Consider the following 72089-nt stretch of genomic DNA (forward strand, 5'->3'; position numbering starts at 1 on the left):
TATATTGGTTTAAGATTAAAAACTAATCTTAATGATTTTTAGGCTGACTGATAATAAGGTTTATCAAACTCTGTGGTTCTCAGAAGAGGCTCTGAAAGAGGTAAACAATGTAACTAACAAATGCACACCAAAAGCTACAAAAAAGGACACCTTAAATAAACAAAAGTTTAATTTAATTGTTAGAGCTATTGATGTGCATTGTTGAGGTCACAAAAGGAGTCTATTTTTTACAACTTTCGGTTAAATAAATATACTAAGGTAACTGCATAGCTCATTGCTTGGGGTGCCATGCTTGATAACTGTAAACATGACTAAAGTACCTAAAAATATTAAACATATAAACCATCATTGCCAGCAAATTGTTTCAATCAATCTTGTACAAATATTCGCGTTTTTTGAAGTAATCCTTTATCAGTTGTTTTTATATTATGTAAAAGCCACTGGACTTACTTTTTTTCTTGAAACTAACTTGAATTTGACGGTTTCATCTTTGGATATCAGGATTGATTGATATTATCTTCTGATTCGCAAAGAATACAATAATCATTGTCTGGATTTACCTATACGTACCAATGCACCTATTGCAATTAATTACCAAAAATAAGACTAAACTATTTTGCAGTTTCAGCTAGTTTGTTGACTTATTAGGAACGTTCTAATCTGCATTAGATGAAGGCCATTAAGAAAGGGCTCTTGACTTATTTTGTCTTCTCTATTAGCTTGCTGTTTATGGTATATATGGAAAAGATTTTGAGCTTCTTAAATCATTTTTTTCTAACAGTAATAAAGTTATTTTTACAGACAAAAACTATTCTTCATTTTAAGTAACTTTTAAGGTATCATCAGGTTCTATTTTTGTTCCTGTTTCGCTTCTTCTCAAAAGTAATTGTTTAATAGAGCAGTCATAGCGCAGCGGTTAGCGTGCTTGCCTCAAAGTAAAAGTCTGTGGTTCAACACCACCTCTATAATAATAAATAGAAATAAAAAAATTAATGAGTATGTTGAAAATCTTACATCTAAAGTGACTCTATTTGCTGAAGACAAAGCTATATTCTCCAGTTTTAACAAAAAGTCAACTAATCTTAAATTTTATCTTTCCTATGTAACAGCTTGAGGCTTGTAGTGATTTGAAATCTTAAACTTCAAAAAACCTCAGTTATTTACCGCAAAGGTTATTGCAATACTGTTGACATTTTTTTTTTTTTTTTTTTTTTTTTTGCCGTTCAATAATATATACAGTTTCGAAGCACATAAATAAAAAATTAATATTGGCGGGGCAAGAAGAAGTCTTAATTAGCCTTATCACCGAGTCCCATTCTCACGTATTTACAAAAACCCTAATATTTAAATATCTATTTAAATTTTTTTTTTTTCTAATACTTTTATATAAAACAGAAAACGAATTGTTATGTATTTACTTTTATATTAAAAAAAAATATAAAGGTAAAACAGGTAACAATTAGTGGTCTTTTAAAGAAAAATTTAAGGAATCAAAGCTTAAGGAAAGAGTAAGATCAAGTGAATAAGAAAAAATAAGTAAGATATAATCATTTGGTTAAAACATAAAAATTTAAACTTAGATTTAAAAATAAAAAGTTAATAATTCATAATAACACTGACAAATCCAACGGCTGCAACCTAAGACTATAGTGTGGTGGAAATAAAAACAAAATCTAAAATTTTATTTTGCAAATGTTATTGTTTTATATAAAATGTGGCTTTCATTGTTGTGCAATAATAACAGCACTGGATGCTCCACTGATGGCTTAGCATGGAAAACAAAGTGCTTCATTGCAACTAAAAAGTTTTCACTTGTCATCCAACCACGTTTGTTACACAACCCTAAGCTTCCAATTGGTACTCCATTTATCATTAAAATCTTTGAAGTTTACTCGTGGAAATATAAATACAGGTGGAACTGTATTACCAGTAGCATTCACCAAAGCCAACATAGTCACCAATGACCCTCTTTCTTCTGAAACAGCTTTACAAACCTTCTTATTTCGACGAGTTGAAATAATTTTTGTAGGATCTGTTACTGACAACAACCCTGTCTGAGGGTTGTTAACAGTAACAGATCCTCCAAAGGGTCTGTAACTGTTCATAATCCTGTCTCATCTGCATTAAAAATACATTCAGGTTTAAATTTATATTGTAATTGAATTTCTAACAAGTTATCAAAAAACATGGACACAGTATGTTCATAAAAGGCAGTTGCACGAGCCAGACTAATTTTTTCTGGCTTACGTAGTCATAATTTTGAATGTTGTATCAAAAAACCATCAATCCATTGCTTTCCTGCCATTTTATTTAGGTGCTATTACTCAGGAATATTTTTGGAATTCAACGCAACACGATACTTGTAAGCTAACTACCTAGTTTGTAATTTAGTTAAACCGTAGCACATATTTGAAGACATATGCAAATCTACAATAGCAGTTTCATCAGACGCATGAAAAATTTTTCTATTTTCAATATTTGTGATATGTTTATAGTTTTCAGGCAGATTTTGACATCTTGCCAATTTATGAGCCCTACCCTACTGCAGATTTTGATAAACTATATTTGCTAGCTGCAACTTGAATAGACATACCCTTAAGTACACCTTTGAGTACATCTTCAACATTCAAAGAATTTGTATTAATTTTGTGTTTAATTTCATCTGAAATAAGATTTACATATTTACAAAGATCAAAAGTATGCAAGTCTCATTTTATATAATTTGCGATTTGGAAAAATATATTTAAATAAGTATATATGTATATATATATATATATATATATATATATATATATATATATATATATATATATATATATATATATATATATATATATATATATATATATATATATATATGTATATATATATATATATATATATATATTAATAAGAAAACATCAAACAATACGAATTCTCTTAATACAAATATTTTATTTTTAAATACTTTAAAATATTTTTTAAAACTTAGATTTAACATAACACTTTTATACACGATGTTTATACTTAAATCCAAAAAAACAAACAAAAAAAAAACAAAAAAACAAATATATATATATATATATACATATATATATATATATATATATATATATATATATATATATATATATATATTTATATATATATATATATAAATATATATATATATATATATATATATATATATATACATACATATATATATATAAATATATATATATATATATATATAAATATATATATATAAATATATATATATAAATATATATATATATATATATATATATATATATATATATATATATATATATATATATATATATATATATATATGTATATAAACAGGCAGTGTGTGTTTGCGCACTAAATATGTGTTGTCAATATATGTGTAGTGTCACAACAGTTCGTTTAACAATTTTTACATTTTAACGAACCATTAAAAAATCAACAATATCTCTAATGTTTGTCAAAACTTTTAAAATAAATTTTTTATTATTATTCTTTATACCCAATTAGTTTTATAAAATAGATTTCTTAAATAAAGATTTCTTAAATTCACGGAAATATATAAAATAAATCTTCTTAAATAAAGATGTCTTAAATTCATGAACTCGAGTTTAAAGAATATGAAAGAACATATTTTACTTGAAATCTTTTTTTAAATTTTGACTACGATTAAACTTAAATATAATTTTTAACAATACCATTGGTCACATTTGTTTAAAACAACAGCATTATTACTGAAATAAACGTTAAATAAATTATTATATACGAGTGACCACATCTAAATTGCCGAAATATCTTATTTACTACACAAATTGTCATTTTTTTGTACTAGTCCCATTCAATAATCATTATCTTGTCCCATTCAATAAGCTTTACACTTCATCCAAAAACGGTTGGCTAGACTAAAAACAGCTTATCCTAAACGTGAATGGGTTTAAAATATTAAAACTAGAGGCAACTGGGTATTAAAAAATGGAGTTTTATTTTCCATAAATTCCGAAATCGCTGCAAATTCGGAAAAACAAAGTTAATTTTTAAAATTACTTTTTTCTCTTCAAAACACATAAGCATCCAATACTATTATGCTTAGACCATAATAAGAATAATGACTCGATCTGTTAAATGGTAGTATTTAACACTTCTTTAATTCATGTCTTCAACAAAAAACTGTATTGAAAAACTTAATACAACTTAACGTATATATTTAAATTTTACTTTTGCTGCCGTGGTGCAGTGGTTATAAAAGTACCTCAGAAGCAAACGGTTTGAGGTTCTATGTCAGCTAAATAATCCGAATTGACAGAATTGGTAGGAAAGAAAATCGCAATCTGTCATTTTTAGGCTTTCCTAATACCCGTGGATCTATTTAAGCATTGTAATTTTTTTCTTTTTATATCATCATTGAAAAAAAAAAAAAAATTCAATGCTTAAAACGTGTTATATAAATAAAATCTACATACCAGGGCTAAAAGAAGGCAATATTTGCGTAATCTCTACGCCTCGACGTGCTTTCATCAGCAAGCGTGAACAACAATTAAAAGGTGAACATGCAAATACTCGGTGTAGTTAAGTCAATTTACAAATTATTTGAATTCTTTTATTTGAATTAAGAATGATTTCATATGCGTATTATGTTCAAACAATAGCTTTAGATGTTATATTTAATTTTTAATTCAGGTATTTTTAATACTCGAAGGAACTTTTCTCTTTTTTATATAACTTTCAAAACCCTTTTACTACCCCTTAAAGAAAGAGCTTATAATTAAGACAAAGCGCTTATAAACGATTTGAACAGATCATATTATCAAACTATGATGTTCGTTTAACCTAAAAAAACGTATTTATTTGAAATTCTAGTCAAATTTGGACAAGTAGTTGGGTTTTTAAGAAGATTTCTTTTAAAAAAAAAGAGTCTTCGGTCCGGGTTTTTTTGATATCGCAAAATTTATCATTTTAATTTTTTTCGTCTTTTCCTAATTTACAGACCTAATAATTTAACGGAAATATATCGTAGTCAACAATATATTATACAGACGCTTTAATATTTTAAAATTGTTTTAACTTAACCGAGTACTTTTTATAATTTAAAAATCATATACAATTATTTACAAGTATGTTAAGATCGGTTACAAATCTATAATCAAAACAAATCGAAAAATGAAATAAAAAATAATCACACCTAAAAAAACTGAAAATACGAAAATTTAACGAAAATTTAACGAAAAATTAAATTTGTATGTAATTAATTAAATCGTGAAAAAATTCATGTAATATATTAAAAATGCTGCATACAACGTGAACTCTCTTCAATTAAAAATGAAAAAAAAAAATTGAGCAATACGTAGTCACTAAGTTGATGTTTTTTTTTTTCAAAAAAATATTAATTTATGCCAAACCTTAAAATTTATTTTTAAGATTATTATCGACGTTCAGGGGAAGATTATTTTCGTCAACGTTCCAAATTTGTGAAGTACTGAATTTGTATATAACTTGTCATAACTTTACCATAACTTCACCTACCTTATCAAAAAACACTTTTACATTTGCAGCATTAAATGATGTTGCCCTACCAAGGCTAGTTGCTTCAGGTTTCCTTATAGAAAATTGGTGATTTCTTTTTAAAAACTAGTCATCCTCTCTTTTCCAGCCATCCTATTTACTGTCCGAGATTCTGGTATTTTGATTTTGAATTGAAGAGCACACTCATAGGCAAAAGAACGAAAATTTTTAGGTGTGTAGCCATAAAATATAGATGCCATTTACAATAAATAATTTTTTAAGGCGCCTTATTGCTCTTGTGAAAAAGTTTTCCATGGTTCGAAATAACCCACAGATGGATAACCACCGGAGTTAAGATTTAAAATGTATCTTGTTAATGTTGTTCTCTTGATGTCGAATTCTTTAGCAGTTGCAATAACACTTTTTTCTCCTCCAAAACAGAACTTGCTGCATCACTAACCTGTTGGCTTGTAAAAGCACCATGTGAAGTTTTTCTTTTATAATTGCGCATTCTATAGTTAAAATACCTTTAATCCATTAGATGTTTTGCCATGTGATGAGCACTTTTGAGATATTTTAGTTGCCCAACTTGCCCCTATGCTCAACTAGTCTCGCTTGACCCTAATTTTTGGATTCAAGTTGTTGAAAAATACCCACAGTTTTGGGCAAAAGTAAAGCTATTCATTTTAGACTTTCCATCATCTTACCTGGATTTAGTGCAGTGAGTCATTTTTTAACAAAACAAAAAGTACAAACTTAATATTGCAGAAAATGGAGACCTAAGGCTTTTCTATACAGGTACTACTAAAAACCAGACTCAACTTTTCAAATCGATGCTAATTCGACAAGAGGGTTTACTTTGGCCGTTAGCAATATTGTTGTTTGTTATAACTTGAACAAAAAAATTTTTAAATCAAAAACTAAATTGGTTCCATAAATATTTGTATAAATCTGTAAATTAATTTAATTATTTGATATTTTCAGTAGGTCCTTTTTTTTTCTTTTTTTTGACTAGAATCTTGTAATAAACACTAGTGCTTATAATAAACACGTAAAGTAAACAAGTGAATAATGCGATAAAGTAAATCTACAGTCACATTACCGGTAATGTGGCTGTAGACACTGATCTATATTATAACTGGATAGCGCATCTCCTAAGAAAATAGCGTAATTTTTAAAGCCAAAATATTTTTGCTTGCGCCATATTGGGAGGACCCACGGAGAAAAATTATTTAGGTAAAATATTGTTAAGCGATCAAGCTATTTCTTTATTTTGGTGGTTTAACTTTATGTTTTTTTACATCTAACATAGATAGAATGTATGGAAAAGTTTTTTTTTTTTATTCAAATAATGATAATTATTTTTCAGTAAAATAATTACAATATTCATTATATAAATTTCTGGAGAAAATTCCAAAAAGCGAGGGACACAGTGTGTTTCATTTGGTTGCAATTAAAGAAAACATAGTGACAGTAAAAGAAGTGATAATGATGAAATTTCTGATGATAATTCATCTTTAAAGCGAAAGTTTCCTAGAACATTTTATAATTATTTTGAAAACTTTCTTAATTACTTTTAACAATAAAAATATTTTAAAGTTTATTGACCTCTGTTAGTTTGCTTGCAAAGTAAACAAATGGATTTAAATAAAATCAGTTGTGCAAAAAGTACAACAAACTTAATATAATATCAAATGTTATTTTTACAACTAATTTAATTTAGATTTCATTGTAACAGTGACAAAAGAAAAGAATGGACCATCAAAATACACCGTCAAGAATGGAGTCCAAGTAGTAGCAGTTTGAAATGTTCTGATCATTTTTTAAAAAAAGATATTGACAGAACTGGAAAAACTGTTAAGTAAAGGAAAAGTTCTTTTCCTAAAAGATTTAAAAAATTCCCAGACCACTTAAAAAAGGTAATAACCAATTATTTTATTATGTATTGTACAGGTTTGTTCAATATGGTCCTTTTAGTTCTTTGTTATCCTATGCAGTGTGCTAAAGTGTTCATCAAGCAACTGTATGGTAAGCAGCTAAAACATATAATAACCATTTTGCTATTGTATGCTTTAATTTTATAAATGCTATATGATCTATTAGCTAAGTTTTATATCAAATTTGAAGATTTTTTATATGTATTTATATATATATATATATATATATATATATATATATATATATATATATATACATATATATATATATATACATATATATATATATATATATATATATATATATATATATATATATATATATATATATATATATATATATGTATATATATATATATATATATATATATATATATATATATATATATATATATATATATATTTATATAAATTTTCTTTCAATACGAGAAAATGAAAGAGAGAAAAGTTCCTGTTAATAGATCAACTTTTGAAAATTCTGAAAAAAGTGATTTTGAAATTAGTGTTATACTTATCTGCATGAAAGTTGGCTCCCCCAAAAAAATATATAATTGCAGTTTAACTCCAGAAAAAAAAAATAATAGATCGTAGAAACAAGATCATTGGGCCTTTGAAAAAGAAGGTAATAGCAGAACAGCAAAAATCTTGAATAATGAAAAAAAAGATAACATCTCTTAAATCAGTTGTAAAAATATTATGTCAAAAACAAAAATATCATCAAATTGTGAAGAAATGCTGTTAAAAACATTTTCAGAAGCTTCTCAAGCTCTAACCAGAAGAATGATAATGCGTAAATATTATGGTAAAGTTTTAAATATTCAAAAGAAAACAAATCCTCTGCATTTACTCTGCAGTTTTATTCAAGTAAAGCTTATGATTAGGTGCAAAAATCATTTAATTTTAATTTACCAAATCAAGCACAAATCAGGAAATGGTAGGGAAAAGTTTCAGCAGAACCAGTTTTTACAAAGCCATCGTTTGCAGCACTTGAATACAAGGTTATAGAAGCTGAAAAATTAGGATCTAAAGTAATTTGCTCACTTATGTTAGATGAAACGGATATTTAAAAACACATATCAAGAGGATGGAAAAGCATTTAAGGAATATATTGATCTTGGCAATATCATAGAAGATGATTCATTCCCAGTTGCAAAAGATACCCTAGTTCTCATGGCTGTTAGTATAAATAGTTCATGGAAAGTTCCATGTGGATATTTTTTTATAGATGGGTTAAATGGTGTTGAACGAGCAAACTTTGCAAGTTTATGTATTAAACGATTGACAGATGTTGATGTTGAAGTGATATCACTAACCTATGATGGACCCTTATGTCACATTTCCATGTTATCAAACCTTGGTGTTTCAATTGATGCTTTAAAAATAAACACTACTATCACTCATCCTTTTAACTCCGATAAAAAAGTTCATACTCTCCTTCATATTTGTCACATGCTCAAGCTAATTCGGAGATAGTGATGCTTTGTTTAATAGCAAAAAAATGCAATATCATGGAAATATATAGTTTATCATCGAAAACTGAAAGAAAATGAAGGATTACACCTTGAAAACAAATTGAGGCAACAAAAATTTAAAATAAATCTTGCTGCTCAGGCAATTAGAATGTTGCATCACTTCCTTGAAACTGCATTAAATAAATTAATGCAGTTTCAAGAAAGTAATGCAACATTTAAATTTATTAGAATAATTGATAGATTGTTTGACATTTTAAACTTAAGAAATCACTTTGCTAAAAGTTGTAAATCTGTACTAAAATTGAGTAATAAAAATATATGTGATGAAATTCTTGATGCAGCATATGACTATATTTCAAATTACAAGACTCATCTAATAGATTAGTGCATACAACAAGAAGAAAAACTGATTTAGTTGGATTTTTTATTGCTATATTAGTATTATTGTATTTGCTATATTAGTATATAAGTAATAGGCAAGTTAACATATTTTATAAAGTTATACTTATACCTATGAATTCTAAAGTTATATATATATTGTATGTATTAGGGGAGAGTGGGGTATTGGCGAACACCTAAGCGGGAATGCGAATTAAAGACACCAGTTATACAAAATTGATCATATTTATTGCTTATCAATTAGTTTAACTACTCAGTCACAAACCCTCAAAAGGAATTTTTAAAAATCTTATTATAAAATAAAAATTTATGCCAGAAATAAAACCATTGGTGTTCGGAATTACCCTGCCTACGTGGGGTAATTCCGAACACATTGGGGGGCAATCACAAGCACTGTTGTGTAATAGAGAATAAAAAGCTAATTGTAATAACTAAGTCTAAAAACTATATTATGCAACAAAAACAAAAAAAAGGAGTGACTTTATTTCCATAGACGCTACAACAGAGTGTTACTCAAGAAAAAAGTTGCATAAAATTATCAGAAAAATTTAAAATCAAATTATAGTGAACAACATCCGCAGCTTCATTACACTACTGCACGTCTGGAACTGAGCATAGGATCCCTTCTCAGCAGGTAAAAAAAAATTGTCGACTTTATTTTTTTACAATGCTGTTTTGACCATGTTCGGAGTTACCCCGCGTTCGCCATTACCCCACTCTCCCCTATATATATACATACAAACATATATATATATATATATATATATATATATATATATATATATATATATATATATATATATATATATATATATATATATGGTGGTTCTAAAAACAACTTTTTTTGAAAATGACTGCTGGCACCCCCTGAATATGTTGTGCATAATAAAAAAATGCTATGTTTGAAAATATTTTAAATAGAAAAAATTTTAAGGGGTTGCTACCGACCCTCGAACATTAAGTAGGTCCCAAATAATATTAAAAAAAAAGTTTTTCAAAAGTATGTTTTGTTGGGTCTCAAATGAAGGGAAATTTTAAAAATATTAATCATTTTATAATTAAATTTTTATTTTTGATTTTAGTTAACAAAAGGTTACGTTTTTTAACTAAAAACGAAAAATAGGGAATTTAACAAGTTTTTTCAATGACAATTGCTTTTATCTATGTTTTTTTATAAAATGATTCATATTTTTGAAATTTTTATATAATTTCGCTTCATTTGAGACCCAACATTACATACCTTTGAAAAACTTTTTTTTTAATAGTATAAGGGACCTATTTTATGTTCGAGGGTTGGTAGCAACCCCTTAAAATATTTTATATTCAAAAACTTTTCAAATCCAGCACTTTTTTATTATTACCAACATAATCAGAGAAGAACCACTCTAAAATACATATACATATATATATAAATATATATATATATATATATATATATATATATATATATATATATATATATATATATATATATATATATATATATATATATATATATATATATATGTATATATATAAATTATTTATTTACTTTTAGGAGTATTATATTTTCAACTTGTACTTATAATCACAAATTTTGAATATCAACATAAGAATCTAAATATATTATAAAAAGAATACGATCAATCGTTAGGCATTTTAAAACAGATTTTTACTATTTTATTAAAGTTGCCTTTTTTCCTTCTAATTTTTAAACACTTTCAATCCTTTTCATTCTTTCTTCTGTTTATTGTTTTTTTTTCTCAGAACTTCAAGCTCTTTGTAACAAATCGTGGGTTCCAACAATATGGCCGCCAAGTCATTTTTTCGTCTTAAATTTCAATATAAATGATGCGCTCTTCAGTAAATATCAGTGGGCGGTAGATATACTCTATCAAGGCTACACATATTATACACTTTAGTTGAAGTGTTTATGATACGTGTTTATTATAAGCACCTATTGTAGTAAAAAATAGAAAAAAGAAGAGTTTCTAAGAATATCAAATAATCAAGATAACTTACAGATTGTTGAGTTCCTGTATTAAAGTAGTCCCTTGATAGAAGTAACCTTAGGTCTCGACTTTGTACATTAATAATACTTTGATAATAAAAAAACAGTGGCGGCGGTTGGCGTCAGCGACTGCCAACGGCCGCGCATTTAAAGGGGCCTCGCAAAAGTATACTTAAAATTAAATATTGCATCTTAGTTATAACTGATGATATCTTTATATATCTTATTTTGCTTTACTGAACGAAAATATGTTTACTTGACGGTTTTATCGTCGGTATTATATTACTTCAACTTCAAATAAATATCATTTTCTAAGTATCAATCTTATTCCAACTGTTCCTCTTAACATAAATCCGTTTTTAAATATTGTTTTTTACTGTTTACTGGCTCCGAGGCGTTACGTATTGTTATCTATATAATTTACGAGGAATGTTATTATTCGATTCTAGATTTATAAAAAAATTCGATTGTCTCATTCTATTCCATTTTTGTACGATTACAGCAAGTGACACGCAAATTATTAGTAAAACAATTAAAAAATCTAAAAAATGAAAATGAATTCAAATTCTAATTTAATTTTTTTTTTATTACAACCTAACTAACTTAGTTTATTAAGTTATAATATAAATATTAATTATAGCGTAATTATTTAGGCATATAGTGCAGCTATTGCTGAGAACTACAATCTGTTATAAAAGTTATAAAAAACAATAACGAAGTAAGTTAATATTACAAACTTTTATAAAAAAAGTTTAACTCTTTATTTAATTAATTACAAGTAAGTTTAAAAAATTAATTAAAAATGATCTTGACCTAAAGTTTAAACTATGAAAAAAACCAAAATCAAAGCTTAAAATTCATTCTAGTACCTAACTATATGTTTTTTCATTAGACAAAACATAAGTCCAAAACCATGTCTGGAAAACCAACGAGAGTCAGAGATGTAGGAAGAACATGCGAATCTGATGCATTGAAAAGAACAAGAAATACTGAAACATTGAAAGCACACCAAGCTGTAAGTTCCAGTATGATGAAACTTTTTGAGAAATCCCTTTAACTGTTTCTGCTCCAGAGTACAGCTTCTGCTTAGAGAAGCTTCTCAAAGTCGAAACTGATTAAGATCTTCTTCAGAAGCACGACAAGTCAAAAGAGACTATCTGATTTATCTATTTTGTTAAAATAGCTGCGGGTTTTAGTTATGACACAATTTAAAAAAGATTCAGCGAGTCTCAAAGCCGAAAAGTTCGTTTTTTTAATTTGTGATTGTTCGTGTAATTATTGTTATTAAGTCATATTGTAATTAACAATAAAACTAAAACGCTCTTCCAATATTTTCCAATCTAAATTTTTCAACTTATAATAAAACCTACTTAAATATTAGGAACAAAAAGTGTGAATACATATATCAAGTTAAAGTGTAAAGTAAATATGTTTTAAATAATTAACAATAACAGCTCTAACTTGTGTTTATAACTTTCAATAAAATATAGTGCTCAATAAAATTTCAAGAATCGACGAAATCAAGGTTTGTTATTATTAGTTGTTTTGTGTTTTTTACATAAATGGGCCTCGTAAAGATAATTTCGCCGACATCCACGATGTGCCTAGCGCCGCAGCTGTAAAATAATAATACTTTGTGGTTATTATTATTATTACTTTGTTAATTGTTAATTAATATTTTGTCATTATTATTTTACTATAATAAAAATACTTTGTACAATACTAATAATACTTTGCTCAATGTTTTAATGGTATACCATTATTGCATTGTTAATGGTAAGACTTCAGCTGTGCATACTAAAAATTTTATGTTTTATAATTTAAATTAAAACTAAACTGTAAATAAAATTGTTTCAATTTTTGTATTATATTTAATTTAGTGCAATGAAATAAAATTTAGTTTAGAAAATTAACATAAAAGTAAAAATAATTTTGTAAAATAATTTGAGACATGCCTAGAAATTGTAGTACCGAGGAATTTGTCAAAGTTTACATGTTTCCAAGTGAAAAAGAGTTATGTCAATTAATCAGCAGCTTTACCAAATAAATATTCAAATATTATGGGTATTTTTAAAAAGCACTGGGTTTTAGGATGCAGTATGCATTATCCTAAATGATCTAAATATCAAGTTTTCTATAATATCAAGTAAGTTTTCTATAAGTACATAATTTGCACAAAACCCATATTAAAATTATCTTTATTCATTACTATAAGTTACTTTAAACTTAATTTTATATTAACTATATCTAATATTTGAGTGATAATGCATGATGCATATATGTTTGTAAAGTGTATATATATATATATATATATATATATATATATATATATATATATATATATATATATATATATATATATATATATTCAGAAACTCATTACCTTAAGTGTATTTGAAATATCGAATTATGAAAAGCGTCGCTGTCTTCTTTTTGATGAAATTTATGCAAAGCCAAGTATACGTTCAAAATCATCAGTATATTCTCCCTGGAATATTTCAGACAATCGATTTGATGGAGAACTTGGATTATATTGGTTTTTAAATTTTTTTTTTAGCTTATTTATGTATTTAAAACCATTATTATAGTAATTTTATAAAAATATTCGACAAAATTCTAACTTTTCTACAATTAAGATCACTTTTTTTATATGGACCTATGTATATACATTCTTTCTAAAGGCAATTAAAATAAAAAAATTCCAATTATTTCAAATTGTGATTTTTTTTTGTTAGGCAACTTTGTGGTGGCAATTACTATATTTCAATTAAGGAAGTCTAAAATAGCTTGCGTTTACAACATTCAGAATTGTTTAGTAAATTGGATGTTATTGATTTGCCTATATCTCTGTGCTCCATTGCTCAATCCGATTGTTGTCGCTTAAAACTGATTGAAGATTATATTTGTTATTTTGATATGTGTCTCGCATCGATAAATGCCATATCAAAAGAAAAAAATGCTGCTCTATCATCATTTTATATCAAACATAAGTTTGCTTTATGTATTTCTATTTGCAATACCATTGACACAAATACATCTGAATTTATAGATTTGGTTTACCTTGGTTGACTTTATTATACTGAAGTTTATGTCAACCTGCTGAACATAAACTTCAGTATAATAGACAAGCTTATTCACTTTTCATTTTAATACCTAATGCAGAGCTGCTGTTTCAGTGTTTAAAGTATGTTTCGAAGCTTTTTTTCGATTTGTATACAGCTCTACCTTTTGATTTATAAAATTGTCCATTACCCAATTGTCTCAAATTGCTTCTTCAAGGATTGAAGAATTGTATGTAATTGTATTGTAAGACAAAGTTTGTTTAAATATTAATGCAAAATATCAAACCTACAGTAAAATAAAACAAATGAAGTTGAAACGAAAACTCGTTTACAACACATTGTTAGTATGTTACAACACATAATTATAGAGAGTTAAACTTTATTGTTGTTTTTTTTTTTTTTTTTCTTTTATTTAAGTTTACAATGTTAGTCGTGTTTCATAATTCATAAGCCGTTATACATAAACATAAGTCGTAATACAATTACGCAAATAATACAATTCAGCGTACTAACAATATAAAGCTAGGTTTCCAAAAGAAGATCATAAGGATCTTATCATCGGAACCTTAAAAAGTAATGTTTATAACGTATATATATAAAATAAAATATATATATATATATATATATATATATATATATATATATATAATAATAATATATATATATATATATATATATATATATATATATATATATATATATATATATATATATATATATAAATATATATATATATATATATATATATATATATATATATATATATATATATATATATACATAAGATTTAATGTGTACTTATTTATTGGTTTTAAAGAAAAAAGGTCCTTAAAAACAAATAAAGATAAATCGTTTTTCCAAATAAAAGTAAAACATAAGACATTAAATACGTTCAGTTTATAAACATCTAAAACCTTCATATAATCAAAAAAATATTTTGCTTGTGAAAAGCGATCCGCATAATTAACTACTCGGATTGCATGTTTCTGACAGCGATAAAGATGTGTAATTTGCTTTTATCCGTTCTTCCCCAGGCGATGATTGCATAATTTATATCATTATGTATAAATGAATAATAGAGTTGGGTTAGGTTTTTTTTGTTTAGATGCTTTCGGGCTTTGTATAAAATGCCAATGTTTTTAGAAATTTTTGTGCTTATATGATCAATATGTATTCTCCAAGTAATATTCTCATCAAGATAAACACCTAAGAATTTTATAATATTATCTCTTTTTATTATCGTTTCATCAATAAAAATTCAAGGCATATTACTTCGTAAAAAACGGTTTTTTGCGCAAGAGTTTTGTTAATATTTAAATTTTGTTTTGTTAATATTTAAAGTTTATTTAATAGCTTTGAACAAATAAGAAATGAGATTGAAGAAATGAGTTCTTCGTCTGTAGTTGAAAAGAGTTCATAAACATCAGTATGGGATAAGAAAAGATTAGTATCATCAGCGAACATTAAATTTTTCAATTTGGTATATCAATCAAGTATTGTTTAAGTCGTTTACATAGATTAAAAATAGTAGTGGTCCGAGAATAGAACCTTGTGGAACACCACAGGATATGCTCAGGGGTTCACTTTGCTGACCATCATTACTATACACAAGTTGTTTTCGATTTGTTAAATAACTTTTAAACCAATTAAAAATTTTATTGTTTAAACCATAATGTTTAATTTTGTTGATTAAAATTCGGTGATCGACCGTATCAAAAGCTTTTGATAGGTCAATAAAAACACCTAGAGTATATTGAGATTTTTCAAAAGATTCAGAGATGTTATGTATAAATTGAATAATGGCATGTTCTGTTGAACTTCTTTTTCTGAAACCATACTGATTGTCATGAAATAAGTTGCTGTAATAAAAATAATTGTATACTCTGTTGAAGATAATTCTTTCTCAAATTTTAGGAAATATAGAAAGAACAGAGATAGGACGATAGTTACTGATATTGGATCTGTCGCCTTCTTTATGGATAGGGGTAACCCTGGCAAGTTTTAAACGTTCAGGAAAAATACCTTGATGAATTGATGCTCTAAAAATTTTAAAAAGAACATTTTTTAATTGTTCGTAGCAATCTATAACTATACTCCCGTTTATTTCATCTGAACCAGGTGCTTTATTTTTTTTTAAGGATTTGAAAGCTTTTTCAAACTCATCAAATGATAGTTTGGCAGATAATTCTTCAAAGCAAATATCTTTATCAAAGGTTTAGGTATTTGGTATATTTCTTGATAGAGTTGATCCAACTTCAGTGAAATATCTATTGAATTCATGAGCTATTATTTGTGCTTTATACAAGCTATTGTTATCGACTTTAAGCATTTGTGGCAAAGAGCTTGAGCATGTTTTTTGTTTTCCAGTAATTTCTTTTAATACTGTCTAAGTGCTTTTTGAGTCAATTTTAACTTTATTAATTAGTTTTGAATAGTAAGTTTTTTTTAAATTTTTCGAATTTTACGAAAAGATTTTTGTAACTTTTGTAAATTTTTTCACTAGCTGGGGTTTTTGTTTTTAGATATTTAATGTGTAGCTTTTGTTTTGTTTTGGATATTTTTTTGAATCCTTTGGTAATCTAGGGATTATTAAAGTGATTTGTTTTTAATGTAACTGTAACAATTGGGAAATTAGATTCGTAAATAGAGGTGAATGTTTCAAAGAACTTTTCATAAAGGTTGTTTACGATTTCATTAGAATTTAAGTGTTGAACAAGTCTGTGATAATAATATTAACCAGCAAAGTTGCTGAATTTTTTGTTACTGTAGTTGGACGATTTATTAAAGGAATTGCTCCAGATTCAAAAATTGCATCATAAAAATATTTAACTTTGTTATCGTCATTGTAGTCAAAACAATTCATATTAAAATCACTAATTAGAAAGTTTTTTTTCTTTTTGTTGTTACCTTTCGCAATAACTTTTTGCTGTAAAAACATGCTCAAGTTCTCGCTCACGCCATCTGGCGGTCGATATAAACAGCTACTTAAAATGTTTTTTGTTCGTTCATTAATAATCTCAATTGTTAATATTTCTCCATCGCCGTCAAACGCAAATATCATTTTTACAGCAATGCCTAATATTTTCATGAGCGTAAATTAGAATTCCACCACCACGCTTATTTATTTGCTTTTCAAGAGAAATCATTTTAAAATGAGAAAGATTAAAATTAGAGTTTTTATTAGTGTCGTTTGAGGTAGTCCAAGTTTCAGTTAGGCAGATAATATTAAAAAAGTATTTTGTTTCCTCAAGTAAAATTTGGAACTTTTCAAAATTACAGTTAATGCTTCTGATATTTACGTGTAGAATTCTAATTTGAACGTTGCTTTCTTTGTTAACATTCTTAAATAGAATTCCTTTTAATTCACTTGGATAATAGTAAGAACATTTGATTTTTGTATCATAAAAATAAATAATATCTTAATCGTAGTTTCGTGAATTGAAAAAAATTTCGTTTCAAAAAATTTAAAAGCAAGAGTTTCAAAGTCACTTTTTAAACCCATGATTAGTTATAACAAATAAATTGAAAAGGAGTTCTTTTTGTGAACGATTACATTTACTTCAAAAATTCTCGAAAATAATTTATCATATTTTATAACTGCATACTTACCTTCGAGTCGCAGCTTTTTGAATTGATCCCACAACATTTTTCGGTTTTCGATCGTTTCTTTAGCGAAATCCTTATTAACATAAATCCCTGTTCCTCGCAAGTTTTTTGTAGCATAAAGTATTTTTGTTTTGTCTTGAAAATTTAACAACTTTAGGACAATAGTTCTTAGCTTTTTATCTTCTTTAGGTTGGCCTATTCTATGAGCTCTTTCTATAACTATATCATTTTTAATTTTTAGTTGGTTTTTGAACATTTCCTTTACTACATTTTCGCACTCAGCCCAATTTTAATTTGGTTTTTCATATATCCCGTCTATTCTTATATTATTCCTTCGAGACCGGTTCTCCAGATCTAATGCTTTTTTATTTAAATTGTTAATTTCTTTTTCTTAACTCTTCGTGATCTGATTTAATTTTTTCGTGATGCTTATTTCTTGAAAGTTAAGACTTTCCTTAAAATCGCGTGGATCTTTTTCTGTGCTCAAGACTATCGATTTGTTAGTGTCTACTTCTTTTTCAATTTTATCTAATCGATTAGGGAGTATTTTTAAATTTGCACTAATTATTACAGTAAAAATTTTTTCTTGATCTTTTAACAGGCGCTCCGTTTCTTTTTAAATACTCTTTTTTCGTTGTTCGAGTTTGTTTGTAATTAATTTCTCTATATTTTTCAATGTAATTTCAAGTATTTCTTCGTTTCCTTTATGATGATCAAGTTCTTTTTCTTGTAATAAATTCAAATCAGAAATAATTCTGTTCGGATTTACCAAAAAAACAAAACAAAAAAATTTGCCTGAAAACAACAATCACAAAACGAAAACTTTCAACAGCTGAAGTTTTTGAACGACTTTACAACCAGAAAACAACAACCAAAAAACAACAACGTTCAAACAACTTCAACAACTGAATATATTGAATTATGAATATATTGACTATGTTCTATATTCTTTTTTCTTTTGTAATTGCTTTGATAACCATGGATTAGAAGAAAAGTAAATTGATGCTCAATTAAGCCGCCATCTTCGCTCGCCGTAAACCGTAAATTTCCGTAACCGTAAGTTTTTTCATGATAAAATTAAAAATAAATCAATTATACCAATTATGTTGTATATAGTTTTTGTTGTTGTTAAAATTACGTAATGTTAACATCATTTAAAAAATTAATAAAACACCTAAAAGCACCTTAAATAGTCTCAAAAATAAACTTTATGCTGTTTCAGTTTCAGCCCTTTTGTCAAAATTACATGAGATTAAAGTGTTGCGTCCCGGTGTTTTAGAAGTTCCTGCTTCTATCTAATTTTGAAAAAGACATTATGAAACTAGCTAAGCATCTCAAGGTTCTTAATAATAAAACACTGGGGAAATGAAAGATTGTATGATAGCATTTTTCTGCTGATTCTCTATTGTATGCTTAATTAAATAAAATACTAATAAATAAATTTTTATATAAATAAAATGTTTAATTTTTTCAAAATACGTCTAAAAAAACAGGCAATACCATAATAAAGATTTTTAAAAAAAATTATATTAAAATTCAATCCTAAAAAATTAACGCATGTTGCCTTTTAATGTCAGTTTTATTAGTTTGGATTTCTTTTGAGTTGCTTGGTTTGTTGAAAAAGGAAAATCTTTCTTTTTTGAACATTCAAAGGCTCTTTGTTGTATATAAATCATTCACCAGTGTAAGTTTGCATCTTTTATTCCGTAATTCTCCATTTTTTAAATTAGAATTGAATGATTTACGGTGTCAAAAGCATTAGACAGATAAATGAAAACTCGAAGTGTAAAACAGTCTTTTTTAAAGACGTTATATAAATTAGCAAATATTTTCACCATTGCGTGATCTTTTTTTTTTTAAACCAAATTGCTAACTGTATAATATATCATTTTCAAATAAATATTTATACAGTCTGTTGTATATTATTCCTTTAAGCTATTTAGTAAAACACGAACAAGACAGAAATAAGCCTGTAATTTGAGGGGTCTGACCATCATGAGACTTAAAAAAGATTGATTCAATTATATCATACACTAATTTTAATATACTGACGCTAACTTTATCTGATCCTGTACTTTTTTTATTAGTTAGACTTAATAAGGCTGATAGCAACTCAATCATGAAATTATTCCTACGCAAGCAATCTTCTATCCTTTTTAGGTTGTCTCTGATTTTGGAAATGTCACATTTATCTTTAACATCGTTGTTAATTTTTGTTTTGTTTTTTGTTTTATTGTTTCAAGCTTTGACGAACTTATTTTATCATGAGCAGAAATATATTTTTTTATTTCATTGCATTTGGTTTCTAAATATATTACCATTTGACAACGACAGTACAAATCTTTTATTATTTGTTTTTGTTATGTTCATCATTGTATAAATTTTGAGTATATCGAAACGTTTCGTTAAAATTTTCATTTTAGCTGAGGTAATATAAGCTAACTCCTTTTGTTGTCTTTCAAAAATTGTTTAGTTTTCTTTAAGATAATATTATTTTAATTATTTAACAGCTACTATTTTAACATGCTACCATAATACGTACCAATTTTCACATGTTACCATTTTACTTAACAGTTTTCACAGGTTACCCTTTTTACTTACCAATTTTCGCGTGCTTCCATTTTTTACCATTATCTTTTTTAATAATGTAACTATATCCATTGCATACTTTATCATTATAAATTTTTATAAAATTTATAAATAAAATTTTAAGTTATATTACGAGCACTTCAAAACACGTCTGTATCATTCTTTATGTAAAAATATTTTCAGATCTAAATAGTAAGTTAATTACTAATTTTGTATATTATAATTGATAAATTTGGTATCATAGTAATTGATAAATTTAATTTACAATGTGTTTTTAAACCTAGTTTAAAAGTGAAAAGCCGTTTTTCGAAGAACAAGTCTAATTATAACAGTATTTCATTGAAAGATAATTAAGAGATCTACAAAGGTAGAGAACAGAACCAAAAGATTAAAAAAGTAGTAGTTACAAATATAAATAGAAGCTGCAAATAAAGAAAATAAAAAGAAGACCAGAAGAAGCTTCATCTGAAAACAGTTGTATAGAAAACAAGACACAAAGTTAAATTTCCGAGTGAGATATTAAGACAATATAACGGGTGGTTTCTAATTGTCAAGACTGAATTTATCAAACTTTGAAATATGGCAAACCAATTTTTTTATTTTCATGCTTATACCATTTTAAAGCGTATTTAATTATGTATAAGTAGATTTACTTGCTTATAGACAATTAACAAAAATTAGGAAAAAATGAAGTCCAAGTATGAACAGATGAAAAAATGGACTTTTTCGAGATCGATTTCAATATTATATTTAAATATATGACAGAGACTTCCAAAAAAAAGTTAAAAATACAAGTCATTCGAATATCAAAGATACAGTTGAAATCAATGGTAGAGTATGAACTGTATCTCCGTATATAAGTTGTCACTGCTTTATGTACAACGATATCTAACGGATATCACAACTACGAGATATCTAACAACGGATATCACAACTACTTGCTACAGAAGTCAAAAGTAAAAAGCGAGTTGAAGTTGCTCTATATCGCTCATAAAAAACATATCTTATCCATATTTAAGTTATAACGATTTTTAACAGACATCAAAAATGCTCTTCTTACAATAGAAGTCAAAAATACTATTTAATAAGTACAAAAGTAAGTATAGCGAAGCGAAGATATGTCTTGTCACGATATTAAATATTGCGTAACTAATTAGATATCGCAATGCTTAAAATGGTTACCTGTTATAAAATATCACAAGTAAAAGATGTCACAAGTAACAGATATCACAAGTAACAGATCTCACAAGTAACAGATCTCACAAGTAACAGATATCACAAGTAACAAATATCACAAGTAACAGATATCACAAGTAACAAATATCACAAGTAACAAATATCACAAGTAACAGATATCACAAGTAACAGATATCACAAGTAACAGATATCACAAGTAACAGATATCACAAGTAACAGATATCACAAGTAACAGATATCACGAGTACAAATCTTTAAACAAAAGTTAAAAATACAGCCCAAGTTGTATCACTGTCATCTGTTTTAAATCAAAAAGTTAACGAGCCATAAATAGAGCCACAGTTTTGAAGTTATATATTGCTAACCAAGTTTGTTTTGGTTGTGACAAAAACAGCAACGCTTTAATATGTCTTTTCTTGATCTGATATATTTATAAAACTTTAATCGTGTTTAAAGTTAACAACTATGCTCACATTTGAGAAAAGTGCGTGAATAAAAAAAACTAAAACTCAAAAAGCTGCAAGCAGTTGCTTACATTTATACGAGCCTCTATGGTCGTTGCTTTTTAATTTATTTTGATAATTAAACATTTATTTTATCGTTTTGTAACTTTAATTTACTTTTAAAAATGGTACCATGATACATATAATGACGTATATAACTCATCATTGCATTAGTTATCATTATTTTTGTTTTAGTCAGCATTTTTATCAGTCTCATTTAGAGTAAAAGCAGCCATTTTTAAATAAAAAGTTATAAAGAAACAACTTCTATTAAAAGCGGTAAAAAGCATTTACTCAGTAGCGAAAGCAATTTATCACTCAGTAGCGAAAGCAATTTATCACTAAGCAAAAGCAAAAAAAAACTTTAAACACGTGTTTTTAAGCAATTTTTTATGCCGAGAGCTTTTGCTTTTTTGATTTTACTTTTACTTATGCAATTGCTTGTGATCAACAGATCCTTTTTTTTTTTACCCGGATATCAAAAATTACAGTTTTATTAAAGTTAGTTTTATCAAATTTTGCATTCCTGATCAGTGAAGCTTAAAAATGCTAAACCTGTAGATGTGATCAACTTTAGAGAAAAAGACTCGATTTGTTTATTAAGATATTTGTTTGCAGAGGGAACAGTAAAATTTGCTTTTTTTAACTGAAAAATTAATTGCATACCTTTTTTGGATTAGGTCTTGAGAGTAAGACGAGTTTTGGGTAATAACTTTTTTGCTTAGTAAAAATACTTTTTTTTTAACTGCTTGCATATTGCTTTTTATATTAGATTGATAGATAGACAAGAAATTGGTGAGCTGAATAGCAGTTTTAACAAGACGTTTTTTTTTTTGCATTAAAGGATTTGCATTAAAGGTAATCCTCTTAGGTGGTCATTCAAAAATAATATTCATTTAACAACAAAACTTTATGCGAAGGTGTATTTTAAGGTTTAAACTGTAACTTTGTGCATATTTTCTGGATATTACATTTCTTCACTAACATTTTTTCATTAAAGTTATTGTATTAAAAATAAGATAATGAAGTAATTCGTAATATTGTTATAAGAGATGCATAATATTGTAATAAGGGATCCAAAATTTCCAATACAATAATCATTGTAAGATATTTTACTCTTAAAGTCATTTTTACGATAGAGTGCTAATCATGGTGTTAACTTGTTTTGCTAATTAAAGTTGAGCATTTTTATTTTGGTAATAAAAAGATTACGATACAAAGTTTATGAGCTCCTCGTACTATTATCCAGAATAACATTGGTTGGTTTAATTTAAAATAGAAATTATTTATTTGTTAATGCAATTGTGCGTTTATGAGTTATTCATGTCCGCGTGTTTATATAAAAATCAACCAAAAGATGAGTAGACATTAAAAACAGGGATGCAACAAACGGGACATGGTCCACCACGCTTTCTAATTGCTAATGAAATGCAATTATAATGAAAAATGTGGTTACATCTGGTTTGAGCAATGTCGTTTTGAAGCACATCTTCCGAACACAGAAGGCATTTGTTTGTTTTTAACTGTTCTTTTTCACAATCTTTTGCAAGATATTCCATTATTTTTTTCATTCGTTCATTTGTAGCTTTATTTCGGTATGATGAAAACCATTTTTCAAGTAAACGATTATTAATGTCAAACCATGGTATTTGTGCTGGAGGAACTAGATCTGTGCAACTCGCAATAAACGACTTGAGTGTGTCTAAACACTGTTGTCTTAGCTTTCTAAATAAAATAAAAACATATATAATAAATTCAAAATAATATGAACTTGAAGAAATCAAAAAAATAATTTATTATTAAATGTATATACAATAGTTTTTCATAAAATAATTGATATAATGATTGCTTTTTTATCAATTTTTATTTAAAATGATTGAGTTTTTATAATGGTTTTTCAAAATTTTGAATTAGAATGATCGATTTTTTAAAATAGTTTTTCAAAATTTTGAATTAAAATGATTGATTTTTTTGTAAATTGATGCAGTAATGGTTTAGTTTTAAAACGCTTGCTTTATAAGCGAGAGGTTCGGAGTTCGATCCCCACCTCGTCCCTGGTAGTACGGCGCTCAACTTGTTTCTCCGCGCAGCAGCCTTGTTCGTCAAGAATCGTGTTTCAAAGTTATTGAGTTAAAAGAGGGTTATAACCATTACTAAGTAGCCTCCTCGTCTGCAGTGGCTTTCTCGGCCTTGAGGAGGTAAATGGCAAAAAAAAAATAAAAATAAAAATAATCCGTAAAAAACAAGGTCGTGTTTGTTAAAACAAAATGAAGAAATTGGTTAAAACTTATTGATGTTGGCATGCATGATTGTGTTAATGGATTTAGAGCTCAAAAAATCTAAATAGTTTTCACTTTTCTACATCAATCTGTTAAAAGTAATTCGAGTAAAAGGAAATAAAATAATGATGCTATCACAAAATTTTTAGATGCTTTAGTTTAATGAAAAGACTTTTAAACCAAATTTTGTGCAATATATGTGCATATCAAATGTCTGCATCTGGTTCGATATATTAACTGTATTAAGCAGAATATAGATTTTTTTATTATCTCACAAAGGTTAATCTTTATATGAAGCTGAAACTTGAAATGTTGTAGCAGAGCGCCAACAAGTTTCTTTTAGTGAAAAACCATACAAACAAATAATTTCATGTATTTAATGTTTTTTACATTTGGAATTTTGTCATGCATAGTATGTCATATTTTGTCTGCAAACATTTTATAGCCGAATTTCAGTGGACCTATATATACATTTTAAGAGGTCCATCGGCCACCCTCCAAAATAGGCTAGCCAATGACTAGCCGCTATTATTATGTCGGAATACAATCAGCTTCCAAAATCATATACCGAAAATGTTTATTTACCTATTTATTTATCAAAACTTTATTTTCTTCAACAATAAAAACATCACTATTCTTTAAAAAATAAATATACACCTAAAATTTATTTCAATTAAATATATTACAATGTGACTACTTTTCATGCTTCAAAAGTAACACTCAAAATACAAAATAACAAATCAAGATGCAGCATAAGAACTAAAAATATTATTTTAAAAACTCAAAAAAAATTGAAAATATTTCTTGTTAAAACAAAATATTTTTTGAACAAAAAATAAAACTTTTAAACCATATTTTTTAAACGTTGAGAGATTATATCATAAAACTTTAAATTTATTGGTGAATATAAGCCTAGTTGAAAATAGTACAAAAATTTATTTTATCGACTTGTCGCCCTCACTTATGAGGCAGGGGTTAAAAACTTTGAAAATTTGTTGTTACCAACCTCCAATCACCGCAATTTTTTGCATAGCATCCTCATTTGATGTAATTATAAACAAAAATGTTTGGAGTTTGCTTAAATGTCAAAGATAAAAAATTGATGCATCTTCCGCTGAGGAAAGGTTTATTTCAATGATAGTTTTATTCTTTGTTAAGCTTTTTAAATGTAAACAACTCTTTCTTTTATTATTGTTTATATATATATATATATATATATATATATATATATATATATATATATATATATATATATATAAGACCATTCCAATATTGCATAGAAAAATAATAATTTTGAACTATTATTTCCTTGCGATTTTGAAAAAAAATTTTTTTACAAAAGTGTGTTATGATTTGTTAAAAGTAACGGAATTGTATAAAAACTTCAAAAAAAAAATTTCATACTACAATTAATATTTTAGATTTAATTTTACAAATAGAGTGCTCAATGTTCTTAAAGAAAAGAGCATTAATAAATTAGTAAGAAACACTTATCTAACAAAGCAGAAATATTAGATAAAACAATAGAATTTAAAAAATCCCATTTTGTAATTACTGTAGACACTATCCGTATTATTAAGCACTGCAGAAAAACTTTACTCTATTTTAGTAAGGAAACGTGAAAGAAAAAAAAAACGTACGAACGCTTTGATGTAACAATGGGAAGTTACGACGGAGCAGAAATTTGCGAATTTGTAGGTTTATATATTTTAAACACCCTAGCTATAAAAATCCAAATTAATCAATTAGGCCTTTATCGCGACGACGTAATAATAATATTGCATAAAAATTCAGGGCTACAAATCAATAAAATTAGAAAAGATATTATTAAATTTTTTGAAAATATTGGCTTCCAAATTGAAAGAAACATAAATTTAAAAATAGTGAATTTTCTTGATGTCACATTTAACCTCTCAAAAAGTTGCTACAAGACCTACAAAAAGCCTAATGACGAATAATTGTGTACTAATGTGAATTCGAACCATCCCCCTCAAATTCTAAAACAATATTCAATTTCAATTAACAATAGGCTAAACAAAAACTCTTTTAATGAAAGTATTTTTAACTCCTCCTCCTCCTAACCTCGCTTATGATGATGCCCTTAAAAAAAGTAGCTTTTAAAATTTTGAGCTAAAATTTCAAACGAAAAATGCAAAAAAGCGTAATAGAAATAGAAACATATTTTACTTCAACCCCCCATACAGCAAAAGTGTTTCAACAAATATAGGTAAAATTTTTCTAAAATTAGTAGACAAACACTTTCCTCCCTCTAATAAACAACATAAGATTTTTAACAGAAATACCACTAGAGTAAGTTATAGTTGTACAAAAAATTCAGAAAGAATTATAATAGGTCACAACTACGCGTTAATTAATAAAAATGAACATATAAAAGAAAAAAACATTGATTATTGTAATTGTAAACAAAAAAAAGCTTGCCCTCTAAATGGAAAGTGCTTATCAAAAAATGTAATTTACAAGTGCATTGTTTCCTCACAAATAACGCTGATAAACAATATATTGGCTTAAATAAGGGGAACGGAAAAAACGTTATGCCAACCACAAACAATCGTTTAAACAAAAAAAATATTTAAAAAAGACCATGCTGTCAAAATATATTTGGGATTTAAAAGAAAAAAAATTAAAATTTTAATTTACGATGGTTTATTCTAAAATCCGCCCCTACCTATAATAACATTTCCAAAATATGTGTGCTATGTTTGCAAGAAAAATTTGAAATAATTACTCATTTAAATCAGGAAAGTTTATTGAATAAAAAATCTGAATTAGTTTCTAAGTATAGGCACGAAAGTAAATAACTCTGAAAAAATTAAAAAAACAAATGACCAAGTTAAACTATCCCCATTTCAAATAATATTATTTAATAATTACTTTCTCTAGCCTCGCGTTGATTAAAAAAATAAAGCAATTAAAATCTTTTTATAATAACCCTTTCATGCAGCAGTTATTTATCCATAAACAACATAACCCATAAAAAATTATTTATAAAATGATAGCAGTAATATGAAATGTTAAAGGAGACTTTTTCAACACCCTTTTCCAACTCTAATTGATAAAACAATATTGTTTTCAATCGGTTAGAATGCACCATTTGACTCGGGGAAGATTGGTTTAATTTGTTGTTATACAACAACTCAGCGCATAAAAGATATAAGTTACAACTTCCTGTAAACTATTTTTTCAATAAATTGAACTTTTTTTGAGATTTAGTAACTCTTCCTGATGAGCCAGCAATGGTAAAATTTCAAGTTATAGAAAAAAGTTAGATTAGTGTTTTTTAGTAGTTTATATATATATAAATAAATAAATTTAAATATAATAATAATATATATATATATATATATATATATATATATATATATATATATATATATATATATATATATATATATATATATATATATATATATGTATAAAAATACAAATTACTAGTGTACATTTATATATATATATATATATATATATATGTATATATATATATATATATATATATATATACATATATATATATATATATATATATATATATATATATATATATATATATATATATATATATATATATACATATATATTAGAGTAAATTTTTGTAGTTGATTTGCGGTGGTTCTAAATAGGCCTTTCATGTGGTTTGTTGGATTTTCGCTCATCGGATAATTTTTTTTTTTTAATTTTTTTTAATTCATGTTTTATTTTACAACTACAAATTAATTACATCTTACTAACCACTGTTTGGCAGTAAAGATATACAAATTTAAATAAAATGTCAAGTTCAAAATATACGAGGTAAATAAAAATATAGTTGCTTTTAACTCCGAGACATGAATAAAATAAATACCAACTACAACAATATAATAACGTGTTAGTAAAAATAATCCGAGAAATATATCTTTATATTGCTCCAATTAAAATTAAAAATACAATACTGCTGATTTTTTGGAGGAGTGTTTAGATGTTTCACTATGAGTTAATTTACCACATTTCAGGATAATGTTAGTGTATAAATATGATAAAAACAAAACTTGTGTAAGATTGATAAATAAAAATTCTTATTTGTAGTCATAAGAAGCTCGCAGAAGACTTAAGTCAGTCTTGTCATCGCTATCTATTTCTTAGACGTGTAATACACAAAAAAAATCAGTTGCATACGTGGTAAATATAAACGTGTTACATGTATACCTTGTTATTAATATTATTTTTATTATCGATTTGTATTAAAAGTTAAGTTACATATATTTATTTATTTATTTAAATTTAAAAAAATTCCTTACGGTTGTTTGATTTGCTTATTGTAGATTTTAGCTTTTTTTTCAGAGAGATTTTGTTGTTTAAGTTTTTAAGAGTTAGTTGTTCAAGAGTTTTTGTTGTTTAACAGTGATTCGTTTCTGGAAACTAATTTGTTAAATTCATAGGGACCACAATATGTCTCTGAGAATTTTGAGAGTCTCGTTGTTTCAAAAGTTATCTTAAAGTTGCCTGTTGCACTTGTATTGTATTTACTTATATTTTGTTTAAAAAAGTGTGCTGTAAAATGCTCTGGAACCAGACTTAGTTTATGTTTAAACATGAAGAGTCTCTTTTGAAAAATATTTATTTGGAATATATTAATGCGTTCATTTGTTCCAGTAAGGGTTGAGGAGGAGTAAATTTGCTTTTGTTGTATACTTGTCTTGAAGCGTGTTTTTGACGTAAGTAAAGTGGTTGTCATTCAGATTTGTGGGTACTGCCCCATGCTCAATTGGCATACATGAGATAGCTATGTATGAATTAGAAGTAGATAATTTTGAGACTTTTTTGAGACAAAATAGGTCTTGCCTTGTAAAGTAAACCTATGTTCTTTGATTTTTTTGTGTTTATGTAGTTTATGTGGGGTCTCCAGGAGAAGTGTTCATCAAATAGACCTCCTAAAAACATTGTATTCAGAACTCTTTTGATGGATATATTTTCTATATTAAATGTTGGTAGGTTTAGAAGTATTTTTATATTTTGTTGATTTGAGTGAAATAGTATATACTTAATTTTTTATATATTGAGTTACAGTTAATTTGCTTTAAACCATATGTTAACTTTTTTTAGTTCAGCATATGTTTTTTCATAGAGATCTTCGATTATCTTTGACGAGTAAAATAAGTTTGTATCGTTGGCAAACATTATAGTTTTAAAGATATTAGAGGCGTTTGGAAGATCGTTTATATAAATAAAAAACAAAAGCGGAGCAAGAATGGAAACTTAGGTTATACCATATTTTGTTTTTAGTAAATTTGAGTTGCTTTTTCTATCTATAATTTCAATTCTTGAAATTCATCCTTTAGTATATATTCAATGGCTTTTTAATTGGAGAATGGTTCAAATAACTCAAATTGATGCTTACCTTTATATTTATTTCCATTTACAATCAATAAAAGTTTATAATAGATACGTATGTATATTATAATATTTTTAATCTTAAAACTGTTAAAATAAGTATGTCGGTAGTTGTACGTAGCAGTGGCTTGCGCCAGACTTTGTAAATAGTCTGTAAAGTTACTTGAAGCTTTTTATCCCAAAGCTGTTTAAAAATCGTAATAAACAGATTCAGATGTCTGTTTATACTAAAAACAAAATCCTTTATTTGGATTGTAAATTTTCATAAGTGAGAGAAGTTCACATGTATGCTTATAAGCGCATGCACTTTTAGTGACACTAGTAGAGCAAGTTTAGCATAAGCAACTTTGTACTCGTTATTGGTTGACTCATATTTAGGTAACAAACTAAACCAAGACATAAAACTTTAACAAATTTTAAACATTTAGAGAAATTAAGGATGGAAATAATATGTTAATCTATTTCCAATTTGAAAGATTTTATTAATTCATTTACACATGAATATTTTTAGCAGTTTTGAATAATCTCCACCTTTAAATTGATCATTGTGCTGCTTAGGCTTTTAAAAAAAAGTTAGTTCCTCTGGTTTCCCAATAAGGTAGTATCCATGGATTAAAATGGTTTTTCGAAATTATGGTAAAATCTGTTTGCATATCCACAAATTCATTGAAGTTCCATTGAAGCAAGAATTTCAATAACTTTAATATCATCCGGCAGATCAACCAATGGAAGGTTAACGCAATCAATATAAGATGCACCTGAGAGCTCGGACTTTTTAAAAATCTTCACAGAGGATATTGTAAGCATTAGGTAATAAACGGATACTTCCTTGAGCTCTGATCTTACCATACTTTTCAAAACCTTGCATTTTTTTTTTCCTGTTACAACAAAGGCAAGAATGTGTTGATGCTGCATTTTCCAAAAAGTATTGGGTAGTTTCATATCAAAAACACAAAGTGTATTTTAAACTATTTAGCTTTAAAGTATTAATAACTATCTCAAGATTTGAATGAGATTCAGCCACGTTTTTTGTTTTAAGCTAATAATAAAAAATTTGTTTACGCCACCACCTTTGTATTTTTACCTTACCTATTCCTTCTTCATTGCTATAAGTTTTATTTTTACATTACATTCTGTCACTTTTTCCATAACATTTAAATAAACTTTCAAAAATACGCCTCCAACATCAATGCCCACCTCTAAAATGAAATCTTTTAACAATTTTCTTTCCTTTATAACTTTCTTAACAAGTCCTTTAATGTTTTTACAATAAACCAACTGTCTTTTTTGAAAATCATTTCTTTGACATTAAAATTATTATTTAAAAACCTTTAAAAAATATAATTAAAAATCTTACTGACTCTATTTCTCTCTTACATTGCTTTCAAATAATTCTCTTACATTCCGGCTTCTAAACATACAAAGAACTTTGACTCCCCGGGTATTAATCCCATTAAACAAAGATTGGTTCAGAATTGGTCAATATTTAGTCAAAAACGGTCGAGAAATGGATAAAACGTTTAGCAACCTATTATTGACTAAAAGTCGACGCTTGATTTGAAATGTATACTTTAAACTTTTTTATATATATGTTTACTAAAAGTCGATCTAACGTTTAGAATATCGACTTACATTAGTCAATATTGTAAACCTTTAATCGACCTTAATTAGGCGTAAACATTCTTTTTTTTTAAATATACAATTTTAATCTTTTCATATATACGTTTGTAATACGTCGATCAAACGTTTACCGTATTAACTAATATATGTCGTTGTTCTATAAGTTTGAACGACGTTAAATAAACGTTTAATATATTATAATATAGTAATATAGCTATCAATCAGAAGACTCACAAAACATCTTAAGTCACGCGGTTTAAAAAGGCATAAGTAAAACGAAATAAAAAACTTATTAAATACTTTTTTTTATTGGCTAAATAATTAGATTAGACTTTAATGCGTTTTCAAGATACACTTTCTTACAACAACTGAAAGCAAAACGACTGATACATAAATAATAAACGAGTTTCGGGTCCCGCCTTTTTAATTCAAGGAAGTTAAAAAACTCTTATCGCGACGATCGATATAAAATGGCGAAATTGACACAGTTAAATAGTATGAGTTGCTGATCTCTCGTTATGAAGGTCCTGTTGCAAGAACTTTTTTTGTAAGTTTTATAAACGGTTTAAATTAATTTTGTAAACTCTGATATGATTGTGTAACAGTGGGTATTCATCTCTCCAATACTCAAGAGGTTTAATAACTAAATATTTATTTTTTTATTTTGGATGCTTTTTAGCTTGATTTAGTTACATTTGCTTACGAAAATTGGTGGAACAGAGCAGGTAAAAACCACTACATATGTTGTGTCGAAACGTTACTGATTTTTTAATGCCAAAAAAGAACATGGATGGTACAAGAAATTTCGGAAACTTTCATTCAGAAAATCCTCCAATTTGTAAATTTGTTTTGTTTAAATCCAATTTTGATTTATGAATTTACACTTTAAATGCTAACTAGTTTACCCTTTTTTTTTGCAGTTACAAATCAGCTTACAAAATCAGACAATCAGGATACGATTGAAAAAGATGATGTTGCACAAGCAGGTGCAAGATGAACAAGCGATATTCTTAAAAGATTTTTGATAATGCATAAACCAGAGAAAACAGTGATCCGAAATATTTGTTTATGAGTATTAATTTTAATAGTAATCTTTGACTCAATCTTAAAGTAAACTTTTATTTTCTGCTAATGAGATTAAATTTAAAAAATATTTAATAGAAATTGCTACTATAAAGTTTCCACTGCAAAAAGTTTGATCAGTTAATTTTTTTTATTATCGAAACATAAACAAGTATATTGCACAAACATTTTTTCTCTAAATCCCCACTATATGAAAACGTTTCGTATAAGTTTATACCTTAATTTATAGTTTTATAAAATAAAAATATCGTATAAAATGTATAGTTTCGAAGTTTGTAAACATATTATATTAGTTATAAAAAATATATAAAAAATAAGACCAGGTCGTTTATAACTATAACTTATTTATAAGTTTCAAGACATAAATCGCTCTTATTACTTATATAAAGTTAAAAAGCTATAACGTAATTTTAATTTATATCAGTTTTAAAGCTTAAATAAATTGAAATTACGTTAACTAAATCAAAGAAACTATTAGACAAGATCTGAAAGTTTAATATACGTTTACTTAGACTTATTCTAAACGCTTTATATACGTTAACTAGACTAAATTTAAACGTAAATTAGACAAAATCTAAACGCTTTATATGCGTAATAAAGTACTATAATAGACGTCTAAAATATGTTTAAATATAAGCGTTCTATAAACGTTTGTTCTAAACATTAATCTTGATTTCATTCTAAACAGATAATACACCAAAATCAGAACGTTTTGTCGAAACGTTGTTTTGACGTTCAATCAATGAATGTGTGTTTACTGGGCCAAGTCTACAAGTGTTTTTAAATTTGTTTATTTCCGAAATTAGAAGTTTTTCAACTGGTAAAAGCGCATTCGATGAGTTTTTGTTTGTGCAACGACAATGGCGTTTCAAGTTTGAAATATTAAATCAAAGATGAAAAATTTTCTCTAATTTTGTTAAGTTCATCTTTTAAATTTTTTCTTCTTGTTTTGAGAGTGTAAGGGTGAGGTAATCCTCTTCAGTGACAACCCTACAACTTTTACATATTTTTATTTTCAAAGCGATGATGCCTTTACTCTTCCCAACTTAATTCTCCTCTATTTTCAGATTTTGTTTTTTAAGTAATTGTAGTTCAAGCAATTTCTCAAATGTCACAAACACAAAATAATTGGATTTTTTGGTAAGTAAACTTACTTTGACTTTTGAGAATTGATACGGTTTACTAAGAATAATGTTTTTATCTCCCATTTCAAGTCTTTCTAAAACTTTTCTACATTTAGTGCAAACGCCATTAGAAAAGATTTTAAAAAGAAGTTATGTATTCTGTTCAATGTCACACTTCTTTCTTTAACTTTTGTAATGATTCTTTTAAATAAACAAATAAGTTAGGCTAAAGCTCTATTATCTTTTTTAAAGTTTTTATTGCTTGGCATTTTAAGACAATATGAACAATAACTTTTAATTTTTAAAAATTTATTATTAATTGTTGCAGAAGCTAAAATAAATTCATTGAGTCTATTAATAAATTTTTTTTGCGGTATACCACGAGGAAGTATACAAAACAAAGGAATGTTGTGTATATATTTAACTTGTAATGGAAACGCTTTTTTACCGTAATTAACGACTGTTTAAAACTTTTGATAAAAATTGGGCTCCAAAGGTCCAGGTATGTGTTAAGAAAAAGGAAAATAGTAGCACTTAAAAACAAACGCTTACATTTTGAATTCTACCAAAATTCATCGATAAAATTCTTATTTTGTAATAAAAACAATTCAACGTTCTAAAGCTATGACCTCATAAAGTTGACAACTCCCTTAAATAGAGGGGGTTTTAAATGTTAATTTGTCGATATTTATGAAAGATAAGAAGTTTTTTTAAGATATAATATACTTCCCCATGATTTTAGATCCATTTTAAGAAACCACAAAAAAGTTAAAATTTTTTTCTTATTTCCACATTTGGGACAGTGGATCCTGATTCTTCAGACGAATATTGCTCCCAGGCTCCTATCATTTTAAGTTTTTGTAAAACATTCTTATTTGATACCAGTATGAATATTATAAAATTTAAAGTTTGCACCATTTCTGAAAGTTACCTATTTCGAACACCAAAAACTCATGAGCTTCTTTAACCCCTTTTATTTTTGCAAGCCGTCGACAAAATATTTTTAAAATCTAGGTAACATAACAGAACAAAGTAGAGTGGTTTCAAAAATAAAATCCGTTTCTGGTGTACTTTTGTTTTGTAAGAAATATTTCCAAATATATATACATACATATATATATTTCTGAAGAGTCACAACTGATAAAACACAGTTTCAAATAAAAAAATTATAGGTTGAGTGACTTTTCACTTATTTAATTATATATACTTATGTATATATATATATATATATATATATATATATATATATATATATATATATATATATATATATATATATATATGTAAATTATGTTAGTGTATTTTACAAATAGAGTGCTCAATGTTCTCAAAGAACAGAGCAATAATAAATTAGTAATAAACATATATATATACATATATATATCAATATATATATATATATATATATATATATATATATATATATATATATATATATATATATATATTAATATATATATATATATATACATATATATATATATATATATATTAATATATATATACATATATATATAAACATATATATATATATGAATATATATATATATATATATATATATATATATATATATATATATATATATATATATATATATATATATATATATATATATATATATTTGAAAGATGACATCTTGTATGAGAGTATATTATATATTATTTTAAAACATCAAGAAATACAGTTTCTCTCAATACAAATAATACTATTTTATAAGAAATTTTCGCTGGGTTATAGATACCAGCATCATCAGCTTGTAAAATGTTACAATAATTTTTAATCGTTATAGTTTATATAAAATTGTTACTATTGACGTCAGCGGTTGAATGGCTTCTTTTAAAATTTATAAATTTTTTAAATTTTAAAAATGGCGTCCAAAACATAGTTTTTTCATATTGGCCTTCATCAAGGTTAATTCCGCCGTTTCGCGCAGAGCACAAGTTGTTTTGTATTTCTAACGCCTCTCTAATTTTTCTTTCAAACTTTTTATTTTCTACTTTTAACGTTCTTGTTTTTTCCCAAATAATATTTTCTTTGCAAAAGGTTTTATGATATGCTAATGCAGATTGATTAGGCTTGTTTTCATTAATGCTCTTCTGATGTTGATGCATCCGCGTACTTACCTGCATTTTTGTTTCACCTATGTAGACTTTGGAGCAGTTGCATTTTATTATATACGTTCCAGGTTGGCTGTTACTTGGTAGTTTTGTTTTGTTTTTTGATGTTAATAAAGATCTTAAATTTGGGTTTGATTTAAATACTGCTCTGTACCCTGCTTTTCGGAATATTTTTCGAAGTTTTGGTGAAAGGCCTGGTACCCAAGGTAAAGACACTACAGGAAGATTGTTGCATTCTGATGGAATTTTGTTTTTATTTTGTCTTTTTTGATGGAATTGGTGTGTAATATTCCTCAATAGCTTTTCATCGTACCCATTTTCAATAAACATGTCAATTAAAAAATTTATTTCGTTTTGCAAATGATGTTTACTACAGATGGAGTAAGCTCTGTGGAGAAAACCTTTAAATATAGCTGTTAAAATATTTGGATCGTGATTTGAATGCGGTTTAATTTGAATGTTAGTGATTGCCTCTTTTCGATATACTTTGTACTCATATTTTCCTAGTGTGTTATTTGTAATGGTTATGTCAAGAAAGTTAAGCGTTTTTGTTTCGTTTTCAACTTCAATTGTGTATTGTATTGCAGGATGTTGTTGATTTAAAATATCTTGGAACTGTTTTGCTTGTTTGATGTTAGGAAATCTTGCATGACTATCGTCAACGTATCTTAAAAATGATTTTAGATTAAGTGCCGGATTTTGTGTCAAAGCCATTTTAATTGCATTATTTTCATGGAATTGTAGAAAAGATTCCGCGAGAACAACCATGAAAGAAAATCCGATTGGTCCTGAGTTTTCCATTAGGTGAATCTCATTGTTCCAATGAAAATAACATTGATATAAGCAAAGTTCTATGAGTTGCTTTATTTCAGGTATACTTAGTTTTGTTAAGTTTTTATATGATAAATTGTTACTTAATTGTTCTAAAAGTATAACGGTGGCTTCTTTTAACGGAATTGACGGGTACAAATTTACAACATCATAAGATACTTGAATATCATTTTGTTGGCGACATTCCAATTTTCAGCTTTTTTTATAAAGTCAAAAGAGTTTTTTAATCGTGTCGAATTTTCATTTAAGACTGGTTGTATTATCTTAACTAAGAATTCTGATATTCCGTGGTTTGGTGTGCCAATGGTAGAGATAATTATTCTCATAGGGTACGATTTTTCCGGTTTATGAGCTTTTATTACTCCATACATTCGAGGTGGGATAGGATCACTTGGATATATTTTTTCGTATTCCTCTTTAGAAAAACGCTGTTTTTTATTTAGTTTTGAAAGAAATCTTCTAATTTTTGCCGCGTAACTGGCAGTAGGGTCTTCACTAATAATTTTTGTCGGACCAATTTGTTCACGGATTTTTTCTAAAGCTTTAGAATGTTCAATTCTTACAAAACCTGTTCCTTTGTCAAACGATTTTCAGCTTTTGGCAGTAGGGTCTTCACTAATAATTTTTGTCGGACCAATTTGTTCACGGATTTTTTCTAAAGCTTTAGAATGTTCAATTCTTACAAAACCTGTTCCTTTGTCAAACAATTTTCAGCTTTTTTTATAAAGTTAAAAGAGTTTATGAGCTTTTATTACTCCATACATTCGAGGTGGGATAGGATCACTTGGATATATTTTTTCGTATTCCTCTTTAGAAAAACGCTGTTTTTTATTTAGTTTTGAAAGAAATCTTCTAATTTTTGCCGCGTAACTGGCAGTAGGGTCTTCACTAATAATTTTTGTCGGACCAATTTGTTCACGGATTTTTTCTAAAGCTTTAGAATGTTCAATTCTTACAAAACCTGTTCCTTTGTCAAACGATTTTCAGCTTTTGGCAGTAGGGTCTTCACTAATAATTTTTGTCGGACCAATTTGTTCACGGATTTTTTCTAAAGCTTTAGAATGTTCAATTCTTACAAAACCTGTTCCTTTGTCAAACAATTTTCAGCTTTTTTTATAAAGTTAAAAGAGTTTATGAGCTTTTATTACTCCATACATTCGAGGTGGGATAGGATCACTTGGATATATTTTTTCGTATTCCTCTTTAGAAAAACGCTGTTTTTTATTTAGTTTTGAAAGAAATCTTCTAATTTTTGCCGCGTAACTGGCAGTAGGGTCTTCACTAATAATTTTTGTCGGACCAATTTGTTCACGGATTTTTTCTAAAGCTTTAGAATGTTCAATTCTTACAAAACCTGTTCCTTTGTCAAACGATTTTCAGCTTTTGGCAGTAGGGTCTTCACTAATAATTTTTGTCGGACCAATTTGTTCACGGATTTTTTCTAAAGCTTTAGAATGTTCAATTCTTACAAAACCTGTTCCTTTGTCAAACAATTTTCAGCTTTTTTTATAAAGTCAAAAGAGTTTTTTAATCGTGTCGAATTTTCATTTAAGACTGGTTGTATTATCTTAACTAAGAATTCTGATATTCCGTGGTTTGGTGTGCCAATGGTAGAGATAATTATTCTCATAGGGTACGATTTTTCCGGTTTATGAGCTTTTATTACTCCATACATTCGAGGTGGGATAGGATCACTTGGATATATTTTTTCGTATTCCTCTTTAGAAAAACGCTGTTTTTTATTTAGTTTTGAAAGAAATCTTCTAATTTTTGCCGCGTAACTGGCAGTAGGGTCTTCACTAATAATTTTTGTCGGACCAATTTGTTCACGGATTTTTTCTAAAGCTTTAGAATGTTCAATTCTTACAAAACCTGTTCCTTTGTCAAACGGGTATATAGCAATGGTTTCATCGTTTTTTATTTCTCTAAAAGATATCCTCTGTTCTTTTGTCAGATTGTTATTTATTTTTTTCTCCGTTTTTAGTATTCTTAAAACATTTTTTCTTAAATTTTGTGCGTTTTCTACTTTGTTGTTGTATTCTAATTTTAACGCAGAAGACTCTGTTGTTGTTATAATATCCATGTATGGTATCGACTTTAAAGATGGTACAAAATTTGGACCAAGGTTTAGAAAATCATTGTGACTTATGGAAATATCGGTATCGCAAAGGTTTAAAACTGCGTCCTTTTTATATTTTGTTGTTTTTCTCGCAATATCTTATCCATTTGCATGTTCACTTTGAAGTATGTTAAACTTTTTTATTAATCGTTCTTTTGATTTAACAAACATGCTTTCCCTTGATTTTTCAGTAATTTGTTCTAATTTAATATAGTCTTCTTCATTAAGTTTACATTTAAGAAAGTTTTGAAGTTTTTTAACATCATTCATAAAATTAAAGAATCGTTTCTTTGAATCATTTTTTATGCAAATTAAGAGTTCAAATCTAAAACGAAGAATTATACCTACTGCTCTTTTACTTTTTATTGGAGAGTTTATTCGTAACGATTTTGGAATAATTTTATGTTTTTCGCATTTTTGTAAAAAAATGAATTGGTTTTTCGATTTAGCAACAGATTTTTTTAACGATTGTAATTGTTCAGTGCTTTTGTAGATTTCAGCTCCGTATTTAGCTGTAATTAGAAATTTGAAAGATGACATTTTGTATGAGAGTATATTATATATTATTTTAAAACATCAAGAAATACAGTTTCTCTCAATACAAATAATATTATTTTATAAGAAATTTTCGCTGCGTTATAGATACCAGCATCATCAGCTTGTAAAATGTTACAATAATTTTTAATCGTTATAGTTTATATAAAATTGTTACTATTGACGTATAATTATTGTAACATTTTACAAGCTGATGATGCTGGTATCTATAACCCAGCGAAAATTTCTTATAAAATAATATTATTTGTATTGAGAGAAACTGTATTTCTTGATGTTTTAAAATAATATATATATATATATATATATATATATATATATATATATATATATATATATATATATATATATATATATATATATATTTATATATATATATATATATATATATATATATATATATATATATATATATATACATCTATATATCAATATATATATATATATATATATTTATATATATATATAAATATATATATATATATATATATATGAGCCTTTCCACCCCAGTGACTGTCGAAACATTTGAACCTTTTTTAGCCCAAAAATATTAACTAAGAAATGTATTTACATGAAATTTTTCAGATTTGTTAAATACTATTATATAATTTAGTATGCAAAAGTTAAATTATTCAAGTGTTCAACTTATTTGAAAAATCAACTAAACGTAGCTTGACGGTCGTATGGCTAACTTTTTGCAAATCTAAACAAATAAACTTTGTAAATCTTTATGCAACCATATATGAAGTAAATCGTTTGCGCCTAAACTTTATTTTTTTAAGTCAAGAAGCCGTTATGGAAAACAAAGATACAGCGATGGTCGTAACGTACTTAGTAACATGTTGAAATGGTGATCTAAAGCACTTTAATCGTTTTTTTTTAAAACGAAAATAAAATATGTATGAGTATTTTTACTCTAAGCATAGTTGTAGTTTTAAAAAGTTTGATAGAAAGCATAGAAAAAGTGTTTCGATGTTTTTTTGTGACGGCGGCAACGTCTTGTTTTCATTAATTTGCTTTTCTTATAGACCTAGTGAGAGTTTATTTTTATAAGAAACATTAATACCCATAATATTCAATTTTGCCTTTTAGGCAAAACTTAGAAGTAATAGTTATTTAAAAGGACAGCGCTGAAACTTTTTTCGACGCTTCACAGCATGACTATATATCGTACACCTAGATCAAAGGTGCCACAAGTTAAAAAGTATCAAACTGAGAAAATCAGGGTTGATGTTTTAAATTTTTGTTTTTTTTTCCAAATAAGAGTGCCATTTGTATCTGTCATTTTGTAAACATTCGTTTTAGTCTTGTGGTATTTTGCCATCATGTACAACACATAACATTCTATCAAATGACATTCATAACTCAATATCCATTATTTTTGACTAAACGCATCCTTGATCTGGGTGTATGATATAAGCGTCAAAAGATTCTCACTTTAAAAGTATGTTATAGTATAATAAAATAATACTTTTAATAAATTATTTTGGTAAAGGTATTCCTAAATAGTTCAAAAATAAATTGAATGCAGTTATTATATGTCGCAGAGATTTTTTTTTTTTTCTCTCTTTTACGTTGATTTGCCAATACATATTGGCAATATATATATATATTTATATACATTAGGGTGGAGCGATTTTAAAAATATTCCAAATTTGATTTACCTGAGCTGCGAATCGATGCCTTTTGGTGAAAGAAAAACCTTACTTTTTTTTTGTTTTCATTTAGATGAGTTCTTGAGGTTCCCTTTAAAATTCTAAATTTTTGACGAGTCTCCTAATATTGTTGAAATTTTTTTTTCTCTAAACTATATCAGACTGGTACTCAAAAGAAGCAAAATAATATGCTGATTTTAAAATTATATTTGTTTTTATTCAAAACTAAAAAAAAGAAATTATTCTTTTATTTTATAAAAAAACTCAGTTTTCAACAAAACAGATATATTTTTCAGGTATATTTTCGGAAATATTATTTTCACTAAAACTTTTTTTTAAATAGAGTTATTATTTATAAACAAGCATTTTTTTCTGCCTTTTTTGAGTCCAAGGTTAATATGGTTTAGAAAAAACAAAGTATATATAAATATATATTAAGACCCGGCAAGAATGTAGAATCCAAAGAGGAACCTCAAGATCTCATCAAAATTGAAAAATATTATTTTACTTTCAATTTATAATAAATAGACATCGATTTGTGTCTCAGGAATATTGATTTTTAAACATTTTATTTTTTGCTATGAAAGTCGCTCCACCCTAATAAACATATGTATATATATATATATATATATATATATATATATATATATATATATATATATATATATATATATATATATATATATATATATATATATATATATATATATATATATATATATATATATATATATATATATATATATATATATATATATATATATATATATATATATATATATATATATATATATATATATATATATATATATAAATATATATATATGTATATATATATATATATATATATATATATTATATATATATATATATATATATATATATATATATATATATATATATATATTTAAAACTATTATACCTTAAAACTATTTTTCAATCAAGTTCTATTTGTTAATCATTTTTTGTAATAAACAAAATAATTTAACTATTTATTTAAAACTTAATTAACTCAAATTACAAAACCGTTTAAAACCGTGGTGCACAATTATAACCTCGTTATCTAAATTGCATCAAAAGTCGACAAAAAAATAGTAGTAATGTCCTGTTTTCAAATTAAATTCATTACATTTTAAAATTGTAAAATACATTCTGAGAAATGCCATGAAAAATTACACTTTCTAATGAGGAAAAAGACAAGATTGAAGCCTACAGATCGTAGCGTTTATCAAACAGGACCATTGCTTGCAAACTGAGACTTTCACGACCTTAGAATAACAATTTCTTAAATGACCCAAAAAATTTTTGCACGAAAAATCGATTTGGTAGAAAACCTAGATTCATAACTCGCCATTAGTAACGAATTGTGCATGCTGCTGGTAATCATACAATAAACGCGAGATAAATAGGCGCTGATTTGGGATTAAAATGCTCAAGATGAACGGTGATTCGAGAAATTAACAAGTAAGGCGTTTTCAGATATGCAATAATACGCACACCTGCAGCACTAACTGAAGCGCACCAGCACATTATCTTTAATGGACCAGGAACTAAATAATTTTATTTCGGCTGCGTTTTGATTTTGGGAAAAACATCGAATGGCTTTATTTCTACTAAAGTAAATGCCGAAGAATATAGAAAGTTGTTAAGTGGTCATTTGAATTGTATTTCGCAAAAACTTGGTAGCACCAACTTTATTTTCCAGCAAGATAATACTCCGATTCATTGAGAACGCTAAATATCTGATGGTTTACCAGCTAGAAAAACCAATTATTAGAATGGTCAGCGCTCTCACCTCACTTAAATCCAATCAAAAACGTATGGGGCATCTTAGCAATGCGTGTTTATGTAGAAGGTAAACAATATTTGCATGCCAATGAATTGAAAAAAGGAATTGCACATGTCGGGCAGAACATATCCCTTGCAGATATGTTCTTCTAAACATGTTCAGTTATTAATTGATGTTTTAATTGTAGGAATATATATATATATATATACATATATATATACATATATATATATATATATATATATATATATATATATATATATATATATATATATATATATATATATATATATATATATATATATATATATATACAGTATCGGACAAAACGAGTGCAACCAAATAACGCTAATTAAGTTTTTTTATTTAAAGTGTTGCATTTTTTCAATTTAGAGATATAACTATGTAACTCTTTAGAGACAAAGTTCTTCAAGTTTTATTCACCACAAAGTTTATTATTTGTAGACAAAAATTTATAAATTAATCAAAAGTTTTAAAAAAGTTGATTTCCGTCTGGACAAAACAAGTGCAACTCGACAAAATGTTGACCAAGCTGTATTTCACTATAAATATTTTGTGACGAATCCTTTGTTGTTGATCACAGCCTTGCATCTTCGAGGCATAGATTCAACCAGGTGATCAATAAAACTTTGTGGAATCGCTGCCTAGGCCTTTTGGATTTGTTCAAACAGTTGATCCTTATTACGGACAACTTTACGATTAATTCTGTCGATGACGATCTCACACAGGTTCTCGATAGATTGAGGCGGCCAATCCATCACCGATAGATGGTTGTCTTGAAACCATTGCTTGACTACTTTTGCAGTGTGTTTCAGATTGTTGTCTTGCTGAAAAACCCATTTTATTGGCATATTCCATTCAGCATGAGGTAGCATAACATCTATATATTTATATACATCTTTATATACATCAGGATATTTTTATACATGAAACAGTCCATTACTCCATCGCTTCGAAGTATTGGACCTAGACTGTTACCAGAAAAATACCCCCAGACCATTACATTGCCTCAACCATGCTTCGCGGTCTCATGGTAGTAACGTAAACCGAGGTGTTTTCCGGCCGGTCGACGTACACAGCAAATGCCATCGCTCCCAATAATGTTGAACTTCATCACTGATTCATCACTAAACAGGACAGTTTGCCACTTCTGCACATTCCAGTCAATATGAGATGTAGCAAACAGGAGTCTTTTCTTCTGGTTTTTTAGTGAAATCAGCGATTTCTTTGCAGGGCGTTGAGAAAACAATCCGGCTTCAACAGCACGTCGTCTGATTGTTCGGTCCGATACAGGCAGCTCTAATTGCTTTTGTATCTCGACTGATGATATCCAGGGATCCTTTTTGACGGATTTGACGATCATAGAATCTGCTTTGGAAGTGGTGGAACGCGGTCATTCACCTTTGTTATCTGCTGGCAACTTCCCCGTAGAACAATATTTGGAACATAGTCTTGATACGGTCCATTTTTTGACGCGATATTTATTACAAATACTTTTTTGTGACATTCCACTTTCGTAATCGCCAATAATTTTCTTTCTTAGTTCCAATCCAAGACTGTCAGGAGCCATTTTTGCACTTGAAGTCTCAAAAATAATAAAAATAAATAATTACGCTTCTCAAGGCTTACCGTGTTACATTTACCTTGTGATGACACAATAATGTTCTGTGGAACACAACGTCTTGGTTGGATGTGGACTGTATTGATGTAATGAAACACTTGTTGTATTTCACTTCTTGTATTGATGTTCTTCGATAAAACATTTCGATAAAACTCACTTACTGATTGACTTCTATATACTGACTGAATTACATGTCGATTTACATGTCTCTTATATAGTAAATAGAACCTGTGTGACTCTGTTCTGGAAGATTCTAGATGCTTCTTTTCGATGCTTCCGGACGCTTCTGGATGCGTTTGGATGCGTCTAAATGATTCTAAATGTTTTTGGATATTTCTGAATGCTACCGGATGCTTCCAGATGCTTCTTCTGGAAACTTCTCGAAGCTTCTACATGCTTCTGGAAACTTCTCAATACTTCCTTTAATTATTAAAAAACTTCCGTTACGTTGACACAGACCAGACTTAAGAAAATGAAACAAACCAAAAAAGTTGGACTAGTTTTGTCCGCTGCAAAATAGCACTTGTCAACGAAATTTTTAATTGTGTGCTGTCACCTGTCAGCTGATTGCTAATGTCATGGCATACTATGACTCCTGACTCCTGAACTGTTTGCTGTTGTAGTATAGTTCGTTTCGTTTTTAAGACATGTAAAATTAGGAACACTTTTTAGCATTGTTCGATGTTGGTTGCAAATGTTTTGTCCAATACTGTATATATATATATATATATATATATATATATATATATATATATATAAATATTCCTGAATTTAAAATATCTGCTTAACGCGCATCCGGCAAAAAAGATCCTTGCCGAAAAAACCTTTTTTAAGACAATGACAAACTTATAGTAAAACAAGAATGCAAAAAATAAGGTTTAATCAGGTTGTCTAAAACTTTGATATTTATTTCTTATCGAAAAATTACCAACTACAGTTTTAGCTAAAGCATTAGCTGTGATTCGTATTTGAGCTATAATTATTATTTTGAGAAAAAGCTTCTGTATGAATCTTAGAAAACACATTTGGCAGCAAGTTGTTCTTATATCTGTTTATAAATATAATCTTTTGAAATAAGTTAAACTTTGATTGATTTAACACATGCATTTATATCAGCACAGGAAAAGATTTTTCTAATCTCTTTAACTAATTCATTGCTTCGCATGCGTAGTTTTGTAAGCTTTTTAATTTTATAAATATAATATTATGTGTGTTGGCCCATATAATAATAGCGTATCAGAGATGACTATGAACGAGACTTAAGTAAAGCATTTTGCGCCATTTATTATCAAGAAAGGCTCTTGTTTTACATATTAAATTTTTTTTTTTCAATGAGACAGATTTTTTGTTTCAGTGAGACTAAAATGGTTCCTCCGTTATAAAATCTAATCAAATAAAACTCGCTTTTTCTCGCTTTATTTCAATTTTTTCTTATCTTAATATAATTGCTACAGAAACGTTTAATGTTTAACGTAGTTTCATTAGTTACTAGGCTTTGAAAGCGCGCGTTTTCAAAATTTACGCGGTCATTCGAGAAAGATCTCTGAAGCGAGTTAAAACTTTATTCCTATTGGAATTTAATTATTAGTTTAGATATATTTCAAAACGAATCAAACTAAGATAAATAATCATCGTTTAGATCATATTATAATTGAAGTAGGTATATAAAATAGTTGTATATACATTTTTATTAGATAAAGGAGAAAGAATTTAAATTTTTTAAATCGTTCATATTTTGTTTGTTTTAGTTTTTCTTTTAGCAGTCTTTTTTTTAAATTTTTATTTTTGAGAAGGAATATAGGTTTATGGATGTTAATTAAAGTTAATCTAATGCTATTTCCGAAAAATGGTTATTACTACCTTGAAATTTCTGTGAGGCTATTAACTATTTTCGTCCTTTTTTAGAAAATTTAGAAAAATAAATTAAAATTGTGTTAGTGCCAACACCGACATGGCATGTCACCTGTTATTGCATGAAAAGGTTAATTGTTCTTATAAGGAAAACAGTTCTTATGAAAAAAAAGAGAAGGTAAAAGTATTGTTTGTAAATATATATTTTGTTTACTTTGAATCTTTTTAACTTTTCTCGCGTCATTTTTTAAATTTTAGATTGCACACGTTTATTGTTTGGATATATGCTTTTTTTTTAAATCAATAAATAATTAATTTCGGAAATGAGATTTTACATTCAAGAATGTTTACAAATAGTAAATTTACTAATATAAAAACAACACCTGATATTGTTAATAATATCAAATTCAATTAAATATAATGCTATTTTTCTTAATATATAATATTATGTTATAATAAACTTTAAAACATAAAAAAAACGGTGTTATAATAACTTTATGTCATAAAAATAACGGTGTTAATAACACTACTACTAATAACAACAATAATAATAACAATAATAATAACAATAATAACAATTGTAATAATAATAATAACAATATTAATATTAGTAGAAATAGTTAAAAGTAGTTGATAATAGCAATGTAAATATTTATCAGAATAACTATAAGCAATTGTCATGACAACAAAATACACATCAGATTTTGGAAAAAATAAAATACTAAAGACAACAAAAATTGATTATAGGAATTATAAACATTAACTATATTTTTTTAATAAAAAGTAGAATAATCTAGTTTTAAAGGTTGAGAATGAACTGAGAGCTTTTAGTTCATGAGGAAGGTTGTTCCAAGTTTTAATGCTTTGATATTTTATAGGTTTATGCCCGTATTTATGAGAGCAGTGCTTAGAGACAGGCAGGTTCAAATTACCATCGGAACGAAGGTGATAACGAGTGTTGGCACTTTTGGAAAAGAAATCGATGAAAGTTAAATGTAGGTTCTTGTGTTGGTGGTTCCAGACAAATTGGCAGTTTGAAAATTGAATGTAGTCACATAGTTTTAATACTTTAGAAGTTAGATAGAGCACATTAGAATTAAATTTAATATTCTGAAAATAAATAATTTTTATAGGCCTTGTTTTGGAGGTGGGATAACCTAATAAGAGCTTGTTGATGGGACTGCCCCATACTTAGCATGCTTACATTAGATGTGAGCCGAAAATAGCATGGTATATGTTCAAAAGTGTTTCAAGATTAACATAATGGCGAACTTTGGCCAACATACCATTAGATCTACTTAGTTTCATTGCTAAGTCTTCACAATGGGATAAAAAGAAAAGATTTGAGTCAATTTTTATACTAAGATATTTAATATTGTTAACAGGTTCAATTTTTTTGCCAATTAATCTAAAGTTCACGTGTTTATAGATTTTTGTTTTATTTGATTTAAAGATAATAAGTTTAGTTTTATTAGTGTTTAGAAAAAGTTGGTTGGAACAAAGCCACTGAACTAGATTGGCAAGATCATGGCTAATGTGTTTGTTAATTTTATTTAAGGATTTATTAAATAGCATTAGGTTAGTGTCATCAGCAAAGTGGTAAACAGTAGCAAACTTAATGGATGCATGAAGATTATTAAAATAAAGAAGGAAAAGCAGTGGTCCCTATACTGAACCCTGTGGAACACCATTGGAATATTTTACAAGAGTAGATTTTAAGTCATTAATAGTAACAAATTGTCTTTTATTGTTTAAGTATGAAGTAAACCATTTAAGGAGTACGCCTCTGATCCCATAATATTCTAATTTTTTTAACAAAATTGAATGATCTACTGTATCAAACGCTTTCTGTAAATCGACAAATACACCGCATACAAAATATTTATCATCGATTGCTTTTCTAATCAGTTCAGCCATTTCAATGAGAGCATGAGTTGTGGAGTGATTGGCACGAAATCCATACTGATGGGTGTAAAAAAGTTTAAATTTTTCAAGAAAAGCATAGAGCCTAATATGCATTGCCTTCTCAATTAGTTTACCTATATTAGAAAGCAAGGAGATGGGTCAATATTTTGTGAAATCTAGTATACTGCTTTTTTTAAATATTGGAATAACTTTGGCAGTTTTAAAAATATCTGGGAAAATACCACTTTTAAATGAGTTTTTTATAACAGTACAGAGAGGCTTTGAAATAACGTGTGGGACTAATTTAAGGAGGAATGTAGGTACGCTATTAGAACCGAGACTTTTTTTAGTTTTGAGCGTGTTTTTAACGAGACCAGATATTTCATTTTCAGTTACAGGATAAATAAAAAACGATTTAGCATTTGGAATGTTAAGAAAGTCACTAAATACGCGTTTTAGGGGTATGGCTTTGCTAAGTAGTTTGCTATGTATAGTGCTAAAAAAATTATTAGATATATTAGATACGGCAGTGTGATCAGTGATAAGATTTTCGTTCAATTTAAGTTTAAAAGATGTATTGTGTGTAGAAGGTCTAATATTAATGATTTCTTTTATTCCCTTCCAGGTGTTTTAACATTATTCAGATTATAATGAAAATACGTAGTAAAGTATGTTTTTTTGCTAAGTTTTAATAAATTGGAAATTTTGTTTCCATTAAAATTAAATTTTGTAAATAATTCATTTTTCTTATAAATAATTTTTGAATTTGTAAACTTCTTATAAAGTTTGTTTTTAACTGAGATATATTTAAGTCTTCCATACGTTATCCAAGGTTTTGATTTTAGTTTAATTTGTTGGTTGGTTAGTATTTTGTAAGGAGCATGTCGGTTTAAGATTTCATCAAATGTTTTTAAAATAAAAATCAAAGACTTATTAACATCATCATCTTTTTTAATGGAGAGCTCCCAGTTGACATCAGAAATATCTTCAATAAACAAACTGTTATCAAATTTTTTGAAGCATCGTCTGTAAGTTTTTACTTTTTTGGGGTGTTTGGGTATGCCAGGAATGCAAATAAATTGTGCCATGTGATCTGACATTGAAATCGTAAGGTTACCTGAGTATGGATCAGTTGAATGAAAGTTTGTGATTATGTTATCAATCAGCGTTTTAGATGTAGCAGTTATGCATGATGGTAAAATTATAGAAGGGCTTAGTGAGTAAGAAGTTAAAGAATCAAGATATGTAGAAACAGGGTTAGATTCATTGTGCTTAATATATCCATATTAAAATCACCCATTAGAAAGAGGTTTATTTTTTCGTTACTTAATTTTTCAAGTAGAGAAGTTAAGTGGGAAGAAGTAAACTCTTGGTGATTCATTGAGGGATGACGATAAATGCAGCCAATTATTATGTTTGATTCACAAGGTTTTTCGATTTCAACAAAAATAGACTCTAAATATTTAGATGAGTAAATCATAAGATCATAGCGAACTACGTAGTTAAAATTTGAGCGGATGTATAAAAGTGCTCCTCCTTTCTTAGCCTCAGTAGGACAATGCTCAATATTAAACCCTTTTATTTATATATCAGTTATAATTGTATCTTTTATATATAAATTAGATTCTGTAATACCTATTGCTAAGGGAAAATTATTAAGAGAGCTGATAAGAGTTCAGAGTTCGTCAATGTGGAATGGTAGAGAAGCGATGTTAAGATGAATGTATAGTTCTGAATTAGGAAGCATTGTTTTATTGAGATCAATAACGTCATAGTATTTCCAACTAACAGAACTGGGAAATTTATTTAGATCTTTAAAGATCTTTTTATGATTACTTGGAGTCTCAAAAGAGTTTAATGAACAAGTAGGTATATTCTTGCATCATAATGTTGACTTAAGCTCCAAGTTGGAAATCGAGCTGAAGGCCATACTCTTAAATAAACAACTTTGACAATAAAAATCTGACGAGTCATTTGAAAGAAGATTATAAGAGTACGCATCAATATGTTTTTGATATGTATGTGTATGTAGTAACAAGTGCTTTAGAGTTGTTTTATCAATGTGTTTTTATAATGATGTAAAGTGTTTTTTTATTGTTTGTGTATATGTTAATATGTGTTTTATAATTGTTTTGAAAATGTGTTTGAATATGTATATAAGGTATATATTTAACCTTATGTACATATTTAAACACATTTATTGTGTTTATAGTTGGTACATAGATTTATATTATGTTGTTTCCGTGTTTTCAAAGTGCTGTGACTTGGTAAACAGGTGGAGCAAGATTTTTCAACTTTGCCAGCCAAGTGATGTACTTATAACTGAGAGTTACACGATAGTGTTTAGTGTCAAACTGTTACTGCTTTTAGTCTATTTTCAAGCCATATATGCAATTTGTTTCATATCAATTTGATTTTTTGTCTTTAGCGCTATTTACTACATGATTTTGCTATAAATATTTTGGAATCATGATGTTCAAGCATAAATTATTTTGTAAAAGCTAACATGAAATAACCATTTTTAACAACTACTACTCTGGTAATTACAATAGCTTTTCTCTTTATGGTGCATTGACTTTCATTTTTTGTTTGTAATGTTTTTCTTACTTACTTATTTGTTACATTTTTTATTTTAGATTTATCAGATGATGTATTTATGTGGTAATAGAAGAACAAAATATTGCAAAGTTTTGTGAATTTTTTAAAAACGTTAACTAATAATTTTTTGAAGATATGATGTTTAAGTTTGCAAAAAAGGGTTTACGACATTTTTTTTAACTTTGCTTTGTTAGCGGTATGTTTATTATTAGAATCGCAGGTTTTTTATAATTTTGTTTATTATTATTTGCTAAGCTGATTCTTTTCAAACATCTCTTAGCTGATTTATATATATATATATATATATATATATATATATATATATATATATATATATATATATATATATATATTTTTTTTTTAAAGTCATAAGATTATTGTATAGTTTAATTTAAATGACAGTCTGTTATATATAAAAATTATTTGCGAGTGCTATTTAGAGTAGAAAAAAGGTTATATATGAAAGATCGCAATCTTCAGGATTCGTTTAAGATTTTTTGTTACTGCTTTCAATTAAAAATGAGGTTTAAATGGACGATATTAGGTAAAAAGCATATGTTAGTTTAGAAAATGGAATTGTTAATAGGCAAGTTAATCATCGCAGAAACGAAAAAGATAGGCTTAGGCGAGATGAAATTAATAATCGGCAAAACGCTAAAAATGCTGCTCCGCAAACAGCAAATAATTTAAACCCAAATGAGGAGAGCTTGGTTAGGCGAGTTGAAAATAATCGTCGCAGAAATAAAAGAAATAGGCTAAGGAGAGTAGATTTTAATTGTCGACAAAATGCTAGAATTGCTGCTAGATACAAAAGAATGCATTGTATTGCAAGAAGTAATACTATTCCAGACTATAATTATTAAGGAAAAATGAATTAAATTTGTCAGCATTATGGTGCAAAGAAATTTCCTGAAGAAACACATTTTTTATGTTGCCATAATGGAAAGGTAGTTTTGTTGCAACCTTCATCATTTCCACTAGATTTAGAAGATTTATTTAAAGAAAACTATGCAGATAGAAATGATAAACTGAATTTTTTTAAATATATTAGAAATTATCATGCCTGTTTTTCTTTTGCTTCATTTGCAGCTAATGTAGTTCAACCCATGAATAATGGCCTGCCATCTTTTAAAACATGTGGTCAAGTTTTTCATCGTATAAGTAATTTTAGACCAAATCAAGATGTTCCGCCGACATACTGTCAATTATACATCTATGATCCACTTGCAGCAGTAAATTTTAGAATGCAACAACGTGGTAATAATCTTTGCTTAAATGATTTAATGTTTCTATTGCAGACTACTATTAGTTAAGAGAACCCATTTGCTCTTGCATTTAAAAACACGGCTGAAGTGGAAGATGAAGAAATTCGTTGAGCAGCTCTGGAAGGTCATTCAGTGTTGGTTATAAAAATGTCTTTACTTGAAGGGCAAGATAGACATCGCTGTAATCTCCCTTCACATGATGAAGTTGCAGTTGTATTTGTTGGTGAAGGTGGTGCACCACCTGCTTCCAGGGATGTTGTTATTTACCCATGTGGTCATCCTCTTAAAACTTTATCAAGTATGTCTGATCTTATGATCTTAAACTTAGATCCTGTGGTTCTGATCTTAGAACTTAGATCCTATGGTTTATCCTCTATTTTTTCCGAGGGGTTATGCTGGTTGGTATAATCAATTGGTTCACAACCCTGAACGTGCTACATTGGTTAGAAATCATGTTACGTTATCTCAGTATTACAATTAAAATCTTTCAGTTAGACAATTTTTTTCTTCACTCTTAAATGGCAAAAAACTGTTTCAGTAAAATGCTGTTGATGCGTATGTTAAAATTGAAGGCCAGCGCCTTGTTTTCATCTGAAATAACCAAAACAAACTGAGAAGCGAACAATATGATGTCTTACACAAACATGAAAGCAACCTTTGAAATGATCATAATGTTAGACCAGGGCGTGCTGTAGTTTTGCCATCAGCTTATGTAGAAAGTCCTAGAGCTTTAAAAGAAAACTTTGAAGATGCTATGGCTATAACTTAAAAGTAGGGTAAACCAGTCTTTTCATTAATTTCATTTGCAATCCAAAATGGCGCGAGATAACTGAAAATTTATATCCAGGTCAGACAGCTAATGATAGACCTGACTTGGTTATTCAAGTATTTAAACTCAAATTAAATAGCCTTCTCAATGACATTTTTAAGCACGGTGTATTAGGGAAAGTTATGACAAATGTTTAGGTTATTGAGTTTCAAAAGCGTGGTTTGCCATATGTTCATATTTTACTTTACTTTGCAAATGATGATAAGCTTGAAACAGCACATGATATCAATAATTTATTATCTGCAGAAATTCGAGATCTGATTGTTAATCGAGACCTTTATGACGTTGTTAAAACTTGCATGATTCACGGTCCATTTGGCATACTGAATCCAAATTCTCCCTGCATGAAAGATGGGGTGTGCATCAAAAACTATCCTAAAAAATTTAATGCTAACAAAGTAGCAGTTTATAATGGTTATCCACGCTCTAGATGTTGTGATATTGGTTTGGTTATCAATATAAAAGGTAGTGTCCGGACTTTCGATTCGATAAAACATAGTTCGGAATGGAACGGAATAAAATTATTATTGCGACTCACGGTAAAAATCTGTTTCGAGAAAAAAAATCTTTCTCGTAAGTCGGAAACTTATTAAATTTTTTGAGAATGTTTGTAATGTTTCGGCAATCATACTGTGTCAAAAAATTGTAAGTTTATCCTTTTTTGTCGAACTTTTTTTACTTTAATCCACAACATTTTTGAAGTAACTTGCTTATAGGACACTAAAAGTCTAAGGCATTAATTAACAGTTCTAATTGTTAGTTTTTAGTTCCACAGCTTTTTACAGAAATAAAAAAAATATTTTGTGATAAAACAAACTTTATTTATTGTAATAATTAATCAGTTTTAATCTTTTATATCACTTAAAGGATCTCCGCATTTGAGCTTTGACCTTCTCTGGCTTTTGACTGGGTTTGGAACAAATTCTATGGTCTAATGGACACTCTTCCATTTTTTTGTTGTGAACCTTGTTCTGATAATTTATTTCTCTTTAGAGGTTTTGGGGTTGATGATGCTTCTGGTGGTTTGGGGCTATCCTCCTTCTCTTTGACTTCCTCTTCCATCATTGCGTCGGCCTCTTCTCTCTCTTCATCATTCAACAGTTTGACCTTAATTTTTTTAACCACCAACTTGTAGTTGACCTTGATGAAGGTTAATTTCTTGGAGGTGGAAGGATTCAAGTTCTGCCTTTTTGCACTGATGATGTTTCCACTCTGTGAAAAGAGTCTTTTACTACTGCTTGAAGCTGCTGGGACACAAAGCCACTTCTGCCAGTAGAGTCAGATGTCCTTTGTTTGCTTTCCACCATTGTAATGGGTCTACCTTTTGTCTGTCTGCTGCTTGAGGCATTGCTTGATAAGCATCAAACTCACTCTGCAGAGATGGCTTTTGTTGGCTGAAAGAAAATATTTCTTTTAAAATTGAACTTGTTTTAACTCGATCTAAACAATGGTTTTTTCTCTGGTTATATTATATCAGAAAAAAGTTTATTTTCATATATCTTAAAAAATAGTAAAACTTTTTACTTCATGCAATAAACAATTTTTTTAGATCCGATGTCAGAAAAAATGACATGACATTATCGCTTAAAATTTTTCCGATTTGGGGTATATTTAATTTTAAAATAGATTTACCTAATATATTGTGTGGTTCTTGATTTTGCCACAATGTTTCCACTTCCTCCATAAATTCGTTGTCATTCACCACAATATCAAAGTCACTCAAATTAGTAGATTCCTGTCTTTGCTCATAAAAAGCTTGGGTAGAAGGATACTCATCTACGAACTTGCTGACAACCTCCTCATACAGCTTGTACTCTTTAAGAAGAAGACCGCGTTAGTGAGGGTGGAACAAGTTTCCCATGATGTAGGCAGTGGTGTGCTTTCCCATGTCATTAAATCTTGACTGTTGATTTATCTGTTCCACCAGTTCTTTGCAAAATCTTCTAACAACTGCAGCAACAAAGTGCGTTTCTGGCTCAGCCTTCAATGACTGAAAGTACTTTGTCATTTTGTAAATGATGATCATGACAATATGCATGACAGGTTCACTGTCTGTTGAGAGCTTATCACTAACGAGTTTCAATAACTTAAGAGCTGGGAGTATTCCTTGCATCAATTCAAAGTCATTATTTGATGGAATAACATCCTGTAAAAAAATTGAAACTAAAGTAAAAAATACTTTACTAAAATTATTGGCTATTATTTATTTACGTTCAATATTTCTATTAGAAAATAAACCTATTTTCAAAAGTAGGTGTTCGTAAAAAGTATTCCTATTAGTTGATTGACATCTTTCAAAACAGGGTATTCAGCCATCATTTCATCAAGATCCTATGTTTTTTTAGAAACTTTTAATTTGTTCAAGATATTTTTGAATAACATGAATTGAACGATGAGTTGATCATTTTAGTTTTTAACATAATATTATATTTTTGAAAATGGATAAAATATTTTTAAAAAGCGTTAAAATTTTTGGAAAAAAAATAAATATTATGTTTTTGAAAATAGATAAAATATTTTTAAATAGCGTTAAAATTTTTGGAAAAAAAAAAAATATTATATTTTGAAAATAGATAAAATATTTTTAAAAAGCGTTACAATTTTTGGAAAAAAAATTAAAAAAACTTACCTTGGCAATCATGCAGGATGTATGGTGACCAGTAAAGATGTCAAAATTCAAAATAAACTTTTTCAAACTAAATTCCTTACTGATGTAGTGAAGGGTAAGTGAAATAAATGGATCTTCATCTTTGGAGGTCCAACAGGCAGTAGTCAGTGCCACACCTCTGCAATCTGGAAGATCCATTTCCAATTCAGACTTAATTACACCCATGACAGCTGAATACAAAAGTGGCAACTTGTACTTCTTAAAAGTGGTTGGTTCCTTAATTGACACCCTAGGATTGAAGTACTTGACAAAGTCTCTTAAGGCTGGGTTACTTGCAACTTCAAAGGCAAATCCTTAAAATAGAAAAATGCTATCCATATTACAAAACCTGAGGCATTTTCTAGATTTATGCTATCCAACTTATTAAAACATTTTAGATTAATTTAAAATGAATATGAAATGCTTTTTGAACTTTTTAAAACTATATGACTTATTATGTTCTCATTAAAAAAATTTTTTAATTGCGTTTGATAAAAAATTATATATCTCTTTAAAAATTACTGGTAATTTTTATCTCAATCTAACGCAATTTGTAAATTGTACTTTTGTTTAAAATACAATTTACAAATTTTTTACCTGTTCTGGCAATGAACTTCATAATTTCCATGTCAGCCTCCAACTTTTTCTTGTGTTGAGAGGAGTACTTTCCAAGGCCATATTCTGCAAGAGTTTTCCGAGACCCCATGGCTTTCATTTTTTCATTCTGAGAAAGGGTATAGTGGGCTACCATGTCTTGAGCGCGTCAAGGCCAACAGTTGCCTGATGGATTTCTTTGAGGTCCTCAGCCCTTTTTTCCTCCCGTTCAGCCATCAGTTTGGTCAACTTTGCAAAGTCTTGTGGGTGCTTTGACTTAAGGTGGTACCTGGCACGGGAGGTTGAAGATTGCTACATTTTCAATTTTTGTCCGCACTTTCTACATACAGCAAAGGGGTAGTCTAATTTAGGAACAATTTCCTTGTCAAAGAAATTCCAGAAAGCATTATTTGATTTTGGCATTTTGATTTGAGTTCACTAATAATTTTTTAAACTTTATCACAAAAATTTTAACGAACAACAAAACGTTTTTTTTTATTTAATATATTCTTCAAATTTTTGGCTTCTTGCCTTTATCAAAACAAAAGTAGACCGAAGAAAATTTTCTTCATCCTTTATATACAACAAACTTAGAAATATTTTAATTTTAATAAAATTGAATTAAAATTAAAAATTAGTAACTGACTAGAAATTATTATTAATATATTTTTTTTTTTCGATAAAAGATCTTACAATCGAGGTCATTTACAAACACTTAAAAACTAATCTTAAGTAAATACCATGAAATAGCAATAATAATACAAATAACAATGATAGTAATAATGATGATAAATTATAAGAATGATAAGAAAATTATATGATAATAAATCAATATCAACTTTAAAACAGCAATTGAATATAATGCGCAGACAGGGAAGTTACAAACAGTTATGTACTGACAAAACGTAACAGCCTACCATGTAACTTAAACAATTACTGCAAAAAAAAATGTAACAATGTTTTAATAAATATAATAATCTTGATATCAGTAATCATATAAATAAAAGTAGTATAAATATTTAATTAAAAAATAACAATAAATAAACAATCAAAATTTTTTCAATAATACTCACTAATAAAAACGTGTCACCCACTTACACACAAACATTTAGTCACGAAAAATATAGAGTTTTCTCAATAAATGACAGTAATAAAATAAAAAGTAAATCAAATCAAGCAAATACTAATAGTCTTTCAAAAATAATAAAACTTAAAAAATATTCTTTTTCCTTTCTTAATAAATGGAGCAGTTTTTATATATTTTTAAAATTCTTTTATTTTCTTTCCATCTTACTTTCCAAATTACTTTCCAAATTACTTTCCATCTTTGAATGTTTTTTTTCCTTAAACTTTGTTTTTTTGTCTTTTTCTTATCTAATTTTTTTCTTTTTCTAATTTGCTTAATTTGGTTTTTAATTTTTTTTTAGTTTTTGCTTTTTTATATCTTTTTTTTCTTTTCTTCATTCTCTTTACTTTTATTTTTCTTATTTTATTCTTTTTTCTTTATCTTTCTTTATTTTTTTAAATTTATTTATAAAGTTCGTTACAAAAAAGCGTCCGCCATTCCGGAAGTCTCTGTACTGTCTGATTATACAAAATTAAATTAGAATTAACAATTGTCTAGAAATTATTAAACAAAGGTTGCACCAAATTTTAATTTTTACCACAAAAAAAGTAAGAAGTGAATTTAACTAAAGTTATTTATTAAAATAAAATAAAAATAAATCATAAAAATAAATAAAGAACAATAAAAAATTTGTTGTAAAATTTAAAGGTAAAACTAAGTAAAATGGTATTTAACAATATAGTCGTCAAAAAAGAAAATTATTGTAAACAATGAATTTTTTCAAAAATGCTTGAACAGGAATTTGTAAATATTCATTCCGGTTTTATTCATTTTGGCGTTGCGAAAAAACTCGGAAACGAGAAATAATAAAATGGTATTTAACAATATAGCCGTCAAAAAAGAAAATTATTGTAAACATTGATTTTTTTCGAAAATACTCGAACAGAAATTTATAAATATTTATTCCGGTTTTATTCATTTTGGCGTTACGAAAAAATCGGAAACGAGAAATAATATTTTATCGTTTCCGAATTTTTCAGTTTTTATCGAAAATTTCTCAAAATTTTTCGTAAACCGGAATTTTATTCGAAAAAGTCCGGACGCTAATTAAAGGTAACAATGTAGGTAACCGCTAGGTGGTACCTTACAATCCATGGTTATCAAAGAAATATCAAGCTCACATTATTCTTGAAGCTTGCTTGTCTGTTAAGGCTGTTAAATATTTGTACAAATACATATACAAGGGTCACGACTGCGCCAATATTTTAATAAATCAACAAATTAAGCATGAGTCATCTTTCAAATAAAGGGCTCACCTTTCAGGGGTGTTGGGAGACACCGAAAAAAAAACAGCAACCAAAAGGTTGTAAATGTCTTCTATCAGTGAAGATATTTATAACTATTTGGTTGCCGCTTTTTCTTCAGTGATTTTTATTTTTATTTTTTTCGACTTAGTAATTTTTTTTTTTAATTTGTAATTTTTTTTAATAGTATATTGTTGTATATTTAGTTTGTTTTTGTCTTTTTTAATTTAAACTTTATTTGTTTTTCATCAATTAAACTTAAAAATAGTTAAATTGATTCATTACCCAATCATCATGACATGATGCTGCATTTTATTGTTAAAAATGATTAACTGGTAGTTTAATTTATTGAAAACACTGCTTTTAAAATTTGCTATAAGTCGAGACAATATGTTTAGCTATATAAATGCAATTTATTTATGTCTCAATTTGATTTTTTATCTTTATTGTCTTTAGTTTAGCTCTTTGAAGCATTTGTTATTCTGCTATTTAATTAAAATTTTTTAAATCTATTGTAATGTCTTTTAAACTTAACTAAAATTTACTAAAAGCCAACATGAAATAGCGTCATAAAACAACACCAACAAGCTGCATCAAGACAGCAGTTTAAGTGTATGACAACAGGTTACCGAAAAGCAGGTAAATTGTTTTCCAGTTTTTTTTTTGTTTTTTTTTCTTTTATGTCTGGTTATATATTACAATTTTTATTTTAGGTTTGTCATATAACGCATTAATGCAATATAAAAGTTCAACGTTTACATTTTTTTAAATTTGTTATACACATATTTGATTTTAAATTAAATTTTTTTTGTTTGAAACGTTTTTGTACTTAATTGTCTTGTTATTTATAATAAATATTTTTAGTTGTGTGCATTTAACGTTTTAATGACAATTTCCTTTTTTAAAGAAACATGAATCAAGGGGATACTAAAACATTATTAACTCATATATATTTTGCGTACACTTTATATTATTCTTAACAATCAAAATTCATGATATTAAAATATAACAAGAATTTAGCTTTACTTTTACGTCAATTTAAAACATGATGAAGTGTTATTATTTTGTGTCGGTAACTAAAAATGTATTGTGTTAAACTTGGTAATGTTGAGGAAAATGGCTCTGCCTTACACTGGTATGACCAATGTCAATTGTAAATTACTCAAATAACGTTAAATAATTGGTGAACTATTTTACCTCCGCGTCCTTTTATTTTAATTTTACAGATGGTTTAATTTTTTAATTTGAGCGTTTTTCTAAAAGGGTATAAGTTAAGGTTTCGCAACTTTAAACTGTGGAAAACAGCCACTTAATTAAGTAACAGACCGCCCATAACCCGTATTTCGGGTTGCTTTCTGCTAGAATAATTTAAAGCAATAATATATATAGGCATATAGGTTACTGTTTTCTAAAGGTATTTTTATCAAAGAGTTTATATAATATTACATAGAAATAATTAGCTATTGCAATTTTTTACGTCATTTTTTTTTTATATTTTTATCTAAAGTTTGTTGATTAGAATTGTACAAGTTTATTTGAACTGTTTGTATGATTTATGAAAATTCATACAATACCTGTTAGCTTCCTCGTACCTTCCCAATGAATTATCAGTAAAAACTACGTTTCCTTTCATTTCTTCAATAAATGCCGATGTTTTTGCGTCATTATGAGTCCATGCAATGAAGGCTTTTTCATGAGCATTTTTATCAATTATCTGAGTGACAGAGTTAACTTCTCCATCGTAGAATGTTGCAACAACAATGCAATTGTCTATCCAACTTTTGTCAAACAGTTTTCCAATTATTTCCAAATTTATTCGTTCTTCACGATTTACGCGAGCGTATCTTAAAACGATAGTAAGGCAGTGGACGCCACCTTTTTATGCTTCTAAAAATTTCTTTAGGTCTGATGCAATCTGAAAGTCTGACTGATGAGGATCGCTGAGCCCAAATGTATCCACATATAATGTTAGATCTCGAGCGTCAAATAACCACGACGATTTTTTAGTGACCGAATTCGATGTTGCTCCTATTTCACATGGTCGATTTAAGTTTTCTTTTAAGACAGAGTCATTGTATAATATATTGATAATAGTAGATTTCCCAGTTCCTGTTGCTCCCACAACAACAACAACTTTATTCAACTTTGGTTTTACAACCTGAAGTTTTTCTATCACCGGAGCTGTTTCCTTAATAAAAAATAAATGCATTTTAAACATAGTATTATTACATGCTACTCAGATGAAATAGAATTGATATTTTCTAGCCTTCATTTAAATGTCTCTGATTCAAAAGAATTTAAATAAATTTTTAACCTCAGTAAAATTATGAACCTACATAAACTTTTTGAGTGGTCCACTGTTGTTTTGCAAATCAAGCAAGTTTAGCATAGTTAAAATTATAATGATACCAATCCGCCGCCCCTCTCCCTCTTGCACCTATAACCAACATGCAGGACGTATGGGACTTCACCTTATTCATAAAAACCTGTTTACTTTTTAAGGAGTCAAACAATTTTCTCAAAATACTCTAAATAGCACTCGCAAATAATTTTTATATATAACAGACTGTAATTTAAATTAAACTATACAATAATTTATGACTTATGAAAAAAAAAATATATATATATAAATATATATATATATATATATATCAGCTAAGAGATGTTTGAAAAGAATCAGCTTAGCAAATAATAATAAACAAAATTATAAAAAACCTGCGATTCTAATAATAAACATACCGCTAACAAAGCAAAGTTAAAAAAAATGTCGTAAACCCTTTTTTGCAAACTTAAACATCATTTCTTCAAAAAATTATTAGTTAACGTTTTTAAAAAATTCACAAAACTTTGCAATATTTTGTTCTTCTATTACCACATAAATACATCATCTGATAAATCTAAAATAAAAAATGTAACAAATAAGTAAGTAAGAAAAACATTACAAACAAAAAATGAAAGTCAATGCACCATAAAGAGAAAAGCTATTGTAATTACCAGAGTAGTAGTTGTTAAAAATGGTTATTTCATGTTAGCTTTTACAAAATAATTTATGCTTGAACATCATGATTCCAAAATATTTATAGCAAAATCATGTAGTAAATAGCGCTAAAGACAAAAAATCAAATTGATATGAAACAAATTGCATATATGGCTTGAAAATAGACTAAAAGCAGTAACAGTTTGACACTAAACACTATCGTGTAACTCTCAGTTATAAGTACATCACTTGGCTGGCAAAGTTGAAAAATCTTGCTCCACCTGTTTACCAAGTCACAGCACTTTGAAAACACGGAAACAACATAATATAAATCTATGTACCAACTATAAACACAATAAATGTGTTTAAATATGTACATAAGGTTAAATATATACCTTATATACATATTCAAACACATTTTCAAAACAATTATAAAACACATATTAACATATACACAAACAATAAAAAAACACTTTACATCATTATAAAAACACATTGATAAAACAACTCTAAAGCACTTGTTACTACATACACATACATATCAAAAACATATTGATGCGTACTCTTATAATCTTCTTTCAAATGACTCGTCAGATTTTTATTGTCAAAGTTGTTTATTTAAGAGTATGGCCTTCAGCTCGATTTCCAACTTGGAGCTTAAGTCAACATTATGATGCAAGAATATACCTACTTGTTCATTAAACTCTTTTGAGACTCCAAGTAATCATAAAAAGATCTTTAAAGATCTAAATAAATTTCCCAGTTCTGTTAGTTGGAAATACTATGACGTTATTGATCTCAATAAAACAATGCTTCCTAATTCAGAACTATACATTCATCTTAACATCGCTTCTCTACCATTCCACATTGACGAACTCTGAACTCTTATCAGCTCTCTTAATAATTTTCCCTTAGCAATAGGTATTACAGAATCTAATTTATATATAAAAGATACAATTATAACTGATATATAAATAAAAGGGTTTAATATTGAGCATTGTCCTACTGAGGCTAAGAAAGGAGGAGCACTTTTATACATCCGCTCAAATTTTAACTACGTAGTTCGCTATGATCTTATGATTTACTCATCTAAATATTTAGAGTCTATTTTTGTTGAAATCGAAAAACCTTGTGAATCAAACATAATAATTGGCTGCATTTATCGTCATCCCTCAATGAATCACCAAGAGTTTACTTCTTCCCACTTAACTTCTCTACTTGAAAAATTAAGTAACGAAAAAATAAACCTCTTTCTAATGGGTGATTTTAATATGGATATATTAAGCACAATGAATCTAACCCTGTTTCTACATATCTTGATTCTTTAACTTCTTACTCACTAAGCCCTTCTATAATTTTACCATCATGCATAACTGCTACATCTAAAACGCTGATTGATAACATAATCACAAACTTTCATTCAACTGATCCATACTCAGGTAACCTTACGATTTCAATGTCAGATCACATGGCACAATTTATTTGCATTCCTGGCATACCCAAACACCCCAAAAAAGTAAAAACTTACAGACGATGCTTCAAAAAATTTGATAACAGTTTGTTTATTGAAGATATTTCTGATGTCAACTGGGAGCTCTCCATTAAAAAAGATGATGATGTTAATAAGTCTTTGATTTTTATTTTAAAAACATTTGATGAAATCTTAAACCGACATGCTCCTTACAAAATACTAACCAACCAACAAATTAAACTAAAATCAAAACCTTGGATAACGTATGGAAGACTTAAATATATCTCAGTTAAAAACAAACTTTATAAGAAGTTTACAAATTCAAAAATTATTTATAAGAAAAATGAATTATTTACAAAATTTAATTTTAATGGAAACAAAATTTCCAATTTATTAAAACTTAGCAAAAAAACATACTTTACTACGTATTTTCATTATAATCTGAATAATGTTAAAACACCTGGAAGGGAATAAAAGAAATCATTAATATTAGACCTTCTACACACAATACATCTTTTAAACTTAAATTGAACGAAAATCTTATCACTGATCACACTGCCGTATCTAATATATCTAATAATTTTTTTAGCACTATACATAGCAAACTACTTAGCAAAGCCATACCCCTAAAACGCGTATTTAGTGACTTTCTTAACATTCCAAATGCTAAATCGTTTTTTATTTATCCTGTAACTGAAAATGAAATATCTGGTCTCGTTAAAAACACGCTCAAAACTAAAAAAAGTCTCGGTTCTAATAGCGTACCTACATTCCTCCTTAAATTAGTCCCACACGTTATTTCAAAGCCTCTCTGTACTGTTATAAAAAACTCATTTAAAAGTGGTATTTTCCCAGATATTTTTAAAACTGCCAAAGTTATTCCAATATTTAAAAAAAGCAGTATACTAGATTTCACAAAATATTGACCCATCTCCTTGCTTTCTAATATAGGTAAACTAATTGAGAAGGCAATGCATATTAGGCTCTATGCTTTTCTTGAAAAATTTAAACTTTTTTACACCCATCAGTATGGATTTCGTGCCAATCACTCCACAACTCATGCTCTCATTGAAATGGCTGAACTGATTAGAAAAGCAATCGATGATAAATATTTTGTATGCGGTGTATTTGTCGATTTACAGAAAGCGTTTGATACAGTAGATCATTCAATTTTGTTAAAAAAATTAGAATATTATGGGATCAGAGGCGTACTCCTTAAATGGTTTACTTCATACTTAAACAATAAAAGACAATTTGTTACTATTAATGACTTAAAATCTACTCTTGTAAAATATTCCAATGGTGTTCCACAGGGTTCAGTATAGGGACCACTGCTTTTCCTTCTTTATTTTAATAATCTTCATGCATCCATTAAGTTTGCTACTGTTTACCACTTTGCTGATGACACTAACCTAATGCTATTTAATAAATCCTTAAATAAAATTAACAAACACATTAGCCATGATCTTGCCAATCTAGTTCAGTGGCTTTGTTCCAACCAACTTTTTCTAAACACTAATAAAACTAAACTTATTATCTTTAAATCAAATAAAACAAAAATCTATAAACACGTGAACTTTAGATTAATTGGCAAAAAAATTGAACCTGTTAACAATATTAAATATCTTAGTATAAAAATTGACTCAAATCTTTTCTTTTTATCCCATTGTGAAGACTTAGCAATGAAACTAAGTAGATCTAATGGTATGTTGGCCAAAGTTCGCCATTATGTTAATCTTGAAACACTTTTGAACATATACCATGCTATTTTCGGCTCACATCTAATGTAAGCATGCTAAGTATGGGGCAGTCCCATCAACAAGCTCTTATTAGGTTATCCCACCTCCAAAACAAGGCCTATAAAAATTATTTATTTTCAGAATATTAAATTTAATTCTAATGTGCTCTATCTAACTTCTAAAGTATTAAAACTATGTGACTACATTCAATTTTCAAACTGCCAATTTGTCTGGAACCACCAACACAAGAACCTACATTTAACTTTCATCGATTTCTTTTCCAAAAGTGCCAACACTCGTTATCACCTTCGTTCCGATGGTAATTTGAACCTGCCTGTCTCTAAGCACTGCTCTCATAAATACGGGCATAAACCTATAAAATATCAAAGCATTAAAACTTGGAACAACCTTCCTCATGAACTAAAAGCTCTCAGTTCATTCTCAACCTTTAAAACTAGATTATTCTACTTTTTATTAAAAAAATATAGTTAATGTTTATAATTCCTATAATCAATTTTTGTTGTCTTTAGTATTTTATTTTTTCCAAAATCTGATGTGTATTTTGTTGTCATGACAATTGCTTATAGTTATTCTGATAAATATTTACATTGCTATTATCAACTACTTTATTATTTCCATTTTTAATTCCTCTAAATGTTTAAAATCTGTTAAAGTTTCATGTCTTGGTTTAGTTTGTTACCTAAAAATGAATCAACCAATATCGAGTACAAAGCTTCTTATGCTTAACTGTTTCTACTAGTGTCACTCAAAGTGTATGCGCTTATAAGCATACATTTGAACTTCTTTCACTTATGTAAATTTCCAATCCAAATAATGGATTTTGTTTTTAGTATAAACAGACATCTGAATCTGTTTATTATGATTTTTAAACAGCTTTAGGATAAAAAGATTCATTTAATCTTACAGACTATTTAAAAAGTCTGGCGCAAGTCACTGCTACGTACAACTACCGACATTCTTTCTTTAACAGTTTTAAGATTAAAAATCTTATAATATATATACGTATCTATTATAAACTTTTATTGATTTTAAATTGAAATAAATATAAAGGTAAGCATCAGTTTGAGTTATTTGAACCATTCTCCAATTAAAAAGCCATTGAATATATACTAAAGGATGAGTTTCAAGAATTTTATTCTTTAAAATACGTATCCACCAGATATGCATTTTTACATTAGCATATATAAAATGTTAAAAATAAATCATGGTGATCAGAGTTTGGAACAATATTATCCTCAAATTAGGGCCCTAAAAACTATATGTTTTTTAGGGAAGGGGGCAATCATACCACTTAAAAAAAACAATACCATTATGAACTCGACAAAAATTCATCTGTAAAATTTGAACTTACTAAAAAACTGTTTTAACGTTCTACAGTTATAACCTCGTAAAGTCGACAATCTCTTCAAATAGAGAGTTTCAAACCTTCCTTGTCGCTATTTATGAAAGACAAGAAGTTTTTTAAAGATAAATTTATTTTATCGATAATTTTTGATTTATTTTAAGATACTGCGAAAATGATTTTTTTTTCCTTGTTTCCACATTAAGGGCAGTGGGTTCTGATTCTACAGGTAAATATTGTTTTCAGGCTCCTATCATTGTTATATTATGCAATACATTCTTATTTGACACTAGTATCAATATTACAATAATTAAAGTTTGCACCGTCTCTGAAAGTTACCTATTTTGAACACCAGAAAATCATTACCTGCCTGTTTAACCCTTTTTTTTTAAAAAACGTCGACAAAATATTTTCAAAATCTAGGTCATAATAGAACAAAGTACTGTGGTTTAGAAAATACAATCAGTTTCTGGTGTACTTTTTTTTTTTTAAGAAGTATTTCCACTAGGGCGTGTGAACTAATGGTTTACTATCCGTACATTGTTGCCTTTCAACTTTATAACATGTTAGTAACATAATGTAACATAGTTGTTCATTAAGTAGTTCATTAAGTGCAAAAGTTACACTCAACTGAGCATGCAATCCTTGACCTCTCAAATAGGATAAGTAGATCATTAGAAAAAAAAATTCATATTAGGGATCTTTAATGATTTGTCAAAGGCATTTGACACTGTCAACCATGAGATTTTTCTTACAAAAATGAAAAACTATGATATAAAAAATCAAGCTTTAAATTGGTTTATAACAGACAACAGCGTGTTATTATAGGTAGAAAAAGCAACTCAAAATTACTAAAAACAAAATATGGTGTAACCTAAAGCTCTATTCTTGCTCCGCTTTTGTTTTTTATTTATATAACCGATCTTTCAAACGTCTCTAATATCTTTAAAACTATAATGTTTGCCGACGATACAAACTTATTTTACTCGTTAAAGATAATCGAAGATCTTTATGAAAAAACAAATGCCGAACTAAAAAAAGTTAACATATGGTTTAAAGCAAATAAACTGTAACTCAATATATAAAAAATTAAGTATATACTATTTCACTCTAATCAACAAATTATAAAATTACCCCTGAACCTACCAACAGTTAATATAGAAAATATATCCATCAAAAGAGTTCTGAATACAATGTTTTTAGGAGGTCTATTTGATGAACACTTCTCCTGGAAACCCCACATAAACTACATAAACACAAAAAAATCAAAGAACATAGGTTTACTTTACAAGGCAAAACCTATTTTGTCACAAAAAAATCTCAAACTTATCTACTTCTCATTCATACATAGCTATCTCATGTATGCCAATAGAGCATGGGGCAGTACCACAAATTTGAACGACAACCACTTTACTTAAGTCAAAAACACGTTTCAAGACAAGTATACAACAAAAGGAAATTTACTCGTCCTCAATCCTTACTGGAACAAATGAACGCATTAATATATTCCAAAGAAATATTTTTCAAAAGAGACTTTTCATGTTTAAACATAAACTAAGTCTGGTTCCAGAGCATTTTACAGCACACTTTTTTAAACAAAATATAAGTAAATACAATACAAGTGCAACAGGCAACTTTAAGATTTTTATTTAAATTTAATTTTTTTAAATTTAAATAAATAAATAAATATATGTAACTTAACTTTTAATACAAATCGATAATAAAAATAATATTAATAACAAGGTATACAAGTAACACGTTTATATTTACCACGTATGCAACTGATTTTTTTTGTGTATTACACGTCTAAGAAATAGATAGTCGATGACAAGACTGACTTAAGTCTTCTGCGAGCTTCCTATGACTACAAATAAGAATTTCTTTTTATCAATCTTACACAAGTTTTGTTTTTATCATATTTATACACTAACATTATCCTGAAATGTGGTAAATTAACTCATAGTGAAACATCTAAACACTCCTCCAAAAAATCAGCAGTATTGTATTTTTAATTTTAATTGGAGCAATATAAAGATATATTTCTCGGATTATTTTTACTAACACGTTATTATATTGTTGTAGTTGGTATTTATTTTATTCATGTCTCGGAGTTGTAAGCAACTATATTTTTATTTACCTCGTATATTTTGAACTTTATATTTATGATTTAAATTTGTATATCTTTACTGCCAATCTGAGGTGGAAACAGGCTTTAAAAATCACTGCCCAAGTTAATCTTGATTTGTCAAAAATGAGCTTTTTGTTTATTTCTCATCAAAGTATAAAGCTTATATCAGCGTATATCTTAAATAACTATTATAAAAGCTGTTAGAAAATGCTCATTTGACCGCAAGTGATTCTAGAATTAAATAGTTTTATGCGTGTTTCGTAAAAAATATTAGTTTTTATTTATAAATAATAATATTTTTTATTAAAAATATTTATATTGTAACATAAAAAATTCCCCTCCCCCTTTTATTTTTTTAAATCAGATCTGGACTAAATTTCCCAACTCCTCTTTTATTCCCACTCACCCCCTCCTTGTGTTAAGGACTCAAGAGTAAGCAATATAATCAGGAAAAAAATTCCATATCTTAATATTTTTGCAGAAGAAAAATCTCAGTGTGTCTGTATTACATTTTTTATTTAAAATAAAATTTTGGGCATGACATTTTGTAGAGTAGTGAGAAGTTGCAAATGTTAAAAACTCAAAAAAAGATAGATTGACAAAGTTCTGTATAAATTTGAGGGATTCAAGATTGAAATTGTTAAATCTTGAGAAATATTTAATGAGGCACAAACATTAAAAACGATTTATTAAAAGATTTGTAATCCATTTTGCATTTTATACTTAATACAATAGGAATGTAGTTTGAACAGTAACTTGAATTCGCAGAAAAAAAGGCTTTTTCAAAATCTTTGTTCACAAAATCAACAATTTGTTTTTGGCAGCAGTGGCCCACTCTTCAATTTGAAAACAAATTTAAAGTTTTAAAATTAAAATTGGAAACAACTTTACAACCCAACTTTAAAAATTGTTGTTATTGTAATGTAATAACCATGATAATGTAATGTAACTATATTTCAATGGCAAGCAATCTATTGAAAATCAAAAATTTTAATTGTTATCAAACTGGGTATTATTTAAACTACAAAGTTATACTTTCAGGTTTTACAGATTTTTCACGTTTCATAGTTTGTCTTAAACAAGGTTGTAAACTTTTAACAAGCAATCACTAATTAAGTTTGCAAGCAATCACTAATTAAGTTGGGAACTAACAGAAAATAACAGAGACCAAAAAAGCAATAGAAGACCTAAAAACTGTCAATTGTATGTTTCAGGAAAACATGAAGATAAAATATAATTTTTAAGCACTGATGTTCACAGAAAAAAATTAGATGAATATAAGTTTTTTGAACATAATTGAGATACAGTAAAAGGATTTGACTAAGCTGAATGACAAGTCACATGAGAACAAGTTTTGGTTGATGGAACAAGTAGTGATAGCTTGCTTGAGCAATGATTCTTAATTTTTGCAATCTTACAACATTGTGATAGAGATTTAAGATAGGCGCTTAGAGTAGGTCCAATAACATTCGCAATCCATTTTTGGGCTTTGTCTAAATTAGATAGGGTTTCATTAAAAAAACCAGCCCAAATATGACAACAGTATTTTATACGGAGACAAATTAAAGATTTTTAAAGGTAGAGAATGAATTAAGAGTAAGATTATGGCAACCATGATAAAGTTAGGCAACCATATATCTGGTTTCTATGAGTAATTAGTAGTAAATAATAATATGAGAAGACATATAGTTGACTCAGTAAGAGTGTTCCTATTTATAAATATAGGAGTATCAACAGTATTGGATTAATTATTAGCAGTAATTATTAGCATAACTTTTTTTGGATTTCAAGTTCACCAACCACGACAATTCCCATAGTGTCAATAAAGAGATATCAGAAGAGATATTCAAAATAGGCTACCTATTCTAAGTTCTTAAAAAGTGGTGTCTTTTTCTCTAGTTGTACCCAAGAAGTTATTGAAAATGAAGGAAAAAGAAGTTGACTCTCAAAGACAAATTTAATGCCGTGATTAAAAAGAAATGATTTAATGACAGACTTTATCAAAAGCCTTTGATTTATTGAAAACCTTGGTATCACTACTTTCATTTAGCGCATAAAAAAAACCTTTTTTTTTTAATTGATAGCTGTAGAATGAGAGGACAGAAATATGTATGGATTTTCAGATGGTAAATTATAAAACTCAAAATGAGATATTAAAAGTTAAATTATTAAACATCTAAAAACTTTCTTGATTATAGTAAAAATATTGATTAGGTGATAGAGGTCAATCTACAAATTTTGCAAAATGCTGTTTGCAAGCACATAGCAAAATAAGAGTTGAGCATTTGTTAAATAGTTGAGAGAGAAATGAAGAGAGTTTTACACTTTAGTTAGACTGTGATATCATCTATATCAATATCATCTATAGCAATAGCATCTATATCACAAGCTTTAGAATAGTTTGAATTTAAATGTCTCACAAAAAGAGCATAAGGTGAGATTCAATGGATAAAAAGTTATGTTTGAGACCCTTATTTTAAAAGTATAAATAAGGACAATTTAGTGTTAATGCTTTTTTTTTACTAATATGTTTAGGTACTTTTATGTTTATAGTCCCTAAAATGTTGCATAGTCACTACTAAGGAGGCAAAAGCAATGAAACATGAGTAGAGTCAAGAAACTCCAGATGCAAAAGCATTCTGTTTTATTGCAGGAGAAAAAAAACAACTTCAAAGTAACATCTCAACTGTTATGTAAACAAAACATAGTAAAAAATCCTACTCTTAAAAAATATGCATTTATGGCTTTATAATTTGATTAGGGTTTTATAATAAAGTTTTCCTTCTTCAAGCTAAATGGCTTTCACCATGAAAAAATAGCTTCACCTTTTTTGTGTTTGTTTTTGGTTTTGTTTGTTTTTAGTATGTGGAACAATCGTGTTAAAAATATTACAAAAATATTATAGAATTGTTTTAAAATACGAATTATTACATTGTATGACTGGTAAATTGATAAACGTATATTTAAGAACTTAATACTTTATTACTTTGTTATTTGGAAATATTTTATATCAATAAGTTTTATACAATTTTTTTTAAAGTTGGCTTTCTGCTTGCATTCAATTGCTTCATAAAATGGAAGATCATTGAACACATTTAATTGTAAAAAGTGCTCAGCTTATTCAAGAGTTTTTTTCAGCAGTCTCTACTGTTATGTCAATGAATCTTCGAAGCATGGTTATGAACTCATTAAAAGACTTTGCTCTTTTTTTATTTTCATTTATGGTTAGTTTTTTTTTAAGTCTCATTTATTTATAGCCCTTAATGACCAACCTTGTATATACATATATATATATATATATATATATATATATATATATATATATATATATATATATATATATATATTTATATATATATATATATATATATATATATATATAAATATATATATATATACTTATATACATATACATATATATATATATATATATATATATATATATATATATATATATATATATATATATATATATATATATATACGTATATATATATACTTTTATACATATACATATATATATATATATATATATATATATATATATATATATATATATATATATATATATGTAAATGTATATAAGTATATATGTATATGTATATAAGTATATATTTATACGTAAATATATATATATATATATATGTATATATATATATATATAGATATATATACACGTATATATATATACATATATATGTATATACACATTAAGTTTATCATTAAGCGCTAAATTGCATGTCAACAACACAAAAACTCATTTAATTTCTCCTTAAAAGGTTCTTTGGGTTTGCCAATATTTAGAAACCCAACCCTAACTCAAACTCCTCGATGTGACTTTACAAAATGACCTTAACTAACTATCTTATAGTGCATCTATACATACAATAACTATCCACATTGTGCATCTATG

General features: G+C 27.4%; 1 protein-coding gene across 1 annotated transcript; it reads right to left on the reverse strand.

The window, feature by feature from the left end:
• Positions 1–22340: 22340 nt before the first annotated feature.
• LOC136084168 (uncharacterized) lies at positions 22341–60689 on the reverse strand. The gene is made up of 2 exons (XM_065804300.1): positions 60073–60689; positions 22341–23967 (listed from the first exon to the last, which is right to left on the reverse strand). The coding sequence occupies exons 1-2, from the start codon at positions 60129–60131 to the stop codon at positions 23589–23591; spliced, it is 438 nt and encodes a 145-aa protein (XP_065660372.1). The 5' UTR covers positions 60132–60689; the 3' UTR covers positions 22341–23588.
• Between the last annotated feature and the right edge of the window lie 11400 nt (positions 60690–72089).

Source organism: Hydra vulgaris, chromosome 08, assembly GCF_038396675.1.
Source record: "Hydra vulgaris chromosome 08, alternate assembly HydraT2T_AEP".
NCBI lineage: Eukaryota > Metazoa > Cnidaria > Hydrozoa > Anthoathecata > Hydridae > Hydra > Hydra vulgaris.

What these genes read in the sequence shown, in the direction of transcription:
- LOC136084168 (XM_065804300.1), bottom strand. Translation starts at nt 60,131, where the DNA reads ATGAAAGGAAACGTAGTTTTTACTGATAATTCATTGGGAAGGTACGAG. An exon ending in AGGTACGAGGAAGCTAACAG is followed by an intron (nt 23,968 to 60,072) that starts GTATTGTATGAA and finishes TATTTTATTTAG; the next exon opens with AAAGCTAAGACAACAGTGTT.